Here is a 60,948-nt window from a genome sequence, read left to right as displayed (position 1 = left end):
CTCCCGCTTTCATACATACGCATAGAATCGACATTTTAAAGTTTTCGCCAAATGTACATTTATCGGTCTAACAGCATTTTTCGTCTCCGCTTAATTGACTTTTCCTACATCCAATGTTTAATAGTGTCAAACACGAGGCAGTTTAGTGAGGAATACTTCCTTTCTCGGTAAGATGCGCTTTTAAATATTATTTTATTTCTTAATTCTTCTTTCTTGTTACTAACCATCTCTGTCATCTGTCATCATCTCTTACGGGGGCGGCAGGGTAGCCTAGTGGTTAAAGCGTTCCCTCGTCACGCCAAAGGCCCGGGTTCGATTCCCACATCGGAATACTATTTCTGATGACCCCCGCTGCGATATTGCTGGAATATTGCTAAAAGCGGCGTTATCGTTGATAGCTGAAATTCCTGAATCGCGTAAAACAATGTACACTCACATTTATCGAACAATATAGTTTGTCGGTTCGCAAGTACAACGTATTAATATGCTTAGTTCTTAACGCGGCTATGGACGCTCTATTCTACTTGTGCGTTATCAATTCCACCATTGTGATGACGTCATCATTGTTGATTCTGGACCAGGAATTTATTGGCTATTCTTAACGTGTATTTTAACAAGTAAAACTGATGCAATTATAGGTCATTGTGCAGGAATGATAGAGAAATTATATATTATCAATAACATGGAATAAGTCAGAGTGAGTGAGTATGGTTTTATGCCGCCTTTAGCAATATTACCACAATATCACGACGGGGGACACCAGAAATGGGCTTCACACTTTGTACCCATGTGGCGAATCGAACTCGGGTCTTCGGCGTGATGAACGAACGCTTTAACCACAAGGCTACCCGACCGCCCCTGATTAAGTCAGAGAAAACACTCAAATCAGTTGATTCCGGAAGTAGAATAAACGAGCCCCACAGATCCCCGCTATTTCTCGCTTTCAGAATTAACTTAGCAGTTAGGGCGTTTCCAAAATTTGTATAGCTGGTAGGTAATTAAATTTGTGAACGGTCCATATGCATAAACACTTTGGCGTTAAGCCTTTTCTGCAAGTTCATGATCACTGCACGTTCGTCATGTTTGTCTATTTTTCAAAGGACAGAATGACTGCCTCCGTGGTCTAGTGGTAGAGAGTCCGCCCGGAGAGCGGAAGGTTGTGCGTTCGAGCCCCAGCAGCGTCATACCACAAGACGTCAAAAGATGGTACTTGTTATTACCATGCCTGGCGCTCGGCATTAAGGGGCTGAAACAAGGACTGGTCGGCTCGGAGTCAGTATGCTGTGTCTGAGTGGGGTATTCGTGTTAAACTGCGCCATGGTATCTCAGCGGGCTAGCACTATAAAATCGGCATTAGTCCGGACTAGTACAAGCCGCCACGCACGCACACGTGTGCATGTACATCGCTATATAAGTGCAATAATCTTGGACGCGACGTTAAACCCCCACTTCACCTCACCACCTCTAAAGGTCAAAGACCCCTGCTTAGTTTACTCGTTGTAAGATAAACGGTATTCGTAATCTCTGCATCCACTGTATGTGAAGTTCGTGAAGCCGGTACTGTGAAGTCAAAGCTGAGATAGAGGAAACAAATTAAGCGTATTTATCATTGGAGATCACGCATGCTGTACTATAGCTGTTGATTTAAGTACTGCTCCTTAACCATTGTATATAAACCATTGTTTATCAACCATTGTTTATCAACCATTGTGTATCAACCATTGTACATCAACCATTGTGTATCAACCATTGTACATCAATAATTGTAGATCAACCATTGCGTATCAACCATTGTACATCAAGCATTGTACATCAATCATTGTACATCAACCATTGTACATCAACCATTGCGTATCAACCATTGTACATCAATCATTGAACATCAACCATTGGGATTCAACCATTGGGATTCAACCATTGTACATCAACCATTGTGTATCAACCATTGCGTATCATCCATTGTACATCAACCATTGTGTATCATCCATTGTGCATCAACCATTGGGATTCAACCATTGTACATCAACCATTGTGTATCATCCATTGTGCATCAACCATTGGGATTCAATCATTGTACATCAACCATTGTACATCAATCATTGAACATCAACCATTGTACATCAACCATTGGGATTCAATCATTGTACATCAACCATTGTGTATCAACCATTGTACATCAACCATTGCGTATCATCCATTGTACATCAACCATTGTGTATCAACCATTGTACATCAATAATTGTAGATCAACTATTGTACATCAATCATTGTACATCAACCATTGTACATCAACCATTGGGATTCAACCATTGGGATTCAACCATTGTACATCAACCATTGTGTATCAACCATTGCGTATCATCCATTGTACATCAACCATTGTGTATCATCCATTGTGCATCAACCATTGGGATTCAACCATTGTACATCAATCATTGTGTATCATCCATTGTGCATCAACCATTGGGATTCAATCATTGTACATCAACCATTGTACATCAATCATTGAACATCAACCATTGTACATCAACCATTGGGATTCAATCATTGTACATCAACCATTGTGTATCAACCATTGTACATCAACCATTGCGTATCATCCATTGTACATCAACCATTGTGTATCAACCATTGTACATCAACCATTGCGTATCATCCATTGTACATCAACCATTGTGTATTAACCATTGTACATCAACCACTGGCTAAAGCCGTCGTGCATCCGCCAATGTTCCTTAACCGCCGACTGTCATCCACTCAGCCCACACAGACAGCCATGTAACATGTAAATTCCCCCTAAATCATAGCGTGCGCTCATTCATTCTCAACTTACATACACCATTGAGTCTGTGTGTTATGAACGAGGGACAATCAGGGTTGTTTGTCTTCCACACTTCCCCTATCGCCAGCCTGACAAACCTGCCATATCTACATACAACCGTGACAGGTACAGTCGCAATCACGTCTATTCAACACCCGGTGTCGCCACTCTGGTTCCGACTCTCCTCCCAATAACGTGCAGCTAGCAACAACAGAATAAAAATGATGGACCATCCTCATCTCACGTGTGAGAGAAAATTCTATTTATCACATTTCAATTACAAATCATGCCGTTGTTGGCGCAAACTCTACCTCCGAGATCATGCGTGCTAAAAAGTCCATTTCAGAAAGATTTCTCCCTCTGGTCCGATATGCGCTGGCTCCCAGCCAAACACGAGATGTGTTTTGTGACTGATGAAAGTGTCTGACATGTAATCACGTCTGTCTACAGGGTTCAGAAGAATAAAATGATTGCCGGAGGAATGATGTATATTGTCAGACAGGTCACACGAACATTGTTTTGTTTCGCTGGTACTGAAATTGTTGCTTCATCTCCAGTGCTGATCACCAATGAAGACTGATTTAAAAAATGTATTAACCACAGATGACTATTCTATATTTTATTTAGATCTTGGTGTATGAATACCAGACTAGACACATTTTTGGCGGACCCACAACAGATGAAGGGGATGCACCCCATTTTTTCAGTCACGTACAATGCCACACTGACATGTTTTTTTCTAACGTCATGACTTAGGTGGAGCGTGCAACCTTTTTTTTAGACACCTAGATCTGCTTTTAGAGTCCCCAGTTCCTCGATGTTGCACACAGCCAGCGGGTTTCCATCGGTTATAGTCTACGTTATATTTCTGTGTGAATATATGGCCTTCAATTGCCATTCCATATACATGTATGCATAGCCTGGCATTACAACAAAGAAAATAAAAACATTTGGCGAACTTCCTCTGTTCAATTACTGGTACACAAAACTGAAAGTTCTGCACAAAATGGCAGTTATTTTAAATCATCTATGAATATCTGATTATGTTATTAAATGGACTAGTACTAAATAGTGAAACCCTTTTCTGTTTAAGTACTGGGTGGTTGTAGATTTTTATGGACAAAACCCACGCCATTCATCCAATCACTGATGTCAGCATCTTTACTGCATGCTCCATCTCTTCTCTGAATCCGGCTGGCTGCACAACTGGTTCTGTTTTAGTGTAGTGGAACTTCTATCGATACGGCCTCTGCAGAGTTCAATTGTTTGAGTGAACTTTTTTTTACATTTTTACATTATTAACGATTACCGATTTTAAGATAATGTACCGTTACACTTACCACACGTGACACACTTTGCACTTCTAACACAACGTGCTTGTGCTAAAATTACTTGGGGTATTTCTGCCGGACACCTGGACAGCGAATCTTGATAAAGCTGATCGAAAGTATTATCCGTGACAACTCTTGCCATTCCGGCGTGCATCAATCCAATACGTTTTCCCTCGTCTCCCTCGTTGAATGTGCAAGTGAGTGAGTTTGGTTATTAAACCGATATAACCTGACGACCAAAAGATACTTCACCATAGTTTTGGATCACTCTAGTTTAAAAAACCCACTACAGATAGATTCATAAAGTAAAATATATTTAAAATATCTAAATCTCATCGAAATGAACATTTAAAATTACTGTCATACAGCACCGGTCTTCATTGGGCGTAGTTACCCTGGATCTGCCTGTTCTGGGGCTGTCTTTTGTGCCCAGTCTGTCTGTTACGTTGCATCAGGTTGGTTCCAGCAACACGGGAACACCAATAGTTCTAGCAATGTGGCCATGAGTGGCTCCCATCAGTATCATACCCAGGGTCAGCTCGCGCTGTTCGGGTGTCAGTCGTGGCATTTCTCACGGTGGAGTTTTTGTTATCCATGTGTTTTTATTATCGGCTGCCTAAACGGCACGTATTTTTCCCTTTTTGCATTTTCCAAAAAAAACCAAAAACGTGCATGGATGTGTTTCACTTTCTGCATAGATCATTGCTGTGTTTGGACGGTGTCTCTTTCATTAATTCAATTTGAAAATTGTGTTTTTGAATTTTTGAAATTTCATTTTTATTCATCTTACTTCGGACATTACTGTTTTGACAGATGTACTTGTTGCAACTGAAAACTTTCAGCTTGCCAATAGCTTAGATCTTAACGAAAACAATATATTGTCCACGAAAATACTTGGAAAAAATAAATTATGCTTCAGACTGTTGAAATTAATATTGCCTGCCGCAAAAATTACACTGTTGCAAAATATTTTTCTTTGTGGGTTTTCTCAGACTCATAGTTTTAAAGAAAATAATATCTGTTTTGTAGCTGTAGTTGAAAGAATGTCCAATCTCGATACAAAATCCTTTCTTCCCACAGTAAGCTCACACCGCGTTCTATAACTAAATTACTGTTCAAATCGGCGTTAAACTAAACTCAGTCACTCACTGTTATCTGTCTCTTCCAGTAAAACTAACAGAGATCTAACTCACATGTCCTCCCACCAAACTAATCTCACCCAACTTCAAGTCCTGCCGAGTTGTTGAACTACACTCACTCACAACAGCTGTGTCGCCCTGTAAAACTAACATAGAACTTATGTTTTTACACCAAACTCAACTCCAGTCGAGCTGTTGAATTAATAAAGTTGAAAAGGAGGGTTTACATGATCATGAGGGCGACATTTACGTACTTCGTCAAAATTATTTGCACATGCATCAACACAAAAAGTCCAGCAGAAAGTAGATCTGCTAAATCTTTGATTTGACATATAGCCTGCACGGTGTTAATAAACGTTATAATCGCTGGAATATTGAGACATAATCGGACCATCGGACATCAAAGAAATGAAACTAGTTTTTTTAAATTGTTTATTTCTTAGAACATATCTGGTCATCTCGAACACGCTTTTGGAGACGAAACTGATTAAGAATCTTTCAACGCATGGATTATCGGGGTCACGAGGAGAGATTTTCATTTTAGGATAACGCTGCCATCTTGTCTCGTTTGTAAATGAGGGACTGAGCTGTCTTTGAGATGAGTGACAGGGTATATTGACAAGAAATTGACGAAAACTTGCGGCTGACGTGTAATTAGTTACAAACGTCAACAAACCATCTAGATCCATACACCACGCACAGGGCGACGAAATAATGACACAAGCTCCCAGATGACTTTTAACCACGTGACGCAAGTTGTGAAGTAGATGGCGCCACCTTGTGGAAAGTTTGGTGGGGAGATAATTGCAGTGTATCAGGCGCTCGCTGCAGTTGATGTTTCCATTCGTGGACCATTAGAGCAAAATCGATAAAAGCCGGAAGAAGAGAACAAAAATATGGAAATCCATTCACTTACAGTCAATTTAAATCAGAAATGCAATTTTAATGTTCTCTGTAATTGAGCAAAAAGCAATATATATGTACAGTTTTTACCACATAATTTGCCGAGCAGATGGATACGTTACTTTTTTTAATGTTAAAAAGATTTTAAAGCTTTATTACCTAAAATGTTTGATTTTGGAAACACATCAGGAAACGCCATTAGCTCAGTTGGACATTAAAACAGAAACATCCTCCAAGCCCACGACATCAACATTGATTATCTTCAGATAAAGGACTTTGTTCTTTAGCTTTTGTGCTGCATTACAGCATGTATTCTCAAGGAAAGTAATATAAAATGACATATATAACTTCTATCATACAACAAACTAAAACTGATAGAAACCTTGATTAATGCCCCGAACAAACAACCTTTTTGTTCACGAGTGTATCCAGGTAGTATATGAGAATAATGCAAAAAAACCTACAGATCCATTACAGTCCAAATGGATCGGCGAAATGTATTGTTTTTTTCAAATGTATCTTCCTGTTAACACTGTAGATGATGTCGTACTGCTGTGAGGTGAACGTTGACATGCCGAGGTTGCTGTTGTGTATGCTTGGCTGCTTGGAAAGAATGAGAACCACGTGTTTCTGTAGATCATTGGAGAGTGTTGATTGACGGAGTCAGGCTTGGATTCCATTAGATGGGTGGGTCGGCATGAAGACTTTCTTCATCATTTCCCGAGAAGTCATAAATCGTCTTTGTTTATGGTCTACAGTTCCTGTTAAAATTAGCGCTGATGTTTTATATCCATCGTATCGCTTTGACGGGCATGTATTGGCATACAAGACGCATTCTAACGGTAACTTTTAGACTGACATTAATCCCAGATATAAAGTTACCTTTTTAAAAAAATATACTTACAGAAATAAAATCCAAATGGAGCCCAGAACAATGCTTAATTTCAGGCCTATTGCTGAGGTTATCTAGACTTTCTCAATCATTCCAAACTTGAGTTAGACTCCTTTATTAAATTAAATCTATTTTCTAGGGTCTGCAAATCTAAAGGGTAACTTTATATGGAGGTGGAATTCGCGCATTCTCACCACAATTATACATCCTGTTTTATCAGGACTGGACATACCCCAGGGTGTATTAATTTCATTTTTTGAGCGTTTGTGGGTGATTGTACTAAATATTATTTGACGTGTAAAGATCCGGGTTTGCCGTAAGAGACGACTATGCTTGTAAGAGGCGACCAACGGGATCGGGTGGTCAGGCTCGCTGACTTGGTTGATGCATGTCATTGTATCCTAATTGCGTAGATCGATGCTCATGATGTCAATCACTGGATTGTTTGGTCAAGACCCTATTATTTGCAGACCGCCGTCATATAGCTGGAATATTGCTGAGTGCGGCGCTAAACAAAAATAAACAAAATATTATTGCATTCCAATACCGCCTATGTCAATCTCCTGAAAAAAACGTATCTGTTTTTTAATGCTGTCATTATATTATTTCAAGTATAGACATAACTGTGACACTTAATAGAGGGGAAAACAGCTGGTGGTGCCTCGGGGTATACTGTCGGACAAATAAGAGTATTCACTGGAAAATGTGATGCGACCATTACAAACCAATAAGACTTTGTCGAAACGTTAAAGTCGCCGAAACACTGTAACCCTCAGTCCAAAACACAACTAAAATCCAAAACAACCCGTATCAAATACATCACCATCGAATAACCATGTCTTGTTTGTTTCAACTGTCGACCATCATCAAACATGGGTGTATACTTTCTTTTGCCCGGCAGTTTAAATATGTTGGATATGTTTTCCCAACATCCTATTGTTCATGAAAAAATAATTTTATAAAATGGATTTTGCATTTTTTGTTTCTAAAATGCGCAACTCGTACGATTTAATGGACACATGTAGAGAATTCATTCCTTTTTTGCAAGTAAATTGTTATTTTTATGTCAAATTGATTTGGGAAACTATTTTGCGTAAAAACATTTGTTGGAACTTTTTGTTTGTGCAATCCAATAAAAAGGATATATATATATATATATATATATATATATATATATATATATATATATATATATATATATATATAATGATTATGATTATTTATGTATGTATGAACATAAATGCACAATTTTATCTCTTTTGATTGCGTTATGTGTTTAAAAACGTAAACACTAAGTGGAAAAGTCATTACTGCATGTTTGATTCCGAAGCTTGCTTGTTTGATTAAAGAGATCACGAATTAACACGAAGCACTCGCACCACGCGTCACTCACCTGATAGCTCCGCATGCTCCGCCACATGTAGTTGCCTTAAGCAATAGGTAGCCTATGTCCAATTATCTGGTTTAATGTGTCTAATATTAGCGACTTTAATGTATCACTGAGTAAATACCTTCATTTGTTACAGCAAGGTATCGCTGGTGTTGATGTTGTTTCAGGAGAACGTGGGTGTCTGTAACATGCAATGAAGTGAACGCGCACTTGACGTGGCAGGTGTGTTGTATTGGGAGATATACAGGGAACTATTTCTCTCTATCTCTGTCTGCGTGGGTTTTCTTAACACTCTTTCCTATTTCCTTTGTGTCGTTCTTCATCACCCCTATTTTTGACGTCTCTCTCTCTCTCTCTCTCTCTCTCTCTCTCTCTCTCTCTCTCTCTCTCTCTCTCTCTCTCTCTCCCTCCCTCTCTGATTCTCTGCCCCCCTCTCTCACTGTATGTTGTATTTGGAGACTCATTGGAAAAATATTTCTCTCTATCTGTATGTGTGCGAGTGAGTTAGTGAATGAGTATGTGTGTGTGTGTGTGTGTGTGTGTGTGTGTGTGTGTGTGTGTGTGTTTCTCTCACCTGTTTTCTATCTCCCTGCATTTAGGTGTGTCTCCATTCTTCACCCCTCCCTACCTGTCCCCTCTCTCTTACGTTGGCATAAAGGGAATAAAACCTGGACTGGGCGACTCGGAGTTAGCCGACGACATTAGCCGGACCAGTACAAGAAGCCACACCCACCCACGCACGCACACACGCACGCACGCACGCACGCACGCACGCACACACACACACACACAGATTCCCCATTTGATGATAATGTTTATAACCTGGATTGTCGCTCATGCTATCAATCACTTGTTTGAATGTTTAAGACGCCATAACTTACACGACCACGACACTGCTGGTATATTGTGACTACGGTGTCAACACTCTCACTCATTCCGGAACAATAAACACATGCGATATACATCATTCAGAAAATACATCTTGATTTGAAAGAGCTACAACAATCACAACAGGGTAAGAGAAACAGATATATCCACGACGTATATCTCCCATCCATCGCAGCATGGGGGGTTCGCCATGTCTAATTCAGAGCCATTGCCTCATCAGGCCTGTTCGGCATTTATCTCCTAAAGGCACGAAGCATCTTAAAAGTCGTAAACGCCACGGTGGGGTTTTATAGCCTCCCTGTTCGCGTGGAGCCTCCTGTTCCCGCGAAGGCCCGTGTTCGTGAGAGAAAGGAGGTTCAGATCGACTGACTACATGCATACTGAGCTGTAGGCTTGGAACTAGCGACACATCACATCAATCAGATTAGATCAGAGTGGCCCAGGTTGATGAAATATACGGTTGCACTTAACATGCTGATTTTACGGTGTTGCTTTTTCACGGGAAGGTTTGAGGAAATGCGAAATGTCGTTTACGCAGACTTAACGTCTCGGAGGCTCTAAACCGCGTTTACTTGGCACGTAACGACAGGTACGTCGTCTACTAAAAGTGAGTGAGTTTGGTTTGGTTTAACGCCAAAAGTCATATGGCTGCGTGTCAGTTTACTGTGAGACGAAACCCGAAACGATGCAGGTCTTGGTAAAACCCAGAAGCTGGAATATAATACTGACAAACCAAGGATCATAACCATATCGAATATAGGGTTCGAATCTACGATCCTGGCACGCCTAAGGGACGTCACTCTATAAATCGATTTGCGGCGCCTTCAGTGAGTGGGCGACTTTCTCTATACCTGAGACCATATAACCATCATCTTAACAAGAGACCATGCATCCTATCCTGTCAACAGGCCATGAATGGGTGAGTGAGTGAGTTGGATTTACCGCCAATGACAAACAACATTTCAGTTATATCAAGCCGTGGGAGCTTGAAGCGGAATGAAAACATGTTTTAAACTTTTACCACTTAACTTTTACTGAATCGCAGGAACACGGGCATTATTATTATTGACAAACCTAAAACCATAAACGATCATAGGTGTCTGGCACGCCTAAGGGACGCAACTCTGCACAGCTCTTCCCCTGTATTATACGACTGGGCCACTCGTGCCCCCATTCCACGATAATGAGATAATACACATCACATACAGCGTAGATAAAGGAAGGTCGGGCACAAGCGAAAAGGGAAACTGCTGATAGGTTTATAATATGGCATGGTTCTAAGAATCAAATGCCCTCATACGCCACGCCACAGATAAGCCATTTACAACGCTCGAAAAACACCGGGGCCAAGAACTAAAACAGAGCGATATTGAAAACCTAATTATTTTGAGAAATGTATTAAAGTTGATAGTTGTCGGTAATAATAGATCTGGCGCTGATGTGCTTACATCAAAGACAATCGGTGGGATGGTTCGTGAAGTCGAGTAACTGAGCGCCTGGTAGTGTTCCGCTGCACTGTACGAACAGGTCCAATTCAATGATCGTGGAAAATTCATGACCATATCTATATGACTCTATTTCATCTGTAAAAGCCTTTTGGTAATAAAATCTTACATATTTCTATTTTTATTCTGGATGAATATTCAAGAAAATCAATTCTTCTACCATAAAGAGAGACATCGCAATAAACGCTAACACTGAGTGAAATGTGTTGTGATTTTATGATGGCCATAAACTATGTATTGGCGGACGATCACCAGATTGAATTGATAAAACAAAATTGAATTGTTTACACCCTATAATCAGAGATATATTTGATTCCACAGCCGGATGCCGATTGATTTTGATATTTTTTGAAAAAATTATTATCAACGATAAAGGGCGGCGAGTAAACGTATCAGTCATGAACGCAAGAGGGCATATTTCATCGTGACCTTGGGACTACGAATAAACCTTATTACTTTCGAAGGTTAATGGCAGAAAATTCAAATTATAGAAAATGAACTCCATGCAGTTTTTTTCAGAGAAGCGATGACATATTTAAGTTCAATTACTGAATACAGGGCACTTGGCTTCATAAATCATTTGCTTCAATTTGACAAAATAAATCTTTTTATAAATCGTATTTCGAAATGAAATTACAATAGCAAGGAAACAAATATGAAGCTAATTAAAATGCAACAAAAAGAGGAGATGGTGTTGTGTCTGTTTTGGTATTATCATGGCAGCACAATGGCTAATTTATGTCACACTGCTTCGTTGCAAGGATATTTTGCAGGGGTTTAATTGACAGTGCGTTTGATTGTTTTGTGTGTCATAATCCAAGGGATGTTATTTATAGGAATATTCAGGCCATAGAGGTACGTTTTGGAATTTCATGAAATATGCACGTCGTCGCCTATGAAAATAATTCCCTTTGAAATGAAATGTATAATGCTTTGTAATACAGTGAATCCTTATTCAACCTTTGACATACAGCGAATCCTCTATAATCCTATGCAATGCAGTGAATCCTTTATAATTCTTTGTAATACAGTGCATTCTTTATAATCCTTTGTAATACAGTGAATGCTTTATAATCCTTTGCAATACAGTGAATCCTTATTCATCCTTTGAAATACAGTGAATCCTCTATAATCCTATGCAATGCAGTGAATCCTTTATAATTCTTTTTGATACAGTGCATTCTTTATAATCCTTCGTCATACAGTGAATCCTTTATAATTCTATGCAATACAGTGAATACTTTATAATCCCTTTTAATACAGTGACTCCCTTTTAATCCTTTGTAATACAGTGAATCCTTTATAATCCTTTGTAATACAGTGAATCCTCTATAATCCTATGCAATACAGTGAATCCTCTATAATCCTATGCAATGCAGTGAATCCTTTATAATCCTCTGCAATACAGTGCATTCTTTATAATTCATCGTCATACAGTGAATCCTTTATAATTCTGTGCAATACAGTGAATCCTTTATAATCCCTTGTAAATCCACGATGCTCTACTATAATGCATGGTGCTGACAGAGCAATGCTCATTTTCAGAATGAGTCTTTGATTTGGATATTCATGATCAACGGATCCTGGAGAATCAAGGGGAAGAAACTCTATCGAATTGCGACTCCCTAAACAAAAGGGCCTTTCATGTTCCTCTTTCCTCAAGATTTATATCTACATATAACTGTGGCATTTAATTGCTACACACTTTAACTTTAACTTCATTAGAACGCACACAATTACATAAAAGGAGACATTTTCGAGAAACAACTCACTCACTCATTTCATCGAACTTACTCATTCACTCGTGTCATCTAACGTACAGAGCGGATCAAATCTTTGACAAAATGACATGTATCTTTATCAGTGCCTAGTCTGTCATATAAACCCTGATACCAAGATATCTAGACTAACATTTAGTCTCTAAAATCTTATATTACACAATATCCTTCTTGACTCTAAAAATATAAAAAAAATCCCTATGCTAATTTTTGTGGAATAGAGCTAGCTTGAACTGGCTAGACTTGCTTTTGTATGCATTTCTAGATTATCATTTTTTCATAAAATAAATATATTCCACGGTCATGGTGCAGGACTACAAGATATCCAATACAACCAATGGAAGTCTGTAAAGTTTGGCAAGTCTAGCTTACTGCAGTATCTGAAAATGAAGGGAGTCTCTGAGCTCCTTTTTATTATATTTTTATTAAGATAATTTAACAATTGTTTTTTTCTGTAAGATATGTTCATTTCAGAGACTGGATGTAGGTCTAATCAATGCCCAGCATTTTCTTTATCATTTTCAGCGGCGTTTCATATCTGCTTCTTGACCCTTCGCTAATAGGCACTACGTCTGATCAGGTAAAACGATGATAAACCTGCCAATGTTTCACTAACAGTTTGCGATCTCTCAACATAAAGCAGACACATGTCTCTAACGCTTGAGCTGCCAATTTACTGATCTGCCAACTGTCATATATTCTATTTGTTATAGCTTGTCCAGCTGTCCGAGTTTAGAATGTTGCAGCAAACTGACCACATGCCTACTGCCATTGACCCCTGGATGGTTCGGACGCTGGGCGTCCGGCATGAAACAGCATGAAATTGTATGGCACACGCCGGTGCAGCAAGCACTGACTATTATCGAACAGGATGATATTATACGGCCCGTGTATAAATTCCAACTAACGATGCTGCAATGGAATGACATAAATGTATTGACTTGAGAAATCCCGGTCCAGCTACGTTAAAGCGAAGCTATTCTTTAAAAGAGCTGACGCAACTTCTGTTTGAATCTATCATATAGTAGACAAAGTGGTTCTTGTGATAATGTACACTGATCCCGCATGTGCTCACACCGTGTTCTATCGCCGACTCGCATCTAGTCCCCCTCAAACATGGTAATTTCCCCCCGACGCGCCAAATCAGAAAATCTGTTTTCAATTCCCCGCCATCTTGCCACTGGTGCTGTAGTTCTAGCTATTGATAACAACTATCGTGCTCAGATTGGAGCTGTAATAACAGTGTGTACGACGGGCTGCTGGCTCCGTTATCAAATAGGTGGGGAAAGAAGTCTACCCTGTCTAACCTACAGCTGGATGTGGATGTGGCAGAGGTGGACATCAGTATAAATCCTACGTTTGCTGACAATGGCTGAAGATGACATGGCTTGGTGAACGAGGGATGCTTGTGTATTGAAGCCACGGATGGAGAGTGTAAGATGTAATCGCTCCTCTCAGATAAATCATAACTTGTTCCCGAACTAATAGAGACGGTGTGAGTGATGGCGATGTGTTATTGGTGTTGGGCCAGCAATGGCCCTCAATACATGACAGTTATAATACACATGAATATTACATCAGCTATTAAGGTGGAATCTTCAATTAATCTTCCTCCTGGGTTAAGAGGTGAGCATATTTCCGCCAGTTGTAATAGTAGGCAGTAAATTTAGAATACATCGCCTCGGATCCATATTGGCTTCTGCGGAAATTCCTCGATAGGGCATGTCGTTGCGGACTTTCAGCACTGTGGGAACTATGGCAGTTGGAGATTCCTGTACTAAAGTGGTATAGGCGATCTGACCTGCTGATTGGGATGGGGTGGTGTGAGGTGGTGTGAGGTGGTGTGGTGTGGGGTGGGGTGGGGTGGGGTGGAGTGGGGTGGGGTGGGGTGAGGTGGGGTTGGGTGAGGTGGTTGCGATGGGGCTGGTGGTGGTGCCATCAACTACATCGCTGTACAAGAAGGATCACACATCTCTTTCTGTCGCTGCACACACACACACACACACACACACACACACACACACACACACACACACACACACACACACACACACACACACACACACACACACACACACACACACACACACACCTTACTGCTATTGTACAATGGCCACACACACACACACAGAGCTCGATACTGTACAATGATTACACACACGCCCGCACACATACACACATACACGCACACACATATGTTGTTATGTGTGTGCGATATTCCTTTGGCTGTTGTGATAACAGAACGACAGAAATCTCAAACATGCAGTGAAAAACATATTCCAGATTTCCAACACAAATAGATTCAAAATTTCACGAATATTTGCTTTTCCTTTAAGTGGATAGCATTGTCATTTTACTAATTAACCTTTCAACAAATGTTTCGTATACCTGTCTGTAGGCAATGCTATGTTATTACTATCCGAACTACCGGGTACCCATTCACTGCTGGGTGAACAGAGGCACATTTTCGAACAAAGTCACTTGCCCAAGGAGACCCCAAATGAAGCCCTAGAAACTCTAAGGAGCCAAACTACCGAACAAATTCAGTCATCCAAGGGCTCTCCGCGACCAACGTTGCCTAACCTCACCTGATTTGTGACCTGTGTGCTTCTCACAGGACCACGTGCCACCACTAGAGTCAAAATAGATGAAATCTAAGAGTTTACTTATTGTACATAACAGAGTATCGAGTATCGATATCGCCCAGAAAACGATGACATCATTATATGACGTCATCAAGTGACCGAGAAACCAGATCCTACAGGATCATCTCCAATGACACCGACCTGAAAATCTGTCCTTGTTTTATACCCTGAGCGTCCGAGCATGATGAGAAATGTAATTTTGAAATATTCCTTACTGATCTGGTACAGTCCTTGCAGGCATCGCTCATTATTGTCGCTTGAAGCAGAACCGCCTAGCGTAGCATTGGACTCGGGGGTGAAGCCAGTTTGTGGGCAATATTAATCACAATCTTTTTTCACTGTATTGTCGTTGACCCCTGTGCCCTCATCCTTGGGGGGTAAAGTGTTCTTCTCTCCCTTCAGACTCCTCACACCCGCTGCGACTTCAAGAGGGTCGGTTTTGGCGCGTCCTCCGCGTAATGAGGCGTGGACGAGGGAACGCTATGATGTATTCCCCCCGAAACCCTTCTCCCCCACCGGATTTCAGCGTATTCTGCATTTGTCAGTCCTAGACCTTTCTTTGTCCTGCAAGCGAGTTATTAAGCAGTGGTTGGCAAGCCTCTCAAACAGCAATAATAGAGAGATTTATCATGGCAAGCAATGAGAAGTGGGATAGCTGGAAGCTTTCTGGGTTACAGGACGTTGCAAGAGGTACATTGTCTCCGTTACTTGGCGAACAAACGCCAGTTACGTCATTTTCTACACAAATTGAGCCTCCTTGTTAAAATCGTAATGAGGTGATTGTGTGTTTCACAGTTTGTGGTCATCATTCCTTAAATCAACACGCCCAACCTATTAATCACACAAGGATATCACAATGGGTCTTCCACAATTTAACATCATGTGTTATTGGTCCGATTATGTCTGTGATGAGATTTTTAACAATTCATTCTTATGAAAGGACAAATATTTTCATTGATTTCAACGAGCATTGTTTAAAGTTGCTAAAAGTGTCTGGAAAATTGCACTAGATCGTCTTATGATGTTTTTTCTTTGCTGTTTTCATTTACGTTATTTCAAGGATAATAACTATTTAACTTTCTGACGTAGTCCGTAAGATGTTTCCGCATGACTTCCAACCAAGCAACAACATGTTTTTAAATCAAATAGAAAAATAAACCGCTTCACTCCGTCAGATATAAATGGCGTCCAAGAATATTGTGTCCTTATTCATCGTAAACTATTGAATCTTATAACGGTCATGTAAAATGTCGTCTGCCATTACTGCTGCCGTTAATGGGTATGTACTAAACGACATGCCGTAATCCGCTTCTGGTGTCGTAATCGTCAAAATGCGACGTTTCAAAGGAATCTGCTCAGATTGGCCATAGACGCGTATCCTCTCACCTCAGAGTCGTAATGCTGAAGAGTTAACGCATTCAGGGCACTATGGCGTCTCGTAGACGCTTCGTCCCTCCCGAGGTGTTGCGAAGGTCATTCGGTGAGTTCCGTACTGATTGCTCTTTCCGTGAGCTTCTGGTCAATGTTTTATTAATATTGTATGCGTTACACAATTTATTGTTTCGTTAATTAGCAAAATTGCGAAAACAATTAATAAGGGATGCCACCATTTCGTTGTTGATGGTGACACATTTCCTGAAGGGACATCGGATGGGAATTATGCGTTTCACACTGTGTAGGGTCAGATGTCATGCACGTGAAGTGACTGTATAACATGTGTGACAACAATGTGTGTGTGGTCAACAATGTTTGTGTGTCTTCAACAATGTGTGTGTGGTCAACAATGTGTGTGTGGTCAACAATAGATGTGTGATCAACAGTATGTGTGTGGTCAACAATATGTACGTGGTCAACAATGTGTGTGTGTTGTCAACTGTGTGTGTGGTAAACTGTATGTGCGTGGTCAACAATGTCTGCGTGGTCAACAATGTCTGTGTGGTCAACAATGTGTGTGTGGTCAACAATGTGTGTGTGAGCAACAATGTGTATGTGGTCAACAATGTGTGTGTTGTCAACTATGTGTGTGTTGTCAACTATTTGTGTGGTAAACCGCATGTGCTTGGTCAACAATGTCTGTGTGGTCAACAATATGTATATGGTCAAAAATTTGTGTGTGGTCATCAATATGTGTGTGGTCAACAATGTGTGTGTGGTCAACAATGTGTGTGTGGTCAACAATGTGTGTGTGGTCAACAATATGTGTGTGGTCAACAATGTGTGTGGTCAACTATGTGTGTGGTAAACCGCATGTGCGTGGTCAACAATGTCTGTGTGGTCAACAATATGTATGTGGTCAAAAATTTGTGTGTGGTCATCAATATGTGTGTTGTCAACTGTGTGTGTGGTAAACTGTATGTGCGTGGTCAACAATGTGTGCGTGGTCAACAATGTCTGTGTGGTCAACAATGTGTGTGTGGTCAACAATGTGTGTGTGGTCAACAATGTGTATGTGGTCAACAATGTGTGTGTTGTCAACTATGTGTGTGTTGTCAACTATTTGTGTGGTAAACCGCATGTGCTTGGTCAACAATGTCTGTGTGGTCAACAATATGTATGTGGTCAAAAATTTGTGTGTGGTCATCAATATGTGTGTGGTCAACAATGTGTGTGTGGTCAACAATGTGTGTGTGGTCAACAATGTGTGTGTGGTCAACAATATGTGTGTGGTCAACAATGTGTGTGTTGTCAACTATGTGTGTGGTAAACCGCATGTGCGTGGTCAACAATGTCTGTGTGGTCAACAATATGTATGTGGTCAAAAATTTGTGTGCGATCATCAATATGTGTGTGGTCAACAATGTGTGTGTGGTCAACAATGTGTGTGTGGTCAACAATGTGTGTGTGGTCAACAATATGTGTGTGGTTATCAATGTGTGTGGTCAAAATTTGTGTGCGGTCAACAATATGGGTGTGGTCAATAATGTGTGTATGGTCAACAATGTGTGTGGTCAACAATGTGTGTGTGGTCAACAATGTGTGTGGTCAACAATATGTGTGTGGTCAACAATGTGTGTGTGGTCAACAGTATGTGTGTGGTCAACAATGTGTATGTGGTCAACAGTATGTGTGTGGTCAACAGTATGTGTGTGGTCAACAATATGTGTGTGGTCAACAATGTGTGTGTGGTCAACAATGTGTGTGTGGTCAACAATGTGTGTGTGGTCAACAATGTGTGTGGTCAACAGTATGTGTGTGGTCAACAATGTGTGTGGTGAACAATATGTGTGTGGTCAACAATGTGTGTGTGGTCAAGAAGAGACAGAAATAGCGTAGAAAAAGAACTAGATGAAGGAGAAGAGGAGAGGAAGGAAGAGAAGATTTGGATAAAATTGTCAAAGAGAAATAACAAACGCCATTCAATTTCCATAATTATAAATATCATCATAAAAAAAACTTCATCTTGAACAGCATCTTGAACAGCATCTTACTCTACTCAGCTGAAGCGTCAAGGCATGGTAAGTAACGATGCACAGAAGTATAGTCATATACACGGAAGGTTGCTATATATTATAATATGTAGCCAAAACGTCCTCATCATGCCTGACACACAAACAGTTAAATGTGGAAACTATATATTTTTAATGTTCATGTCATGTATCTGTTTATCAAAGTTTACATACATCAATATTTAAGCTTCATCGAAGAGATATAAAATTACACATTTGCAACAGCGATTTTGCAACAATGTTAAAGAAAATGGACGAATATAATATTTCACGCATATTATTCTTTCCCCCCCGCATGACTTAAAACTTGAGCAACGGTTATTATGATGAATACATTTTTTACGACATTTTAAACTTTCTTTTATGATTACTGCATCTCTTATAACTTGAATTACAGACGTGCCATACTTGCCTTTGAGCAACGTCATGTCTAGTGTGTCTATTGTTAGGATGTCAATTCTCATTCTGTAACGAAAACTGTATTTTGTATAAATTCTTTTGTTTCCGGAGCGGCATAAATCAAAGCATATTCTGCTGTTTAGCATTCAAGGTATGCTGAAGCAAATACAGATTATGTATGTATGTCGTAGTGTTCCAATCTCGCAAACCGCTACCACGTTTGACTGTTAACACGAGGATGACGCGAGCGACGGGAATCTCGCTGAAGCGGCCTTTCAATGTCCACGCCAGTCGTGTATTACCTATATAGCGTCATACAATGTGCGCGAATACATTTTGGCAGGTGACGAGTTTGTCGAGAGGACACTAATTAAATTTCATCATTCTGTAGATATGGCATTTCTCTTATAACCTTTATTAATGAAAAGTTTAACTCAGTCCATGTTGGTAAGTGTTATTTGCCGAAGAAGCATGACGTTATGAAATCTACATGGAGCCCGGAGGCCCAGGTAATCCCAGTCAAGGCGCAGCTAATCACTGTGCAGAGTTGTGTCCCTTAAGTGGGCGAGAAACCTATGAATGTGGCTTCGAATCCCACTCTGATTATGATTCCAGGTTTGTCAGCACCACACCTGTGCTCGTGGGTTTTCACTAAAGTGGTAAGTCTGAGACAGTAAGCTCTTCGGGATTTCCTCCCAAATTTAGCAGACACACCGTGATATAAATGGAATACGTTCATAACGGTGTAAAAACCCAGTTCACTGAGTTTGTCCTTGATATAGGCATTCTTGAGTTTGTACCTAACCTGCATCCCTAAGTACATGTAGGCCTGACCTTCTACGACATGGTCAGTAACTCCTCCCCCAAGTAAACGGTCTGACCCATCCTCTTCTCCCTTGTCACGTCTCAGATGAAGAATGTTGCATGTTTTATTATGATGTACAGATTAAAATAAAAAATACAGTAAAGTCAGGCTGGTTAGGCTCATCATGAGCTCAGGGCCTTGTCCCCTCTACACGCAGCCGAGACAGCGAAAGGGATTTCTCCCATGAAGCGCTGCCTTGTCAAACCCACCCAGGACTTTTCGGAGAATGTGAAGACTCCCCAACACTGCAGCCTTGTGCATTACCAAGATTGTCAGAAGAGCTGTATTCCTGGTAGCAAACCCGGGTACTCTCCCAATGTTAGTCAACAGATTGGGAGGTACCAAACCCAAGGCACCGAGAACAATGGGGAGTCAGACAACTTGGTACTTGGGTTGCAAACGTGACATTTCGAAAGCTAGGTCTGCATATTTGCCATGCTTTTCCTGTATCTTGTCAACCACACGAGTGTCAAAAGGGACAGAAAATTCAGTGATACAAATGTTTTCATTGGATTTATCAAAAAGGGCAAAATCAGGTTTGTTGGCCTTGATACGTCCCAGGCTGTATATGGGCCTATTCCAAAGGATTTTGTATTTATCATTCTCCATGACGCCCTCTACATATATTCCACGGCGTACCATGGATGGACCTCTGAGTCAAAACCACAAGCATGGCGAAGACGGTAATAAAAATGATCGATCCTTTCCTTCATGTCGCTTAAGATACTGTGTCTGTGCCAAAGCTGGGCATCCACTGACAATGCGTTGGACAGTCTCATGAGATTCATTACATAATCTACACTTCATATTTACATTTTGATGCAAAAATACACATTGAAGGTTTCGAGTTGGAAGTGACTGGTCCTTAGCAGTAAACAGAAAGCCTTCTGTTTCACCTTTTTCTGTTTCACCTTTCAGACCAGCCAACTTTATCCAAGCGAATGACTGCAAGGTTGCTGAGCTTCTCAACACACTGCACATAAACTCGATGCAGTGGTCGTTCAGAGAGCCTCTCCTTGAAAAAAAATTGAGTCTGGACCGATTTGATATGGTACTTCGCTTGGTTGACACTAATTTCTGCACCGTCTAGCAGTACAGAACCATCAACAAAATTCAACACTGACAATGAGATTGTGTCCCACACCCTTGGCTCGTGAAGGTAAACTGTGGACATGCTTCACAAGAGGATCTATTGTCTGACATGATTCTTCGTGTGAGGGTGTCAATACCCTGAATTTCTCGTTTCGTCCAATCAATAACACCAAAAGAATATGACAGGACGGATACAGCATAAGTATTTGCGGCTTTAACTTCATTGCGAGCGTTCAGCTCTGAGACCCAGATTTTCTTAAGTCTACATTTGTACTCTGCCCGAAGTGTTTCCTTGATATGGGCATTCTGGAGTTTGTCCCTAATCTGCATCCATAAGTTCTTCTGCTTCTTCTACTCCTGAAGTACTTTGGCTTTTGGTGCAAAAATGTAATAGCGTATACACAAGGCACGGCATCATCAATCAGCTAATTTAATTATATAGAGAAATATCCGTACACTCTGTCTTTGACTATGTGACTGGTCTAACCAATCCAACAAAATACTCCACATACTTTCTATCATCATAGCGTCCCCGTCTTCAACATTCCAGACTAACGTTTATACCATGATATATTGCGAATGTGAAATATGTGAACATTATATATCTCGAGTATACGGAATAACATGTTGATATACGAGCGTCGTCAACGCTGACAGGCTCACTGACCGAATGAGAACACTGAAAACCATTATTTAGAGAAGCTGACTTGACACACGCGAGCTTGAAGGCTGTTAATGTTTGCTGTAATCTACAGATATATATTACTTCATTCAATTATTAAAAATGTTAATTGTTCCGAAAGGTTATATATCATCCTTGATAATATAGCTGAATTGTATAGAAGAAAAATTAAGCATTTTCTTTGAATCGCTACCATTTAGAGTGTATGAATGTTTTATAAATCTTGTAGCATATTCGTCTCCATAGCGGCTTGACGAAGGGATTGTAATAAATTGATATGCCCCTGACGGTTGTATTGATAAGCGAGTAAAATGTCTGTCCATCAATACTCAAGTAGGAGATAGGCAACGCAAGCTTGCATGATTTTTCAAATCCCAAACTCCCAATTAACATTGCCTTTTTGTCGTCACTTACATTGTCCAAACAAGGGGACACGACAAACGAGACGAGTAAGACGAGAGAGAGAGAGAGAGAGAGAGAGAGAGAGAGAGAGAGAGAGAGAGAGAGAGAGAGAGAGAGAGAGAGAGAGACCCCCTTAACGCCGAGCGCCAGGCAGGGTAACATCTTTTTACGTCGTTTGGTATGACGCGACCGGGGATCGAACCTCGCTCTCTGGCCGGACGCTACACTAGACCACGGAGGCAGTACAGTAACTGAGAGAACTAGATTCCAATGTGTATCTCACAACACAACATATGCCCACTTCAAACACCTTCGACACATAGATACGTGAATACTACTACTACTACTACTACTACTACTACTACTACTACTACTACTTTATCATAGTGTCACCCGCAGCACATATAAAATGACAAGGCAAGAATGCAATAGCTCAGCGGACGGCCAATATTTTATATATATGCACACTACATTTAATAATAATTATGAAAGTAACATTCATGATATCCATGCAAGCATGCTACAGTATATACACACAACCACATCCATTCCCACATCCAGTCCTTCTCTGACAGCAGCTTACTCAAACCGCTCAAACACCTCCAAACCCTCGTTGACAACCGCTCAGTCACATCCGAACCCTCACCCACACCGTCACACAGTACAGTCACCCACATCCAATTCCTCAAACATACCCTCACCTGTACCCATTTCCGCATCCAAACCAGCTCCCTTATCTGCATTATCAACCACGCCCTCACACACACCCTCCTTCGCAACCACATCTTTTCCCATTTCCACAAAAAGGAGCACCAACCACGTACAAAGACACTAACAAGTAACAATCCATTGTTGCATACACACACTCCCAACTAAACAACCATACACATACAATTAAACCCGACAATACGAAAAAAGCATACAGCAAACCTTACAGGCCAGTCACTCATCACAACTCGGAGCACCTCCATACAACGACCATACACATACAATTAAACCCGACAATACGAAACAAGCATACAGCAAACCTTACAGGCCAGTCACTCATCACAACTCGGAGCACCTCCATACAACGACCATACACATACAATTAAACCCAACAATACGAAACAAGCATACAGCAAACCTTACAGGCCAGTCACTCATCACAACTCGGAGCACCTCCATACAACGACCATACACATACAATTAAACCCAACAATACGAAACAAGCATACAGCAAACCTTACAGGCCAGTCACTCATCACAACTCGGAGCACCTCCTTACAACGACCATACACATACAATTAAACCCAACAATACGAAACAAGCATACAGCAAACCTTACAGGCCAGTCACTCATCACAACTCGCAGCACCTCACAACAGCACCACACAACAACCATACACACAGCAATACAACAGTGAAAATGATATGTATACAACTCCCCAATTTATTATTTTACATGATATTTTCTTCTCTGAAACATTGAGAAAATTAATACAGCAAATGGTTTAACCGGATCACCGCACTGCATTAAAGTACAGTTTGATCTGCAATAGGCATGGTAATAAATAATGTATGTCATTCGCCGGTGACGTCACGGTAGCCGATGCTTTACAATTGTCTGTGATATACCCAGTTAAAGCCAGTTTGGGATGATAAATATAATTAAATATTATGGGTATATTACCAAGCTCTCATTCACCGTAATCTCAACCCAGGTAATAAGTTGACAATAACGTGTATTACCACAATTAACCTCAATTTGATGATACGCTCCAATGTAAACACGTTCATTTGTTATTTATTAATATATTCAATATGAGTTTCACCATGTACAATTTAAACATACTTTTACGTGATTAACATTTTCACATAACATCCGCATAATAATCGTTCTTAACGGTTACTTAATACGCCAGCTTACATATGAAATGTCAAGTATTATTGATAATGAGTTGAAATACTGCGTTGGTTGTGTCGGTTTTGTGGGTACCACATGAGATTACTTTGTGAAGTCCATATACGTATTAAAAATGAATAATCTACATTTAATTAGCATTTAAAAACAGTAATGACATATATTTGAAGGATATATGAATACCATCGTCAAGTATGCAGCTAATACCCATTGAATGAATAATATATAGATTCCACTTGTCGCAATTCAACGCCGTCGATATAAGGCAGTCACATAGCTGGAATATTGCTGAGTTCGGCGTTAAACAAAAACCAAACAAACGATATAAGGAATAGTTAAAACACAATTACTGAACCCATCAGTGAATAGTATGTTTTTTTTCAGAAATCAGTATCGTATTCTGTAAGGAGGAGAAGCGAATTAAAACTTGCCAGAAGGATAAGCACTGTTGCAATTAGGAGTAAGACTCGTAATTTAATAACGAAGTTTATTCTGTATCGGAATTATATCGCTATGATCATTATCGTTCAACATAAAAATTAGACATAGCTCGTTTTGGTTATTGCAGTAAGCCATTAAGAGATAATGAAATACAAGTTCTAACCTCAGAATCGTAATATTGCGATAAATTATGAAGTGCTGTTTTAAACCGTTAACATTTTACTACTCTTAGATTTTGTGTATATGGTTTCTGTGACTTTATCAAGCAGGGTATCAGCGGGTGTTTTGCCTCTTAATGCTTGAACACAATATTGTATTCCAGAAGCTGTTAACATTTTATTATATGAAGCATTAATAATAATAATAATGGTTCTGTGGTGCGCGTTTGGTTTTGACTGGAATTTGCATGTTATCAAAAACAAGGAAGTATGCACGTAACTTCCGCGTTACAGTATTTGTTTGTTAAACGCCGCACTCTTCAGTGATAATAATAATAATAATAATAATAATAATAATAAAAAAAAAGAAGAAACTTTGAAGTTCAGTGCTGAACGCTCGCAATAAAGTCAAAGCTACACATACTTTTGCTGTGCCGGTCCTTTCCTATTCTTTTGGTGTTGTTGATTGGACGAAACAAGAAATTCAGGGTATTGACACCCTCACACGAAGAATCAGGTCAAACAATAGATCCCACCACCCTTATAATTAATTATAATAATAATAAACTCAACTTGAGATGTATTCGCAGGGACCAATATCTGTTAGAAGAGGAGTATTTCAGGGCGATTCGTTCAGTCATTTGCTTTTATGTTTGTCATTAAATCCTTAAAGCTTTTTGCTTAGCAAAGAGGAAGGTTATCATCCTGGACCTCCTCAGCACAGATCCCCAACACTGCAAGCCTTTTGCATTACCAAGATTGTCAGAAGGGCTGTATTCGTGGTAGCACACCCGGGTACTCTCCCAATGTCAGTCAACAGATTGGGATGTACCAAACCTAAAGCACCGAGAACAATTGGGAGTCGGACAACTTGGTACTTGGGATGCAAGAAGTGCAGAACCATCAACAAAATCAACACCGACATTGAGATTATGTCCCACATCCTTGGCACAAAACAATCACGAAGAGCCTCCACATTAATCAAACCACGCCCTACCATCATAATTGGTAAATATAAGCGATTGAGGGAAGAGCAGGGGCGGTGGGATCTATTGTTTGACCTGATTCTTCGTGTGAGGGTGCCAATACCCTGAATTTCTTGTTTCGACCAATCAACAACACCAAAAGAATAGGAAAGGACCGGCACAGCAAAAGTATTTGTGGCTTTGACTTTATTGCGAGCGTTCAGCTCTGAACTTCAAAGTTTCTTTATAAAAATAATAATAATAATAATCGGCGTTATTATTATTATTATTATCATCATCATCATCATCATCATCATCATCATCACTGCAGAGTCCGGCGTTTAACAAGCAAATACTGTAACGCGGAAGTTACGTGCATACTTCCTTGTTTTTGATAACATGCAAATTCCAGTCAAAACCAAACGCGCACCACAGAACCAGGAGTGGCCCCATTAACATGATGTTCATCTGAATATGAGCCCCATAGTCAGTATTTATGTTAGCTGTAAAGCAAGTAGATGCTATCTCGCGTATTGGAGGAAGCCGTGCATCCCCTGCACTGAATAATGGCTGCTCGTACACAATCTCCGTACTGATGTTGTGAGTTCTAGGGTATGCTTAAACAACAAAAACAGCCACATATTATTTAACTTTAATAATTTGCAGTTTTAAATCATAAAACATATTCACACTCCTGATACATTTTGATGACCGTGATCCTAACCAGTAGATAACGCTGTTAATCTATAAAGATGCAGGGATGCTGAAGAAATGCACCGTATCTTCTACACGATGTACCCCGTGCTCGTTCTTCTCAATAAAATCGAGTAAGGGACTAGGAAAAGGGGAAGATGGATTAGGTAAAGTTGATCGTAGAGTTAACACGCCACGAATATATCTCGCCAACATTGCCGGTAACACATTTCTATTGTACGTGAATAAAAGATGAAATGTGAGTAGATTAAATGATGTCTCCTAAATCCTGGTGCTGTTTGATCTTCCCGTGTAGATAAATGAGTCGATTTAAGAAGTACCGTTACATCATGTTTATTCTTAGCCGGGTGATGTTTATAATGAACATGCCTCACAATACACATGGGAGTTTATGGGTACAATGTGAGCATCCCACCGCATAAACCATCCCAAATTAATGACATTACTTCATGATATGTAGACAGTTCCAAAGTTGGGCAATAATAAAAAGTAAACAATGAGATTTACGTTGACCTAAATTGATACAAATAGCTTTTTTTCCACACTAAAATGTTTTTATACTTGCATTTTGTGTATAAGCTGTTTGATCGTGATTTCAGAACACCAATCTATGCTAAACATTCATTTGTCTCCCTCGCCGCTCGTCCCGAGCTGAGATAACTCTGGTTGAGGCTAGCACTGACAAGCCAGGGTATAGAATGTCCCCACTTGGCCAAGAAAAAACTCTGACGAAGGAGTAGTGCGAGAGGATCTTGAATGCATCCCATATTTTCACCACCATTAGACGCCTGAAGTGATGATTATTACCGAATTGTGGGGATCTGTTCTCGACTATGCGTGCCTATGGCGTCGGGATGTTAACTTGCTATTTATTACAGGATAAAAAATCTTCCCTTTGCCGTCTTCTGACCAGCAGGCATGATTTGCAAAACCCGTGACATATGACGGTGTGTCTCGCGAGTCCTGATTCTGGATAGTATGAAAAATGGTGTCAATTTGTCCTCTGACGCTCCATCCGCGACATCGTGAACGGCATATTTCATACTAGGCGGGCTTGTCTGTTGTTACCATATGGGCGTTTTCCGGCCAAATGTACATTCGTCTTCAAGATGGATCACTTCTGTGAAATAACATTCACACCGTTAAGATTATTTGTTTTCTTGCCCCAATCGGTCCCATCTGTGAATAAATACGCGTGTATGTGTAGGTAGAAAAAAGTAGGTGTTTAATGGAAACACAAAAGATGAATAAAGAACACGTGCTGTTTTAAACGTGTATCTTTCGAGAACCTATGCAAACATATTTGTGACGAGCGTCAGGAAACAATAAATACACTAACATCACGTGTGGAGGTTGTGAAAACTTGGGGTTTTAGTAGCCCAAGAGGAAGCGTTAAGACGTGAGGAGGGAGGAGGAGAAGCCTTAAGACGTGAGGAGGAAAGAGAAGAAGCGTTACACACACACACACACACACACACACACACACACACACACACACACACACACACACACACACACACACACACACACACACACACACACGCATTTTCACCTCACAATTCAAAGCCAGGTAGAGTGAACAACAGTACGATAATGTGGATGATGACGATATAGAGGATGATGATATAGAGTGTGATGATAAAGAGAGTGATGATATAGAGGGTGATGATATAGAGGATGATGATATAGAGGGTGATGATATAGAGAGTGATGATATAGAGAGTGATGATATAGAGGATTATGATATAGAGGGTGATGATATAGAGAGTGATTATATAGAGGGTGATGATATAGAGGATGATGATATAGAGAGTGATGATATAGAGAGTGATGATATAGAGGATGATGATATAGAGAGTGATGAGATAGAGGGTGATGATATAGAGGATGATGATACAGAGGGTGATGATGAAGAGGGTGATGATATAGAGAGTGATGATATATAGAGTGATGATATAGAGGAGAATGATATAGAGGGTGATGATATAGAGGTGATGATATAGAGGGTGACGATATAGAGGGTAATGCTATAGAGAACGATGATATAGCGGGTGATGATATAGAGGATGATGATATGGAGAGTGATGATATAGAGGATGGTGATATAGCGGGTGATGATATAGAGGATGATGATATAGAGGATGACGATATAGAGGGTGATGATATAGAGGACGATGATATAGCGGGTTATGATATAAAGGATGATGATATGGAGAGTGATGATATAGAGGGTGATGATATAGAGGATGATGATAGAGAGGATGGTGATATTCAGGGTGATGATATAGAGGAGGATGATATAGAGGGTGATGATATAGAGGACGATGATATAGAGGGTGATGATATAGATCATGATATAGAGGGTGATGATTAGAGAAGGATGATACAGAGAGTGATGATATTCAGGGTGATGATATAGAGGATGATGATATAGAGAAGGATGATACAGAGAGTGGTGATATAGAGAAGGATGATATAGAGGATGAGTGAGTGGGTGAGTGAGTAAGTATGGTTTTACGCCGCTTTGATTAATATTCTAGAAATATTACGGCGGGGGACACCAGAAATGGGCTTCACATATTTTACCCATGTGGGGAATCGAGCCCGGGTCTTCGGCGTGACGAGCCAACGCTTAAACCACAAGGCTACCCCACCGCCCCTATAGAGGATGATGATATTGAGGGTGAAACAGAGGGTGATGATATAGTGGGTGATGATACAGAGAGCGATGATATATAGGATGATAATATTGAGAGCGACGCACTTCATCAGTCAGACTAACACTAAAAGCCGCAAACTCAGCAATGTACATATACTGTATAAGGATTCAGCTACAACCACAAACTGTTATCATCCTTCAGTCTGAATGACAAGGCTAGGGGCCACTGAATGACAAGGCTTGGGGCCACTGAATGCCCGCAGCACAATTCACTACTGACTCCCTTCAGATCTGAAGGTCACCTTCGCATTGAAGAAGATTTAGTGTTAACTGGGATACCAGCAACGGAGATGTTGAAGATTATATCAGCCAAACTCATTGACCTGGGAGCAGCAGAAGAGATTGTAGGTTTGCAACTTTCAAACATCTCCTAGTTCTCAATAAGAACAGATAAACAGTGAACGCTGCCGGCCATGAATATAGATTAAAGTTGTTACTGGAGGGTCCGCGCCATCACACGCGTCTGTGTAGCTGCAAAGTACATCGCTTTCAGAAGAGATTGTTTTGCATCTTATTTGAACGCTGAAAAACACATTACGCTAACAGTGACCCATGGTCAACACTGTGCTGTGAGGCTTTCGGTATTTACAGGACTGAAAGGTCCTCGAATGTGTTCCGCAGATACGTGTGTCCCTCAAATGTGTTCCCCGGACTCATTCAGTTAGTTTGAATTGAATGCTTATAATTTCATATTATTCATGAATCTTTAAGTTTTGGCTCGAAGCTTATATAATGCCCATGTGTGTCTGTGGCTGTTGTGTTTGTGTACTCTACCGTGTCTGTGTCTATTGCCATCATGTACGCTACGATGTGTCTGTGTCTGTGTCTATTGCCATCGTGTACGCTATGATGTGTTTGTGTCTATTGCCATCGTGTACGCTACGATGTGTGCGTGTCTATTGCCATCGTGTACACTACGATGTGTCTGTGTCTATTGCCATCGTGTACGCTACGATGTGTGTGTGTGTCTATTGCCATCGTGTACGCTACGATGTGTGTGTGTCTATTGCCATCGTGTACACTACGATGTGTGTGTGTCTATTGCCATCGTGTACGCTACGATGTGTCTGTGTCTATTGCCATCGTGTATGCTACGATGTGTCTGTGTCTATTGCCATCGTGTATGCTACGATGCGTCGGTGTCTATTGTCATCGTGTACACTACGATGTGTCTGTGTCTATTGCCATCGTGTACGCTACAATGTGTCTGTGTCTATTGCCATCGTGTACCCATCGTGTACGCTACGATGTGTCTGTGTCTATTGCCATCGTGTACGCTACGATGTGTGTGTGTCTATTGCCATCGTGTATGCTACGATGCGTCTGTGTCTATTGCCATCGTGTACGCTACGATGTGTGTGTGTCTATTGCCATCGTGTACGCTACAATGTGTGTGTGTGTGTGTCTATTGCCATCGTGTACGCTAAGATGCGTCGGTGTCTATTGCCATCGTGTACGCTACGATGTGTGTGTGTCTATTGCCATCGTGTACACTACGATGTGTCTGTGTCTATTGCCATCGTGTACGCTACGATGTGTGCGTGTCTATTGCCATCGTGTACGCTACGATGCGCCTGTGTCTATTGCCATCGTGTACGCTACGATGCGTCGGTGTCTATTGCCATCGTGTACGCTACAATGTGTTTGTGTCTATTGCCATCGTGTACGCTACGATGTGTTTGTGTCTATTGACATCGTGTACACTACGATGTGTGTGTGTCTATTGCCATCGTGTACGCTACAATGTGTCTGTGTCTATTGCCATCGTGTACGCTACGATGTGTCTGTGTCTATTGCCATCGTGTACGCTACAATGTGTGTGTGTCTATTGCCATCGTGTACGCTACGATGTGTGTGTGTCTATTGCCATCGTGTACGCTACGATGTGTGTGTGTCTATTGCCATCGTGTACGCTACGATGTGTGTGTGTCTATTGCCATCGTGTACGCTACGATGTGTGTGTGTCTATTGCCATCGTGTACGCTACGATGCGTCGGTGTCTATTGCCATCGTGTACGCTACAATGTGTGTGTGTCTATTGCCATCGTGTACCCATCGTGTACGCTACGATGAATGAAAAAATGAATGAATACTCTTTATTTCCCCCAATGATTTGGAGAGTAGTACATACAATTACATTACATTATTTGACAACGGCAATGACAAAATACATGTAAATACAACAGATTGAGCTGGGTAAGCAGTAATGAAGTGATGCGTGAAACTCTATTTACATGATGTGTGACATAGCTTCACAAATACAATATGGATGTTAAATTCCATGAGCTGACATGTTTAGCCACGATACTCATGAATGTTGCCCAGCTGTCAAGTGTCATGTCCTGGACCACATCTGTAATAGCACCGAGGTATGTCAGAATCTTGACGGCATCACTAGACGTGTCCTCAAGTCTGAGATATGTTTCAAGGCTAACATTGTCAAATAGAGACTCACTAAGCACATTTCTCTGTTTCATTAGGCCATCACAGTAAAGCAATTGGTGCTTAACAATGTCATCACATTCACTGTAACAGATAAGACACAGTACAGACGTTACAGGTAATATGCCGAGCTTTACAAGAGCATATACAGGGGGGGAAGCAATATCATACCATATACACAGAGACCAGAGACGATGTGGGGCGTCGGTGTCTATTGCCATCGTGTACGCTACGATGTGTGTGTGTCTATTGCCATCGTGTACGCTACAATGTGTGTGTGTGTGTCTATTGCCATCGTGTAGGCTACGATGTGTGTGTGTCTATTGCCATCGTGTACGCTAAGATGCGTCGGTGTCTATTGCCATCGTGTACGCTACGATGTGTGTGTGTGTCTATTGCCATCGTGTACGCTACAATGTGTGTGTGTCTATTGTCATCGTGTACACTACGATGTGTCTGTGTCTATTGTCATCGTGTACGCTACGATGCGTCTGTGTCTATTGCCTTCGTGTACGCTACGATGCGTCGGTGTCTATTGCCATCGTGTATGCTACGATGTGTGTGTGTCTATTGCCATCGTGTACGCTACTGTGAACGTTAAGTATGTTAAATACCCAGTATTCGTCAGCCACCAGGAGCCACAAGAAGTAAAGAATGTATTTATCAATGGAGTTAGGGTAATTAGCATGGGGAAAGTTGGGCTGTTAACAATATGTGCATTTTTTAAATTTTATTTTTTATACTTTTGTAACTTCGGTAACTGAAGTGAGAACAATGACATACAGTCCTAGTGTGATCTGTGATGGACTTCTGTATGTACCTTCACAACACACACACGTGCCTACGTTCCATGACTTCCATATCTTCTGGAGAGTGACATTTAATATTCTAGTAAAGGCTGGGATTTTTGTCAAAGACGTTTTCTTCAGAAAGGAGACGCCGAAAAAATGCCGTTTTTAACAACACAGTTTATTTCAGGACAACCGGCATGTTCTGCAAACAATAATGTTTTTGTCTCTCGTTTTTTTCTCTGGTATCTCAGTGGGATGGCACTATAAAATCGGCATCAGTTCGGACTTGTACAAGCAGCAACACACACACAGACGCACACACGCACGCATACACACACGCACGCACACACGTGAATGCACGTCGATATATAAGTGCAATATATAGGACGCGACGTTAAACCCCATTTCCACGCACCTTAGCTCACTTATTGTCTCACTGACGAATTAACGTGATAAAACACGCCAAGAAGCTATTTCTCGTTCTCGGGTCACTTTTCTCTTGATTTCCCTGTGTATGTTCTTTGCATCGCCCTGACTAAGGCTCCCTCTTTTCTTCTGTTTTACTCTCTCACTCGCGAACTAACGTGATAAGACACACACTCTCTCGTGTGTCTGTGTTGTTGTATTGTGTTCATGTTAAAAATGTATCCTGAAAATATCTAAATGTGCCTGTGTACATGTTTCAGTATTTTATTGCATTTAGTCCAAGCTATACACCTATACACAGATATATACAACATACTGCTCTCTTTGCCTGTCCGACTGTCTTCTCTCTCTCTCGTTCTCGATTTCTCTCTCTGTCTCTCTGTCTCTGTGTGTGTCTGCCTGTCTTCTCTCTCTCGCTTCTCCATCTCTGTCTGTCTCTCAGTATGTCTGTCTCCCTCTGTCTGTCTCTATCGCACCCTCTCTCCACATATATATGGACGGACCGCAGATGGGCTTTGGTGTTAAAACCACGTCTAGACAGATTCCGGATGCATAAGCATATCAACGGCCTACCACACTTCTATGTGAATATACACGAGGAATCTAAGTGGTAGACAATAAGATTGATGTTGATACAATTGTTGACTGCAATGTTATACAGACCGAGTACTCACAAAAAGAACACTCAGACATGGCAGGCTTGAATGTCGTATGAGGTGAGGTGTGGGAGGTGAGGCGTGGTGAAGTGAGTTAAGATGAGGCGTGGTGAGGTGAGGTGAGGTGAGGTGAGGGAGGTGAGTTGAATTGAGTTGAGGCGTGGTGAGTTGAGTTGAGTTGAGGTGAGGGAGGTGAGGCGTGGTGAGTGGGGTGAGGTGAGGTGAGGTGAGGTGAGGTGGGGTGAGGGAGGTGAGGTGAATTGAGTTAAGTTAAGTTGAGGGAGTTGAGGCGTGGTGAGGTGAGGTGAGGCGAGGCGTGGTGAGTTGAGTTGAGTTGAAGCGTGGTGAGTGAGTTGAGTTGAGTTGAGTTGAGTTGAGGTGAGGTGAGGGAGGTGAGGCGTGGTGAAAGGGGGTTAACGTCGCGTTCAAGAATATTTCACGTATATATTGACGTGCATGCACGTGTATATGTGTGGATTCTTTGTCCGAGCCCGGACTAAAGTTCTTGTTTGTCCCATTATGCCGATCGTCAGACAGGGTAACAAGAAGTACCATGAATTGATGTCTCTTGGTCTGAAGGGGCCGAGGATCGAACCAAGGACATTCCGCTCTCCGGGAAGGAATTTTGTATGCACGATACGTCTCATATACGTATATTAAATGAGTGAATGGGTATGATTTTACGCCGCTATGTATGTTATTTCACCTTAACCCGACGGGGAATAAAAAATTGATTGGACTTGACACAAAAATGAGGAATCAAACCCGTATTATCAGCATGACGGGTTAACGATTTGATCTCTGGGCTAGGTCATCACCATTGTAATAGTTTGTACGTGACGCACGTGACGCAAGGGGTGCAGTTGATACAGGTGACACAAGTGATGCAGGTGACGCAGATGATGCCGGTGACGCAGGTGACTCAGATGATGCAGGTGATGCAGGTAATGAAGTTAATGAAGATGATACAGGTGACACAAGTGATGCAGGTGACAAAAGTGAAGCAGGTGACACAGGTTAAGCAGGTGATGCAGGTGATGCAGGTGACACAAGTGATTCAGATGACACAAGTGATGCAGGTGACACAAGTGATGCAGGTGACACAGGTGAAGCAGGTGACACAAGTGATGCAGATGACACAGGTTAAGCAGGTGATGCAGGTAACACAAGTGATGCAGGTGACACAGGTGAAGCAGGTGATGCAGTTGATGCAGGTACTGAAGTTAATGAAGGTGATGCAGATAACACAGGTGAAGCAGGTGAAGCAGGTGATGCAGGTAACACAAGTGATGCAGGTGACACAAGTGATGCAGGTGACACAGGTAAAGCAGGTGATGCAGGTAACACAAGTGATGCAGGTGACACAAGTGATGCAGGTGACACAGGTTAAGCAGGTGATGCAGGTAACACAAGTGATGCAGGTGACACAAGTGATGCAGGTGACACAGGTAAAGCAGGTGATGCAGGTAACACAAGTGATGCAGGTGACACAGGTAAAGCAGGTGATGCAGTTGATGCAGGTGATGCAAGTGATGCAGGTACTATAAATTCCCAATGAAACTCCTTGGACGAAAAAATCCCAAATTGAACCATAGACAACAATTAATGTCACATCAAGAACACACAAGATTATACGTTCCCTTCACTAATCGCCAGGAATACAGGACCTCCGGTTTAACGGGGTTTCACAGTTTACAAGTTTAAGTAAGTAAATATTGCTCACCGCCGCATCACCACATGCTTTGAGTGACGTAGAATAAAGATGAAGCTGCTATATTACCATATAGTACGTGGTCTAAATTAACGGCAATATTTCCGACATTTCAATGTATGTCACCCTGACACTACGCCCCTGACTGAAGCCTAATGAGGAGACCCGGCCTTAATGATGCTGAGTAAAGATGAAGTGTTTCTGGGACTATCAGTCACCGTCCTGTCGATTCCATGTCAACATCCCTCTGCACCAGCTTCTGGCGCGTGAATATTACGCTACTTTTCGCGTGAAATATTTGTGTGCTTTGCAACCCTAACTAGAGTTTAAATGACATTATATCTTTTTTTGCGGACGCTGACTTATAAGGGGAGGGCTAATGTAATTTAGCAGAGCTGGGCAGAGCCAGGGGCTGTGATGTGAAATCAATGTGCTATCTCGTCTTGACGGAGAGTCCCCAGTAAATACGGGGGGATCTGTTAATATACACATCGCAATCTGGACGAGATTCTCCACGACAACGTGTTTTTGTCGATCGATATATCAACATTTTATTTAATTGTGGCATAAATAAGGTACAGCTCAGAGATTGTAAACGTGGTTGTAAAATTAACATGGTAATTGTTGACGTGGCCATGACGTCTGAGGAGGATGTCGAGCTTAGCAGGTTTTGTGCCCTTGATTTTTTAAGTTATACTTATTATACGTAATCAGTTAGTGATAATAATTTCACGTATCAACCCATTTCAAAATTCGATGTTTCAGTCTTTTTTGAGTGAACTAATTAAACTAACATCAATAATCATATTGCTTCCATACCAAACCCTCTGTGTTTTTATAGGATAGCTTCACTCATCCATCACCAACACAAATCCCCCGCTAGGTCATCACTGAAGGCCCCCAACCAGCCTCACCGCCAACCACGTCATTATTGAAGGCCCCCAACCAGCCTCACCGCCAACCACGTCATCACTGAAGGCCCCCAACCAGCCTCACCGCCAACCACGTCATTATTGAAGGCCCCCAACCAGCCTCACCGCCAACCACGTCATCACTGAAGGCCCCCAACCAGCCTCACCGCCAACCACGTCATCACTGAAGGCTCCAAACCAGCCTCACCGCCAACCACGTCATCATTGAAGGCCCCAACCAGCCTCACCGCCAACCACGTCATCATTGAAGGCCCCCAACCAGCCTCACCGCCAACCACGTCATCCTTGAAGGCCCCCAACCAGCCTCACCGCCAACCACGTCATCATTGAAGGCCCCAACCAGCCTCACCGCCAACCACGTCATCATTGAAGGCCCCCAACCAGTCTCACCACCAACCACGTCATCATTGACTGTACCCCACCGCCAACCACGTCATCATTGAAGGCCCCCAACCAGCCTCGTCGCCAACCACGTCATCATTGAAGGCCCCCAACCAGCCTCACCGCCAACCACGTCATCACTGAAAGCCCCCAACCAGCCTCACCGCCAACCCCGTCATATTGAAGGCTCCCAACCAGCCTCACCGCCAACCAAGTCATCATTGAAGGCCCCCAACCAGCCTCACCGCCAACCCCGTCATCATTGACTGTACCCAACCGCAAACCACGTCATCATTGACGGTACTTCACCGCCAACCACGCCATCATTAAAGGTCACTAACCAGCCTCACCGCCAACCACGTCATCAGTGAAGGCCCCCAACCAGCCTCACCGCCAACCACGTCATCACTGAAGGCCCCCAACCAGCCTCACCGCCAACCACCTCATCCTTGAAGGCCCCCAACCAGCCTCACCGCCAACCACGTCATCATTGAAGGTCCCCAACCAGCCTCACCGCCAACCACCTCATCATTGAAGGCCACCAACCAGCCTCACCGCCAATCACGTCATCATTGAAGGCCCCCAACCAGCCCCACTTCCAACCACTTCATCACTGACGGTACTTCACCGCCCACCATTTCATCATTGACGGTACTTCACCGCCAACCACTTCATCATTGACGGTACCCTACCATCCCCACCGCCAACTACGTCATCAATGACGGTACCCCACCACCCCCACCGCCAACTACGTCATCAATGACGGTACCCCACCATCCCCACCGCCAACTACGTCATCAGAGATGGTCCCCACAGCAACCGTCAACAACTTTATCAATGATTATAATCGCAACATCTACCCATTCCTAATCCAATTCAAACTCTCTTAACCCATCCTGATAGCTACATCTACCTACCGTCACGGAATACTCCCGCTACTCTCCAAGTGAACCCATTCCTGACACCGTGGATACTGCAGCAATTCGCCCTATGGCTACTCACACAATACATTCTCATGGCTATATCTACCCACTGCTAACCAAGCGGATATTCCAGAAACTGATATTCTGGTCTCTAAATCTACCCACCGTCAGTGGATATTCCAGAAACTGACTCTGGTCTTTAAATTATGTCTACCCACCGTCAGTGGATATTCCAGAGACCAATCCTGGTCTTTAAATTATGTCTACCCACCGTCAGTGGATATTCCAGAGACCGATCCTGGTCTTTAAAGTATGTCTATCCACCGTCAGTGGATATTCCAGAAACTGATTCTGGTCTTTAAATTATGTCTATCCACCGTCAGTGGATATTCCAGAAACCGATTCTGGTCTTTAAATTAAATCTACCCACCGTCAGTGGATATTCCAGAGACCAATCCTGGTCTTTAAATTATGTCTACCCACCGTCAGTGGATATTCCAGAAACCGATTCTGGTCTTTAAATTATGTCTACCCACCGTCAGTGGATATTCCAGAAACCAATCCTGGTCTTTAAATCTACCCACCGTCAATGGATCCTTTTCTCACCCACCTCATCACACGTTCTGACAATTCATCCCCAAGTACCGTTACTTCAGCGTTATCCAACCCCAAGTCAATCAGCCGATCCATACAACGCCACTAAACACTAGTGAGGGAGTTTATTTTAAGCAGAATTGATCACAGGGGCCCTGCTTGTAAGCGTCTGATCGAACAAACGCCGGCAACATTGCGCTGGCAGTAATGAACAAAAACATTGGAGAGCGATGCCATTCCGACTTCCACTGCCGGCTATAAACACATTTAATGGCCACGCTAGACCCATGTCACATCATCTGGGGCAGACAGCTAATTGCGTTTACCTAATATTGCTTATGAGCAATATCATATTTCTATGTCTACCAGTCGCGCATGGTCACTGGAAGTAAATCGCGTTATGGCCAACATATCATCCAGAAATCTAGACCGTATATGACTAGCATGAAACACCAGTAGATGTTGGTATATCTGTCATTCTATTTCAGTATATTATAAAAGGAAATGATGTTATGCGTCTCAAATGATTATATATGTAAAAGTATGTATGTTTTGATAGCTGATCCTAGAGTGGTTAAGGGAATCCGATTTAAACTTACATCACCAGGAGACACTCTCATAACAGCGGGTGTCTATCTTGAAGAACCCCCTGAAGATGGCTGGGAAGTCAGGAGTGTCGTTCATGTGCACTCACGGTATTATATGTTCCTGAGGAGTAAATGGGCTAAACGTGGCGTTCGCAGATTTCTGTACTAAAATATGTTTGTTTGTTGTTTAACGCCGCACTCAGCAATATTCCAGCTATATGACCGCAGTCTGTAACAAATCGATTCTGGACAGGACAATCCAGTGATTGACATCGTGAACATCGATCCACGAATTTGGGATACGATGACGTGCATCAACCAAGTCAGGGAGTCTGACCACCTGATCCCGACAGTCGCCTCTTAAGACAATTAAACCAATGCCTTTACGGCAAGCATGGGTTACTGAAGACCTATTCTACTGCACTAGAAAGTATGCATGCATGCATGCATGCCTAGGTGTGTGTGTGTGTGTGTATGTGTGTGTGTGTGTGTGTGTGTTTGTGTGTGTGTGTGTGTGTGTGTGTGTGTGCGTGCGCGCGCGCTTGTAATGGTCCAAACGTTTGCCTGTTTTATAGTGCTAGCCCACTGAGGTGCCATGTCGCAGTTTAACATGAATACCCTACTTAGACACAGTACACAGACTCCGAGCTGAGCAGTCCTTTTTTATCCCCTTCATGCCGAGTGCCAGGCAGGGTAACAACAAGTAACATCTTTTAACGTCACTTGGTATGCCCCCAGTGGTGACACCCAGGGAGTGAACGGTACGTTTCTTCAGCATACCACTGAAACAATATTCAACAAACGTTCAACTTCTCCAGGTTTCAGAGGCGACAATAGTGTGTCATACAAACCCTGATACAAATACATCCAATGAGCCCATATAAGTCTAAAATATTTGGCAAGTCTAGATTACTGCAGTATCATTAAAAATAAAGAAAGACTCTGGACTCCTTTTTATGATATATATATTTTATAACTATAATTTAACAGCTGTTTTTTTCTGTAGAATATGTTCATTTCAGAGACTAGATGTAAGTCTATGGCAACATGTAACACGTAAGAGATGCTTGGCAATTCGTAAGATTTGTTTAAGTTCCACGACAAGTGAATTATTTTGGTTGTTCAGATGTTGTTAGGAATATTTGGACATATGAGCGCAAATTGCCCGGACAGCCTAAGATGATATAACATATTGATTTAAGTACATACTCTGTCAGCTTCAATATATTTTAAAAAACACCAGGCAGTTTCTCCAATGAGGGTGCAACGTGAGCATGGAAAGATTTCAGAATTTAACAAGACCCATTTCTATTTCTGGACAACATGACGCTTCGAGGTATAATTGGAAGCCAGAAATCTAGACTTGGGTGACCTCCCCTTGCTTTAGGCATGGCTGTCTCATTTTTACATCTAAAAAACTGTAACCTCAAGTTTCTTTAATCTGTTCCCCGAGGAGGTAACATCTCTCCCGGCCGCCAACAAGGAATAATTTTTTCATGGTCCACGAACACTTTTCAATTTCATCGAACTTTCATGGACAATAAAAAAATACGAGGGGCAAATTCCAGGAGACAAGACGGGTACTGGGATGGAACGTGTTGTACGACTGACAGAGAGCCACAACGTAGAGTCATGCAGGTCATACGGAGCAACGTTCTCGGTGATTCCCGGGACATGGAAGCAAGCACTCTCCCTGTTCCCTGGGAGCGTTCTCCATCACTGAAGACAGTCTGCAGCTTCGGAGAAGACAAGACAACAACGTCACAACGACTTTGATGTCCCGAGACGCGCCACGGGGACAAGGGAGGGTCTAGATGTCCGGTAAATGTCAGAAGCAGCGAACTCAGGGCTTTGCCCACCCTACACAAACTTAAGTGGCAAATTGGACCAAAGCCGGAAGACTGCTGCTTTGCTCTGTGACCATGCTCCAGCCCGTCGGCTTCACTGAAAGCCTCGGTGATGGGGTAAAAATCAGTTTTCCTGATGGAGTTACCAGGTTAGCGAGCCTGACGGTGGGAGTGAACTCCTATCTTGTGCAATGTGAAGTTTCTATTCTTGACGGTAACTCCCCGTGTCGTCGGTAACTGCCTCCGAAAGGAAATGAAATTATTATCATGGTTGATAGAATCGATGCAAAAGGTTCCAACATTTCCTCTCTGTTTCAGCTCCACTGTCTGGGAAATCGCGGAGACAGACAATGCATGTATCATATAAATAATAGCTAAAAGTCATATAGTAATTTTCAGCTTGAAATGATCTCTCTTACAGAACCAAGAGCATATATTCAATAACGAATCATTACATTCCATTCTCAACTTCAGAACCAATACATACACATCCCCTTTTCATCTCTGAACTTAAGATATTTGAGGTAGCCGTTCTTTTATAAAATTATTTATATGTACCCTTATACCTAACTTTATTTTGGGGACTAAATGAGGACCATCAGTTTAAGACCCATGAAAATCCGGGTCAATTCTAACCCGGATTTTCATGGGTTTTAAACTTCAACAACCCGTGCTTGTAAGAGGCGACTAACATGATCGGGTGGTCAGGCTCGCTGCCTTGGTTGATGCATGTCATCGTATCCCAATTGCGTAGATTGATGCTCAATCACTGGATTATCTGGTCCCGACTTGGTTATTTACAGACCGCGATCATTCAGTTGGAATATCGCTGATTGCGGCGTTAAATAACAAACAAACAAACAAACAAACAAACAAACACTTTGAAAAGTATCAATTCTGAACATACTGGCTTCTTCATGTTTCCTGTGTGCAATACACAGAACTATTTATTGCTTGCGTTTAACAATCTCAACAGACGTTGTTCATCTGTCACAACAACACTTTTTCTTCAATTTGCCGTCTACTTGTACTGGCCATCTTTGAAGAGAGTATTCCAGGAGTATTTTCGCCACGGAGTTTCTGTGATGTCACGAGAGGTGTTGGGCCGACTGATGGCATGTTCAACTCGCCATTACGCAGCTAATGGTGGTTGTCACTAAGATTGACTCCCTGGGGAGGCTTCTGTCGCCAGCAAACAGGTTTCGTGGAGATCTCCTCCAACAACGGCTTTAAACTGTTGCAGGCCGCCTATCTGACCCTGACAGACCAAATAGGATCACATCAAACAGAATCACAGCCATGGAGAGTCAGCCCCAGCACGAGGCTTAGAGAAACAGGAGTTGACTTAGCCTTTGAACAGAAGACTTGGGGAGCAGGGGGCAAGAACAAGGGGTGGTTGTGAGATTTATGGGTCGACCATTTAATTACCTCCGGAACATTATTTTTGTGTCACTTCTTCAAAATTTAAAATGTTTTTATTTTGAATGAGCTGATTTCTTTTTTACACTCATTTTTCTTTTTAACAAATGTCAAGTTAATTACCTCTGTGCTGAAATCTGAAGAACTTTACAATACCAAATGGTGTCCATAGTATGGGGACGTAGACTGTTGGTTAATAATATTAACATAGAAATCGTGAACCTGTATGTTTCCTTTTTATTAGTATACCAAGTATTGTTTAATAGACTTTTCTTAGAAGTTGACGGATAACAAAGTAGACACGTGTTATGTAAAACAACTTTGTCATCCGTCAACTTATACGAAATGTATAATCCAGGAGTTGTTACCCATAATGTGCATCTACGTCATTGTATCTTCATATCTGTTGGTAAATGTCCTAGAAGAAATTATTATATGAATGAGGGGTATGGCTTTTTATATGTGATTATATGTTTGATGACAATATATTCAGAGATGGGATGAAGGCAGTTGTGTCCCTTGGATGTGCTAGAAACCTATGATCGTGGGTTCGAATCCCAAATTCGTCCTTATCATGTTTCAAGGTTTATTAGCCACCATATTCCCGTTCTTGTGGGTGACAAGGAAGTGGTAAACGTCTAATACCTGCACCACTTCGGGCTTTCCTTCCTCATTAAGTTCACATACTGTCATATAACTGAAATACTGTTCAAAGGGGCCACTTTGAGATTTGAGTGACTACATGCTGTTTTAGGCCGCATCCATCAATTTTTTAGCTATATCAAGCCGTTCTGTAAATACTCGAGTCTGAACTATGAATTAACCACGTTCCACGCCGTCGGAGCTATATGGCATACAAACCAGGTCACACAACAACAACAACAACAACAACAACAACAACAACAACAATAATAATAATAATAATGCATTCTAATAATGTTTTCTCAATCAAAACTGTCTTATGAGGCGTTAAAAGGTTTAAATTCACATTACTATCTCATCCTACCGGTAACCTACAACCCACTTACTCTTACCCGTTTCTTAACTTAATCTGTTTTGGGGCCTGTGTGACGTCAAGATTAATGAATGTGATGCGTGTGTTTGCTGCATCTGGTGAGACAATTCTCTAATCGTCTCGCGGCGCAAACGGCTGCACGTATCTGCACTTCAGAAAACGATTCCAGGACAAGTGATTGGGCTCTGTTGTAAACTACGTATTGAATCCAACCAGGCCTTTATTTACAAGACGGAACATATCTAGATGGGACTGACTAACAAGTAATGGTGTTAGTACTCTTTGTCTGTCTCACAGTCCCTTAACCCTATCATTTTCCCTTCCGCCAAACCCGTGGAATGCTATAAATAACCCCACATGAAGAAAGTCTAGAATTTCCACCGGTTCCAGAACTCCATTCATTGGGGCTCCTAAAAATTTAACTGTAGTTGTTTCCATCAAAATTATATATTTTCAGAGACTAAATATTTGCCTATATTTCCTCTGTAAGTTCTAAGAAGGATATATGTCGGTTTCCTTGGCAATGGCGTCAGTGGCGCCATAATGCAGACTGGGTGCTCCCTGTGACGCGGCAGATGATCACTGCAGTAGTATTTATAGCATACATCTGGGTGTTATGACATTTTGAAAAAAGGATGAAAGTCCGATGAGGCATGTGAAGAAAATGATGAATGTCAACCATGAGTTATACCTTAAAAAATATATGTTGTAACACGTTTTTATAGCAATAATACTGGATAAACCTTTTGATGTAGGATGTTGAAATGATTCTTTTGGAATATATAGTAGTTATTTGGCGAGGTTGTTTCTCTAAAGTAAACATCATATATGAGGAATTTATATTTTTATTCCTAATATATGATGTGTATGGTACGAAAAGGGTAGCAATCTCTTTGTCATAAGTCATTCTTAAAATGATGGCAGTTAAAGACGTATTTCGTTGACTAAAGTGTGAGTGAGTTGGTTGGGTTTAACGCCGCTTTTAACAGTATTCCGGCGTGTCAGCTTAATGTGGGAGGAAAGCCCGAAGTGATGCAGGTCTCAGACGTTTACCACATCGGTGAAACGAGGATATGGTGCTGACAAACCAAGGGACGCAACTCTGCACAGCGAATCGAAGTCTTAGACAACTGGGCCACTCGTGCCCCCTCATTAAATCGTTAGCTCGGGACACCGAAGACCCAGGTTCGATTCTCCAAGTACAAAATGTGGAACCAAAAATCCGTCCTCCGCCAGGAATGTTGCTAGCTATAAATGGCGTAAAACCAAACTCACTCACTCATACGTTCGGGACAGAGCTAACCCAGTCGTCCATTGCGCCGCGGTGCTCTGTGTGGAAACTAGAAACCTATGATCGAGGGTTCGAATCCAAGGTTCAACCTGAGTTTGATTCCGTGTGTTCATCACTTCGGTCTTTACTCTCGCGAACACTCAGTTATATGTGAAACATACTGTCTAAAGTGTGTTGAACCCAACACAAGTAACTTACGACGCTGCGTATGAATACAATGAATTAGTAAAATGTCAAGGTCACACTTTATATATAGCACCAAATGATTTGCATCCATGGATGCCTACATAAGCACCGACACACAAGGGAAACCCCTTTTTCACCATTTCAAGGGATTTTATCGAAAAGAAAATATTCCCAGAAAGTTTAGAAAAGGAAGTGGTCCAGTCGTTTAAGGCACGGCAATTCGTTGTGCAGAGTTGCGTCCCTTGGGCATGCCAGAAACCCGAGATAGTTGGTTCGAATCCCGGTTCGCCCTGATTATGTCTCTAGGTTTGTATTCATCATACCCATGCTCGTGGGTTTCACCAAAGTGGAAAACGTCTGAGACATGCATCACCTCGGGCTTTCCTTCCATATCAAGCTGAGATATAACTGGAAAAATGTTCAAAAACGGCATTAAAACGCAACTCACTTACTTCTAAAGAGCGTTTTAAAAGACGTCATTTGACGTCATTTGCATCGGATCGAGATGCCAAGGTTATCGATTGATTTTCTCGGGTGTATCTTTAAGTAATATCTATGTCGTTATATAGTCATATTCTGAGCTATACCCAGTACAGTATCCGCTACTATACCCACTACTATACCCACTACTATACTCACTATGAAGCTACCCGTGATTCGGGATAGAAAACGTCTTCAGCAACCCATGCTTGCCGTGAGAGGTGACTATGCTTGTCGTAAGAGATGACTAACGGGGTCGGGTTGGTCAGGCTCGCTGACTTGGTTGATGCATATCATCGTACCCCAAATGCGTGGATCGGGGCTCATGATGTCAATCACTGGATTGTCTGGTACAGACTCGATTATTCACAGAATGCCGTCATATAGCAGGAATATTGCTGAAAGTGGCGTTAAACAACAAACAAACAAACAATTGTTAGTACAGAAATCTCTGAACGCGACGTTAAGCCCATTTATCCCTCAGCACCATTGAGTGCACACGAACTGCATTCCAGACTTTTCAGCAATCTTCAGGGATTTCTCCAAGACATACTTTGAAGTATTCCACAAGGACAGCACCGCTGCATAGTCAGCCTCATTTTAGAGAGAAGGTAGAGATCTTTGCAAGATCTATTTCTAAAGCCACATGCACCGTGAGCCAATGAGCACTATCAAGCACAAGTTAGCAGAACTCATTACTACTAAGCACAATTAAGCACTACCAAACCCCAGTAAGCACAACTAAGCACCCCTATTATATCTTCACAACGTTCCACAGATAAAGCGCCTTAGCAGTGTTCGTGACAGTAATTTAACATCTGTCTTTTCTGTCCGAAATTGTATTCCAACAGTTTCGTAATATTATGAAAAAAGACACATCTCACAGTTTTATTTTTTTATAACCTACATTTATTATTTGAAATCGCCTATCGATCCGGACTGACAAAAGCGTATGTTGTTACTTAGTGATGCGATTTGCAATATTTCATTGATCAGTTTAAGTGGGCGTAGGGGTAGGCTAGTGGTTAAAGCCTTCACTCGTCACGTCGAAGACCCGGATAGATTTCCCACATGGATACATTGTGTGAAGTCTATTTCTTGCGTCCCCTGTCGTCATAATGCTTGAATATTGCCAAAAGCGGCGTAAAACCACATTCCCACTCTTTTAAGGCGCTGTGATTCCACGTGCAGAGCAAACCAGAATCTCAAGATTCTACCTCATCACGATTCTTGTTTTGTATGCACCCTTCCCTAGCTCGTGGGTGTCACCAAAGTGGTGAACGTCTAAGACCCGAATCACGTTAAGCTGACATGCCGTCAATGAAATGCTGGTCAAAGCGTTGATAAATCCAACTCACTCATTGGAATTTGACTTGGCTCTGACAGAGAACCATCTATAACAATGTTTATATCTTTGCTATATAATAAAACGTCAATGTGGAGAAACAATTTGGAGTTGTCAGCAGTACGCTGATTCGTATTTGACAGCTTAATATTAACTCACCGCTAGAGGGAGCTGTGTATCGATTAGGACCATGGTAATTACTCAGTGTGTGTTTTTTCGGGCGACTCTTCATAGCGCAACGAGAGAGATTATCATAAGTTACCTTTTCTTATGAATCTGAATTCTTTTAGTGTCATGCATTCAACCAGTTTACAATTACATCAGGCAACCAGTGAGATTCATTGAAGAAGGCAAGCTATTGATTACAGTTTAAATGATACGGAATATGTTGTTGGTGCTTGCTTCACCATCCCGCCTATCTTCCCCGGATCCCAGTGCAAATCTACCTCCGCTTTGGGCAATGTTGGGTGTTTTTCATAACAACTTTGCAAATCTAATCAGCAGGAATGTTTTTGCAGTGTTCCCGGTTACAGAAAGGCACAGCTCAAATTATTAAATAATAAACAGCAAAATAGATCGTCGGCGTTCATTGCCACGCTGGGCATCCGGGCGTTCCTCGCGGGTCATCGGGACAGCAACTGAGCATCAGTAAATCTGACTCCGATCCCAGGAGATGAGGAGGAGACGAAGCGTCGAGTGACGCCGTCATCTCATCGATTTGGTCAAAGAGGGGAACCTACAACATTGTTATGCCTTCAGTGCATGATAGAAAAATATAGTTTGATTTGAATAAGAGTTGGCGATGCAATAAAATTGGATACTAAAGTGAACAAACGGTGATTCCTTTTCCTTATTGTTTGTACGAAGGGTCAGGAGGAACTGGGGGCTTTTGTGAGGTTTGACGGGTTCCGAGGCTGATATATGGGTAAATGGAAATTGAAGTCAATATCAAATCAGATATAATGTCCAAGATCACGCCTGTTTGTTAACAGCACTGTATCATGGACTGGTCGATGATTGTGGGTCTCACAGACATAGCTTATTGCTGGCTCGGCGGACCTCCTCAATAGACTTCTACAGTCTAGTTACACCGTCTTCCCGTTATGGATATTATATTTCTGTAGACTGAAAAACGGGCGTTATCATGAGAGGCGAAGGACGGGCACAATAGGCTCAGGATAAGCCTATAAAGACGTCCACATGGCGTTGGACCGGATCGATACTTATGTTTACTCAGTAGCTTTAGGACCAAGGGAGGGGGCTGGATGAGGATGCTCGGACATGTGGAGGGTCCTTAAGGCGTCCACCTCGTTAGTTGGGGGCACTAAGCACCAGGACCATCTGCTGGAGGAGCACAGAGAAGAGGAGGTGATCCGTCTATCTCCCAGACTGCTGGAACTGTCTGACATATGGAAGAACTACGTCCCCAGTCCAAACTAGTCCTCAGTCAACGCTGCCTGTCATCCTGGTCTTCAAGTACTCTATACATAGGTACAATCTCAGAACGTATCTCTCACTGTCACCAAGCCCACCTGTTGGGGTCCTCTGAAGTTATTTTTGGAAATTTGATTTTTTGGTAAACATAAAAATCGTTTCTTGTTTGTTAATGTACACTTGAAAGTAAAAACATGGCATTTTAAAAACAACCCTTTATATAAACATCGTTATCGATCTTCTGAAATACATGTTAGCGTTCAGTGTCAACGATAATGAACCTGTGCCTATGTCCACACATATTTCCTTTCTGAGAGATTGAGACTCTTTGTTGCGTTGTTTGGAGTTTGTTGAATAAGAGGATCCCTTGGTCCACATAGGATTGTAGCAATCAGGATGTGTACCGCATCAAGCGTTCCGTGATTGACATCTCGGATTGGTGTAGTAGCCTTGTAGGGGCATGTTTGGTAAGAACATACAAGGAAATATCATCAGTGTTGTGGCAGTAACTTATTGAATTGGTGGCGCTGATTTGTAGCAGTTGGAGCGGCCGTCCAGTGTTTAGAAAATCGTCCACTTGATGTCAGTGAAGGATCAGAGGTATTCATGGTGTAGATGCTGACAGCGTGATTGGTGGCGGAGGGGTGAGGTGATGTTCACATTCCATCCTACAACACAAAAGCTCCATCCCTGGTCTGATGCGCGGTGAATGGACACAAGACAAGTTTTTCGCAGACAGCCAGGCAATCAACGAATGCTCTTCGCAAAAGTGACAGAAAGGCTTTTTGCCAATAACTCGAGACCTCTCCAGGGCATTGGAATACTGCCTTGCAATCCAACGATCCCCATGGCTTGTGATTTATCGGTATACAATTGCTGACAACGCCACAAAGACCAGTTCCGCGCGACTCGCAGCCTCCCAACACATACATCATGACGTATTTACGTGCTAAAATTGAATATTTCACATACTTTTGTTTTACATTTGTTGGCTTATTCATTGACTTATAGACCTTTTGATGGGATGAATTTCACATGGGCATTGCAGATAGTCGGGGAACGGTCACATCTTACCTAGCTAACTATTAAGCATATCCACGCCAGCGCCAGATCGCTATGTATTAGAAATTGGCAATTATATGATGTTGATGGATGTGTACTGCCCCGATGACAATCCAGACTGCGATAAACTAGGATTAATGGAGCAGCTACGAGGTGTTCCCAATCAACGGGGACTTCGCTGGAACTGGAGCCATTATACCAAAGAATATTAGTTTCAAACACACAACTTTTGTTCGTCTGAGTAGATAATCAGCAGTGATGATGTCAGAAAGGGACACTGTGATGTATTGAGATGCATCGAAATAAGGTGAAGCGGGGACGGATGAGGGTCGTTAGAGGTTGATCCTTGACAAGCTGATGAATATGATACAAGGTTTCAGCTATATATGTCCGCCTGTAGCTCTACGGCTATCACTGGACACGGCGAGGGCCAGCTGAGTACTACGTGGCCAACTTGTTCATACATCACCATGACAGCGCTCTGCCTTCTGTTTCATCTCTCAAGTGTGCTGGAGGATGGTCATATGGGAGTGTCTTGATGGGTGATACTCAAGGATTGTATTGATGGGTGATACTCAAGGATTGTATTGTTGTGTGATACTCAAGGATTGTGTTGTTGGGTGATACTCATGGATTGTGTTGTTGGGTGATACTCAACGCTTGTATTGTTGGGTTATACTCAAGTATTGTGTTGTTGGGTGATACTGAAGGATTGTATAGTTGGGTGATACTCAACAATTGTATTGATAGGTGATACTCAAGGATTGTGTTTTTGGGTGATGCTGTAGGATGGTATTGTTGTGTGATACTCAAGGATTGTATTGTTGGCTTAGGTTGTAGGATTGTGTTGTTGGGTTGGATTGTAGGATTGTATTGTTGGCTTTGGTTGTAGGATTGTATTGTTGGCTTAGGTTGTAGGATTGTGTTGTTGGGTTGGATTGTAGGATTGTATTGTTGGCTTTGGTTGTAGGATTGTATTGTTGGCTTAGGTTGTAGCATTGTATTGTTGGGTTGGGTTGTAGGATTGTATTTTTAGCTTAGATTGTACGTTTGTATTAATGGGTCGTGCTGTAGGATTGTATTGTTAGCTTTGGTTGTAGGATTGTATTATTGGGTGATGCTGTAGGATTGTATTGTTGGCTGGTGCTGTAGGATTGTATTGTTGGGTTGGGTTGTAGGATTGTATTGTTGGGTGTTGCTGTAGGGTTGTATTGTTGGCTTAGGTTGTAGGATTTTATTTTTGGGTTGGGTTGTAGGATTGTATTGTTGGGTCGTGTTGTAGGATTGTATTGTTAGCTTAGGTTGCAGTATTGTATTGTTATGAGGTGCCGTAGGATCGTATTGTTGGGTCGTGTTGTAGGATTGTATTGTTGAGTCGTGTTGTGGGATTGTATGTTGGGTCGTGTTGTAGGATTGTATTGTTGTGTTGTGTTGTGGGATTGTATTGTTGGAAGGTGCTGTAGGATTGTATTGTGTGGTGCTGTAGGATTGTATTATTGAGTTGGGTTGTGGGACTGTATTGTTGGAAGGTGCTGTAGGATTGTACTGTTGGGTGGTGCTATATGATGGTGGCATGGGATGGTGCTTAATGAGGGCGACGTGGGATAGTGCTGTATGATGGTGACGTAGGATGGTGCTATATGAGGGTGGCGTGCGATGGTGCTATATGATGGTGACGTGGGATGGTGCTATAAGATGGCGTCGTGGGATGGTGCTATATGATGGTGACGTGGGATGGTGCTTTTAGATGGTAACGTTGGATATGCTATTTGATGGTGACGTGAAATGGTGCAATAATAGGGGGCATGGGATGGCGCTTTATGATAGAGATGTGGGATGATGCTATATGATGGTGGCGTGGAATGGTGCCATATGATGGTGACGTGGGATGGTGCCATATGATGGTGGCGTGGAATGGTGGCATCCATGGTGGCCAAGGGGTGGTGCTATAAGATGGGGGCGTGGGATATGCTCTATGATGGTGACGCGGGATGGTGCAATAATAGGGAGCGTGGGATGGTGCTATATGACGGTGGCGTGGAATGGTGCCATATGACGGTGGCGTGGAATGGTGCCATATGACGGTGGCGTGGGATGGTGCCATATGACGGTGGCGTGGAATGGTGCCATATGACGGTGGCGTGGAATGGTGCCATATGACGGTGGCGTGGAATGGTGCCATATGACGGTGGCGTGGGATGGTGCCATATGACGGTGGCGTGGAATGGTGCCATATGACGGTGGCGTGGAATGGTGCCATATGACGGTGGCGTGGGATGGTGCTATAAGAGGGGATATGCTCTATGATGGTGACGTGGGATGGTGCAATAATAGGGGGCGTGGGATGGGATGGTGTTTGGTTATGTGGAATTTTAACTTTTTAGGGATAGCTGATGTGAACACAGCAAAGTGCACTTGTTTATTAACAATGCTTACTGTTTCTAATCCGAATATATGGTAAAACGTTATCATATATTTGTATATATGCGATATTTGATCTGAATAATGTTTAAACGTCGAAACATAGCAATTATATACTGGGACTTATTGATATATCTACGGTATCTAATCCGACAAAGGGGGCGGTCAGGTAGCCTAGTGGTTAAAGCGTTCGCTCGTCACGCCGAAGACCCGAGTTCGGTTCCCGACATGGGTACGATGTGTGAAGCCCATTTCTGGTGTCCCCCGCCGTAACAATGCTGGAATATTGCTAAAAACGGCATAAAACCATACTCACTCACTCACTAATCCGACAAACTCTTTGAGACTATGGTTTTGTGTTCATACATCTACGAACACATCCAAAGTAATATGTCTACGAACACATCCAAAGTAATATGTCTACGGACACATCCAAAGTAATATGTCTACGGACACACCTACAGATGATAATACGTGACGTTCACCTGCACGATGACAAAGGTGGTCGGTTGTAAGCTCAAAGCCTCCATAAATGCAGATTAAATTATTAATATCGTTCATATGATATGTCAAACGAGACTGCAGAGCTTTAGGCTAGACTAGATTTGAAGCTAATCGTCTTTACGAAACGACTGTCTGAAAAGCCCAAAGGTATATGTTTTAATCTGGATCATTTCGTCAAATGGCTACCTTGATCAACATATCCAGATGAGTTTAACATTATTCCACCGTAGTGTTGCACGCTAAACTGGACCCGTGAAGATCTGGGTTAGAATTGGTCTTCAGCAACCCATGCTGGTCGCAAGAGGCGACTTTGTTTGTCGGAAGAGGCAACTTACGAGATCTGGTGGTCAGATTCGTTGACTTGGATATATCCCAATTGTGCAGATCGTTGTTTATGGTGTTAATCACTGGATTGTCTGGTCCCGACTCGATTTTTTACAGACCGCCGTCCTATTGCTGGAATACTGCGGCGTTAAATACAAACAAACAAAACACGCTTATCTGCACTTACGTGACCCTTTTCCAAGTACTCACAGTCAATTGAATGGCAACATCTTTGAAAACAGATCGCAAAACAGTCTAATTATCTTATTTTTAGTTAAGATCTAATTGATATATATTTTTTGTTCGATAATATTGAGATAACATTTTCAGCATCGGTAATTAACAACCATATAATCATATAATCAACCGGAAACGAGAATTGAAATATTGAATATTCAAGTCTAAAACACAATTAACTTATCGTCATATCTTGGTGGGTTAAATAGTTCAGGCGAATAGAACCGATCTAGATAATATGATCATTCCAACAGACTCCTAGAGCAGTTATGAGTTCTGCAAGATATCTATTCAAAATGAACTGACGCAAATCGTCTTATAGGAACATCCACCAAGCGAACCTTAAGTGGATAATATCGATAACGAAGGGTGATAGTCAAATCACTACACACAAAAAATACTTAATATTTTCCCGTGGGATAATACTTATCTTAACTGCTCATCTGAACACATCTTCAAGACAAAAAGTAATTTTTCCCCAACAAAGGCAATGGAGTCGGAGAATGACGGAGTATAAGGTCATAAGAAAGACGAACGAAATATTCCCATCTGAATTGATCAAAGAATATATCTTGAGCCGAATCTAACCTCTTTCCATCGTTATATTTCCATATCTGAATCTATTATTACCTCTGTGATAGATATGACCTTCTAATGTAACAGGCACTTCATGCTGATTGCCCCCGACATTGCCATTGATCAATCTTTTCATTTCTCTTTGAAGTCGGTAAACCTAAGAATTGATTTTTCTGGTTACGTTTCTCGAGAATGCTGAGGTGTAATGGCGGTATGTGTTGAGGTTATATCTGTGATCTGATATTTGTGATCTCTGATGGTGTACAGCAGAAACAACCCCCAGCATCCTCTCTGTCAGTTGACCTCAAATGACCTCAAATGACCCCAAATGACATGACCTCATGGTGGAGCGCAAGCTATGACATGCAGGTATTGATTGTTCTCTGACAAACTCGCAACTTAAATGATCGTTTACTGAAAGCAAACTTGTGTTACAACTGTAAACTATATTTTTACACTGTTCGAAATATTCATATATTCTTTCTCGATATAGGAAAATATTGACGTTGTATATTTCTGTTTGGATACATTGATCTTCAAGTATACAAAATTCACAGCTTTTTCTTTAGCACAACGAAAGCATCCTACCCTTTTGATAAATAAAAAATGAGCTTCGACACCTTACATGTTATAGATTGGTTCTAATCTAAGGATTAAGACACAAAGATGGAAGCATCTACTTAAAGTCCTCAAAAGCAAGTTCAGTCGCTAAAAAGGTATTCTAATGTGCCTGACATGATGTGGAGGAAGGCTGGTGATGCAGATGTAAGACGTTTACAGCTTTGGTGGAACCCACGAGCAGGGTATGGGCCTGACAAACGTGAAACACAAGCAGGTTTCGAATCCAAGATCATAGGATTGTGTCACGTCAAAGGGACGCAACTCTGCAGAGCGCATTGCGGTACATTACACAACTGGAAGATATTGAAGTGACAGGGCGGGGTATATATACAATACAGACGTTCGTGCGTGCGTGCTGGCGTGCATGTATGAATCATTTAGTCGAACGATCTTCTCGCTTCCGGTTAGCATTTGACGTGGCGACATTAAATCCGAAATTTGAAATTAAAGGTTGGGTGATGTTAGCTGAAGTGTTCTTTGTATCATTCATAATGATTATATATATGTACAACGAGGATAAAACTAGACTTGATGCAGTCTCCGTTTTCTTGATGAATATTTGTTAGCGTTAACCTTTATGAAACAGTATGTCAAATTATGCTTTCTGTTGCATATCTAAGGTGATGTGGGACATCATGTATATTTTATTATAATAATATAACTGTCCCAGTCGCTTTAAACATTGTTTTTGTTATATGTGGACGTGTCGGCTTGGTGTTTGAGGAAAACTGATGCAGGCTAGGTGTACGTGTATAATGATGACGAACATAATCACAATCAGGGCGAATCTTGGACGATCTTAGGATCATGGCACGCTTAAGGGGTGCAGCTCTGCACAACAAAGTGCAACTTCTCAGACATGTCATATTTCATCAGGACGGTGGGGTAGACTAGTGGTTAAAGTGTTCGCTCGTTACGCCAAAGGCCATCTGGTGTCCCCCGCCGATAGTGCTAAAAGCAACGTAAAACCATACTCACGCACTCATTTTTTACTAGTGACCCATATTTGTCTTTCTTTTGGTATTCCGGATAGAATACGTTCTCGCTACCATGTGAGGATTGGATGGCCACAATGCTTGACCTGACAAGTACACATCCTCCCCCGAGAGTGAGTGAGTGAGTTGGGTTTGCCGCTTTTAACAGTATTCCAGTTATATCACATGTCAGCTTAATGTAGGAGGAAAGACCGAAGTGATAATTCTCGGTATCGCTAAACAAAGATATGAGTACACTCCATTACAGATCACATCAGGGGGCGGTCGGGTAGCCTAGTGGTTAAAGCGTTCGCTCGTCACGCCGAAGACCCGGGTTCGATTCCCGACATGGGAACAATTTGTGAAGCCCATTTTTGGTGTCCCCCGCCGTGAAATTGCTGGAATATTGCTAAAAGCGGCGTAAAATCAAACTCACTCACACTCACACTCATCACATCATAACGACGAAAGCTAAGATCTGATTTTAATGAGAGCGGTCAGTGCTCATGCTAGCCTCCACTTGTTTACCAAACACAGACCCGATAATTCATAGGCCGCTCTGATATTATAAGCTGACTACCGGTTCGACAGTTCACATCAACCCATGGCCCCCGAGGGACCGGTGGACAACTAATGTCTTCTTACCGCGCACCTAATTATGTAGCAGGTGTTTCATATGCATGCATGCTTTGGTCCGAATCGGTCAGAATACCACAGTTAGGTATTAATCCACTTCACATTCATCGAAAAATAGCAGACGACAGAAAACAGACAAGATCCCACTTGATCTGTTTCATTCGGAAAATATAGCAAATATTCGGAGAATGGCGTCTTACATCAGTAATGCGTGATACAAAATTGCGATTGGCATGTTAAAATGTAACGCCAACAGTTCGGCAATTCGCGTAAAGGAATATGAGAATTGTACCTCAAATGTACATTGAAAATAATTGAATGGGTCTCAGAGGTAAGATAAACTGCAATATTGCTGACTAGGACCATTTACCTCCCATCGTGGCATTGCAGGTAAAACTTAATAAATACGCCCAATATATCGCCACATTACCAATACCTTATTGTATCTTGAAGCAATGCAATCTTCACGATGTTCTTTACCTGCTTACAACACCTGGCTCCTGCGCTCATCCCGCACACTCATCATAAAACCGACATGAAGAACAAAGTGATGACGACAGTTTTATTACAAAGCCATGAGTTGTTTTTTAGCAAAGCTTATCTACAGAATATATCATGTGCGCGTTGCAACCAAACAAAGCCAATTCATTCCCGTTTCCTTTATATCCTTGTAAAATCGTCTACGTTTAGGACAGAAATATATATATGCAAAACAAATTCTTCCTCTTTTACGACTATGGCTGGGCATTACCCATGTGTGTTCTCGTAAAGCCGTAATTCAATATCCATGAAATGGTTGACTACCAGATAAATATTGCCAATATTGTGTCATGGCCGGAAGCAGATACTGCGTTACTGTAGCTGACGGTTTCATGTGACGCAACGGTATATATCTTTTATCGATTAGAACACCCTCTCGCTAATGTGATCACTGTATGAAAAAGAGAATCGTTACTTTTATTTCTACCCAGAGGGAGTTTAGATTTATCTCAGGTCTCGTGAATAGTCTCACTGCAATGGTGTGCTGTAGTAGTGGGCATCTAACTTCTCCCTACATTGACGGGTGGTGTACTGTAGAAGTGGGCATCTAACTTCTCCCTACATTGACGGGTGGTGTACTGTAGAAGTGGGCATCTAACTTCTCCCTACATTGACGGGTGGTGTACTGTAGAAGTGGGCATCTAACTTCTCCCTACATTGACGGGTGGTGTACTGTAGTAGTGGGCATCTTACATCTCCCTACATTGACGGGTGGTGTACTGTAGTAGTGGGCATCTAACTTCTCTCTACATTGACGGGTGGTGTACTGTAGTAGTGGGCATCTAACTTCTCCCTACATTGACGGATGGTGTACTGTAGTAGTGGGCATCTAACTTCTCCCTACATTGACGGGTGGTGTACTGTAGTAGTGGGCATCTAAACTCTCCCTACATTGACGGATGGTGTACTGTAGTAGTGGGCATCTAACTTCTCCCTACATTGACGTTTGGTGTACTGTAGTAATAAGCATCTAACTTCTCCCTACATTGACGGGCGGTGTACTGTAGTAGTGGGCATCTTACTTCTCCCTACATTGACGGGTGGTGTACTGTAGTAGTGGGCATCTAAACTCCCTACATTGACGGGTGGTGTACTGTAGTAGTGGGCATCTTACATCTCCCTACATTGACGGATGGTGTACTGTAGTAGTGGGCATCTAACTTCTCCCTACATTGACGGGTGGTGTACTGTAGTAGTGGGCATCTTACTTCTCCCTACATTGACGGGTGGTGTACTGCAGTAGTGGGCATCTTACTTCTCCCTACATTGACGGGTGGTGTACTGTAGTAGTGGGCATCTAACTTCTCCCTACATTGACGGGTGGTGTACTGCAGTAGTGGGCATCTAACCTCTCCCTACATTGACGGGTGGTGTACTGTAGTAGTGGGCATCTAAACTCTCCCTACATTGACGGGTGGTGTACTGTAGTAGTGGGCATCTAACTTCTCCCTACATTGACGTTTGGTGTACTGTAGTAATGGGCATCTAACTTCTCCCTACATTGACGGGTAGTGTACTGTAGTAGTGGGCATCTAAACTCTCCCTACATTGACGGGTGGTGTACTGCAGTAGTGGGCATCTTACTTCTCCCTACATTGACGGGTGGTGTACTGTAGAAGTGGGCATCTAAACTCTCCCTACATTGACGGGTGGTGCACTGTAGTAGTGGGCATCTAACTTCTCCCTACATTGACGGGTGGTGTACTGTAGCAGTGGGCATCTAACTTCTCCCTACATTGACGGGTGGTGTACTGTAGTAGTGGGCATCTAACTTCTCCCTATATTGACGGGTGGTGTACTGTAGTAGTGGGCATCTTACTTCTCCCTACATTGACGGGTGGTGTACTGTAGTAGTGGGCATCTAACTTCTCCCTATATTGACGGGTGGTGCACTGTAGTAGTGGGCATCTAAACTCTCCCTACATTGACGGGTGGTGCACTGTAGTAGTAGGCATCTAACTTCTCCCTACATTGACGGGTGGTGTACTGTAGTAGTGGGCATCTAACTTCTCCCTATATTGACGGGTGGTGCACTGTAGTAGTGGGCATCTTACTTCTCCCTACATTGACGGGTGGTGCACTGTAGTAGTGGGCATCTAACTTCTCCCTACATTGACGGATGGTGTACTGTAGTAATAAGCATCTTACTTCTCCCTACATTGACCGGTGGTGTACTGTAGTAGTGGGCATCTAACTTCTCCCTATATTGACGGGTGGTGTACTGTAGTAGTGGGCATCTTACTTCTCCCTACATTGACGGGTGGTGTACTGTAGTAGTGGGCATCTAACTTCTCCCTACATTGACGGGTAGTGTACTGTAGTAGTGGGCATCTTACTTCTCCCTACATTGACGGGTGGTGTACTGTAGTAGTGGGCATCTTACTTCTCCCTACATTGACGGGTGGTGTACTGTAGTAATAAGCATCTAACTTCTCTCTACATTGACGAGTGGTGTACTGTAGTAATGGGCATCTTACTTCTCCCTACATTGACGGGTGGTGTACTGTAGTAGTGGGCATCTAACTTCTCCCTACATTGACGGATGGTGTACTGTAGTAGTGGGCATCTAACTTCTCCCTACATTGACGGGTGGTGTACTGTAGTAGTGGGCATCTAACTTCTCCCTACATTGACGGGTGGTGTACTGTAGTAATGGGCATCTTACTTCTCCCTACATTGACGGGTGGTGTACTGTAGTAGTGGGCATCTAACTTCTCCCTACATTGACGAGTGGTGTACTGTAGTAATGGGCATCTAACTTCTCCCTACATTGACGGGTGGTGTACTGTAGTAGTGGGCATCTAAACTCTCCCTACATTGACGGATGGTGTACTGTAGTAGTGGGCATCTTACTTCTCCCTACATTGACGTTTGGTGTACTGTAGTAGTGGGCATCTAACTTCTCCCTACATTGACGGGTGGTGTACTGTAGTAGTGGGCATCTTACTTCTCCCTACATTGACGGGTGGTGTACTGTAGTAGTGGGCATCTAAACTCCCTACATTGACGGGTGGTGTACTGTAGTAGTGGGCATCTTACATCTCCCTACATTGACGGATGGTGTACTGTAGAAGTGGGCATCTAACTTCTCCCTACATTGACGGGTGGTGTACTGTAGTAGTGGGCATCTAACTTCTCCCTACATCGACGGGTGGTGTACTGTAGTAGTGGGCATCTAACTTCTCCCTATATTGACGGGTGGTGCACTGTAGTAGTGGCCATCTTACTTCTCCCTACATTGACGGGTGGTGTACTGTAGTAGTGGGCATCTTACTTCTCCCTACATTGACGGGTGGTGTACTGTAGTAGTGGGCATCTAACTTCTCCCTATATTGACGGGTGGTGCACTGTAGTAGTGGGCATCTAAACTCTCCCTACATTGACGGGTGGTGCACTGTAGTAGTGGGCATCTAACTTCTCCCTACATTGACGGGTGGTGTACTGTAGTAGTGGGCATCTAACTTCTCCCTACATTGGCGGGTGGTGTACTGTAGTAGTGGGCATCTAACTTCTCCCTATATTGACGGGTGGTGTACTGTAGTAGTGGGCATCTTACTTCTCCCTACATTGACGGGTGGTGTACTGTAGTAGTGGGCATCTAACTTCTCCCTATATTGACGGGTGGTGCACTGTAGTAGTGGGCATCTAAACTCTCCCTACATTGACGGGTGGTGCACTGTAGTAGTAGGCATCTAACTTCTCCCTACATTGACGGGTGGTGTACTGTAGTAGTGGGCATCTAACTTCTCCCTATATTGACGGGTGGTGCACTGTAGTAGTGGGCATCTTACTTCTCCCTACATTGACGGGTGGTGCACTGTAGTAGTGGGCATCTTACTTCTCCCTACATTGACGGATGGTGTACTGTAGTAATAAGCATCTTACTTCTCCCTACATTGACCGGTGGTGTACTGTAGTAGTGGGCATCTAACTTCTCCCTATATTGACGGGTGGTGTACTGTAGTAGTGGGCATCTTACTTCTCCCTACATTGACGGGTGGTGTACTGTAGTAGTGGGCATCTAACTTCTCCCTACATTGACGGGTAGTGTACTGTAGTAGTGGGCATCTTACTTCTCCCTACATTGACGGGTGGTGTACTGTAGTAGTGGGCATCTTACTTCTCCCTACATTGACGGGTGGTGTACTGTAGTAATAAGCATCTAACTTCTCTCTACATTGACGAGTGGTGTACTGTAGTAATGGGCATCTTACTTCTCCCTACATTGACGGGTGGTGTACTGTAGTAGTGGGCATCTAACTTCTCCCTACATTGACGGATGGTGTACTGTAGTAGTGGGCATCTAACTTCTCCCTACATTGACGGGTGGTGTACTGTAGTAGTGGGCATCTAACTTCTCCCTACATTGACGGGTGGTGTACTGTAGTAATGGGCATCTTACTTCTCCCTACATTGACGGGTGGTGTACTGTAGTAGTGGGCATCTAACTTCTCCCTACATCGACGGGTGGTGTACTGTAGTAGTGGGCATCTAACTTCTCCCTATATTGACGGGTGGTGCACTGTAGTAGTGGCCATCTTACTTCTCCCTACATTGACGGGTGGTGTACTGTAGTAGTGGGCATCTTACTTCTCCCTACATTGACGGGTGGTGTACTGTAGTAGTGGGCATCTAACTTCTCCCTATATTGACGGGTGGTGCACTGTAGTAGTGGGCATCTAAACTCTCCCTACATTGACGGGTGGTGCACTGTAGTAGTGGGCATCTAACTTCTCCCTACATTGACGGGTGGTGTACTGTAGTAGTGGGCATCTAACTTCTCCCTACATTGGCGGGTGGTGTACTGTAGTAGTGGGCATCTAACTTCTCCCTACATTGACGGGTGGTGTACTGTAGTAGTGGGCATCTTACTTCTCCCTACATTGACGGGTGGTGTACTGTAGTAGTGGGCATCTAACTTCTCCCTATATTGACGGGTGGTGCACTGTAGTAGTGGGCATCAAAACTCTCCCTACATTGACGGGTGGTGCACTGTAGTAGTAGGCATCTAACTTCTCCCTACATTGACGGGTGGTGTACTGTAGTAGTGGGCATCTAACTTCTCCCTATATTGACAGGTGGTGCACTGTAGTAGTGGGCATCTTACTTCTCCCTACATTGACGGGTGGTGCACTGTAGTAGTGGGCATCTAACTTCTCCCTACATTGACGGGTGGTGTACTGTAGTAATAAGCATCTTACTTCTCCCTACATTGACGGGTGGTGTACTGTAGTAGTGGGCATCTAACTTCTCCCTATATTGACGAGTGGTGTACTGTAGTAGTGGGCATCTTACATCTCCCTACATTGACGGGTGGTGTACTGTAGTAGTGGGCATCTAAACTCTCCCTACATTGACGGACGGTGTACTGTAGTAGTGGGCATCTTACTTCTCCCTACATTGACGTTTGGTGTACTGTAGTAGTGGGCATCTAACTTCTCCCTATATAGGGTTTGTGTTGCTTTAGTTATCATTATAGTCATAACAGATGCAGCGGAAAGACGCATCATGAAGC

At 42.4% G+C, this 60,948-nt stretch overlaps 2 protein-coding genes across 2 annotated transcripts; both read left to right on the top strand.

Annotated features, from left to right (window-relative positions):
* The first annotated feature begins 16,720 nt into the window (after window positions 1-16,720).
* Window positions 16,721-28,733, top strand: LOC139478463 (germ cell nuclear acidic protein-like). Its single transcript, XM_071260931.1, has 3 exons — window positions 16,721-16,772; window positions 27,974-28,276; window positions 28,363-28,733. Exons 1-3 carry the CDS (start codon window positions 16,721-16,723, stop codon window positions 28,731-28,733), a joined length of 726 nt encoding a protein of 241 aa, XP_071117032.1.
* Window positions 28,734-34,295: 5,562 nt separating this feature from the next.
* On the top strand, window positions 34,296-41,770 carry LOC139478458 (UPF0746 protein DDB_G0281095-like). The gene is made up of 2 exons (XM_071260921.1): window positions 34,296-34,931; window positions 41,561-41,770. Exons 1-2 carry the CDS (start codon window positions 34,296-34,298, stop codon window positions 41,768-41,770), a joined length of 846 nt encoding a protein of 281 aa, XP_071117022.1.
* Window positions 41,771-60,948: the final 19,178 nt, after the last annotated feature.

This window comes from Haliotis cracherodii, unplaced genomic scaffold, assembly GCF_022045235.1.
Source record: "Haliotis cracherodii isolate W230 unplaced genomic scaffold, xgHalCrac1.p SCAF_4, whole genome shotgun sequence".
NCBI lineage: Eukaryota > Metazoa > Mollusca > Gastropoda > Lepetellida > Haliotidae > Haliotis > Haliotis cracherodii.
Note: the sequence above shows the minus strand (reverse complement) of the source record. Positions and strands in the feature narration are given on the sequence as shown.

What these genes read in the sequence shown, in the direction of transcription:
- LOC139478463 (XM_071260931.1), top strand. Translation starts at nt 16,721, where the DNA reads ATGGCGTCTCGTAGACGCTTCGTCCCTCCCGAGGTGTTGCGAAGGTCA. An exon ending in GGTGTTGCGAAGGTCATTCG is followed by an intron (nt 16,773 to 27,973) that starts GTGAGTTCCGTA and finishes ATGACGATATAG; the next exon opens with AGGATGATGATATAGAGTGT. An exon ending in AGAGGGTGATGATGAAGAGG is followed by an intron (nt 28,277 to 28,362) that starts GTGATGATATAG and finishes GTGATGATATAG; the next exon opens with AGGGTGACGATATAGAGGGT.
- LOC139478458 (XM_071260921.1), top strand. Translation starts at nt 34,296, where the DNA reads ATGCCGGTGACGCAGGTGACTCAGATGATGCAGGTGATGCAGGTAATG. An exon ending in AGGTGATGCAAGTGATGCAG is followed by an intron (nt 34,932 to 41,560) that starts GTACTATAAATT and finishes TTCTGTCGCCAG; the next exon opens with CAAACAGGTTTCGTGGAGAT.